Source organism: Trachypithecus francoisi, unplaced genomic scaffold (assembly GCF_009764315.1).
Source record: "Trachypithecus francoisi isolate TF-2019V2 unplaced genomic scaffold, Tfra_2.0 Lachesis_group1, whole genome shotgun sequence".
NCBI lineage: Eukaryota > Metazoa > Chordata > Mammalia > Primates > Cercopithecidae > Trachypithecus > Trachypithecus francoisi.
Genome location: NW_022681454.1, coordinates 75059488 through 75131576, shown reverse-complemented (window position 1 = coordinate 75131576; position 72089 = coordinate 75059488). Strand labels below are relative to the sequence as shown.

The window sequence follows — 72089 nt, the reverse complement described above, 5'->3', positions numbered from 1 at the left end:
ATCCTTGGTAATCTCTAAAAAACATTTTCAGTCTCTTCTCTCAGGTATAACTGATTCAATTTACAGAATTGAATTTTACAAGAAAAGAAATGCCTATTTTTCAATTACATAAGGATATTTCATAAACTTTTATAAATTTACAAGAAAAAAATTATTACTTAGGTCAGTTAGCTCACTTTGGATGGGCAATCTAAGCTCCTAAGAAATAAAATTACTTGTCCTAGGTCAAATAGTAATGGACCAGAGACTTATGTCAATACATCATGTATACATACACACACACATATATATATATACACACACACACACACACATATAAAATATATCATATATAATATATAAAATCAACCTGTATATATGCATTGTAAAGATTTCCTAACTGAAAAAGACAAAATAATCTTTTTGGAGAGTGTCTCACCTACATGACCAAAAGTTTGATTACAGTGGTTTAAGCAAATAAAAGCTTATGTTTCTAAGACAAATGAAACTCTGAATGTAAATGGTATCGTGATGGTGCAGGAACTTTAAAACATTAGCATGTCAGGCTTCTATTGTCTTTCTGCTCCACCATTCCTAGCCTGTGAATTTATTCACATGGTTTCTTCATACTTTCAGGTTTCCACATAAGCTTAAGGCTGGAAGAAGAAGGAAAGTATAAGAAGGAAAGGTAACACCTATATTTGAAAGGCAAAGCATTTCCAGAAGTCTCTAGGAGGCTTCTACTTTAATCTCATTTACCACGCAATGAGAGGAAGGAATGTGCATGCATTTTCTTTTTTCTGATACATTACCACACAGAACAAAAACAAACACTGTCCTAATGAAAAGTAGAAGTGGATGTTGAGTAGGCATCCAGCAGTGTCTGCTGCAATTGACTTAAATAGGAAGGAAATTTATGAAACTATCTTATCATTCCTGAGAGTATCAATGGTGTCAGATACAAAACTTGGGACTAGGAGTACACCCAAGCACAGCTCAGGATCATTTTGCCACAAACATCATTCACAATACTTGACACCAACATCTCACTATGTAATTACTTGATACTATCTACTCTACATCTACTTTCCTCAAGGAGCTAGACTCCAGCATGTTTGACCTGCAACTAATTTTTCCTGGAAGCATGTTTTTTCCACATAGATTACGTGCAAAATTTATCCTGCTGGTTTAATCTAATGAATTTAGTCAAATCAAAACTGATTGGTAATGACTGAAGATAATCTGAAGCTATCTTGATATGTTACCACTTTTGCTGATATTTATATATCACAAGTTCCTTCTGTGTTTTATGCAATAGTTTATTAATGTGAAGGGTTTAGGTCCCACTGCAATACATGAGTGATATTTTAAGAAATAGAGCCTTTTCTGAAGTCCCTAAAGCACATTAAGTAGGGAGTTAATCTTGGTTATGTGACTTATCATATGGAGCGAGCACATGGTTTTACGTTTTGGAGTCGTAAGTTTCAGATTAACATTCAGACACTGCAACTCCTGTGACATGACCTTAGCCAAGTGTCTTCAACCAGTTTCCCAGGCAAATGAAGCAAAGTAAGTCCCTTTTCAAAAGAAATGTTCTGAAAGTAACAACTATGTATGTGAAGACACTATCATAAACTGTTAAGGGCCATATGTTGTATCCCTTGCTAGATTTCAGTAAAAGATAAAAGGGAAACAAGTTACAAAATAGGTACTCACCTTCCTTTGAAAGACAGATCTGTCAGGGCTTTGAGTTTCATTTTAAACACTTGTATGCACTCCTCAGCTGTATCAGCTGTAGCTGTTTAACATTTCTGGACTTCGACTTCCTCATTAGTATGGCATAGAAACAGAATTACTTGCTTCTCGTTATCACAAGAAAATTGTAGTAAAAACAGATGAGTAAGAATAAAAGAAATGGAAAATCAACTGGCATCCTAGGAGCTGCATAGAAAAGCGTGTTTATAGGAGTGACATCAGTTAGATGGTGGAGTAGGAGATATCAGCCTTTGTACCTCTCACAAAACAACAGTTAGACAGCTTTCCAGAAACGAAAATAGCTCTTGGAGAGTTCAAGAGTCCAGTTAAGAATTTCCAGCAACACAGTGCAGTAAAGAAGGAAGAATAACTGGACAGAAAGAGTTGTTGGGGAGATTGACACACCTGAGATATCTGGAGATGGTTAGAAACAAAGAAGGAATATGGGGCTACCAGTATCACAGTATCAGCCAGGTCCTTGGTGCTACCACAGCCCCACAACAGCCATCGCTCCCTGCAGCTTTCGCAGTGGAGGTCCCCTCAGTGCTCATTGGCGTAGACACCAGCACACACTGGCCACTTTCACCATTGAGGTAAGCCGACAGCTATTGATGCTGCAGACCACCCACAGGGGGAAAAGTCACTGAGCCCTATTCTCATTCCCTGCAAGAAGGAGCTGCTTTTTTTTTTTTTTTTTTTTTTTTTTTTTGCCAGCCTGGGACTAGGGTTGCCACTCACCCTAGTCCCATGCTCCAGACCCCAGTTCTGAGACCGAGTACCTGCACTGCGAATGCTAGGACCACTACTGCAGTTTTAAGATGAGTTAGTTCTGGGTATCTAATGTACAGCATGGTGAATGTGATTTTATATACTTGAAATTTGCTAAAAGGGTAAATCTTAGCATTCTTACCACAAAAAGGTAATTACGTGAAGTGATGGATATATTAATTAGCTTGATTGTGGTAATCATTTCACAATGTATGTGTATAGCAAAACATCATGTTTTACAACTTTCACATATTAATTTTTTATTTGTTAATTATACCTTAATCAAGCTAGGAGGAAACAAAATATGTTCTCTGTGGTAGGAGAAGAGCACAAAGCCCCGGGGAACAGAATCAAACATACTTGGTTAAATTGTAGAGATAAAGAATATACAGTGGAAAAAAAATGAAGTGAGATATTGGAAAAGGAAAAACTGTAGCTCCAGAAAGGTCAGAATCAGTGGGTATAGTATCAAGCCGATGAAAGGGGCAGTAGAGCAGTTCAACAACCCCATCCTGTATATTGTAGCCATGAGTTTCCCTAGCTTATTAAAGAAATCTTGTAGTAACTTTAATTTGACTGCATTCAGTTGAAGGTAATAGAAACAAAAATAAGCTGTTTTTGCTGTCTCATACAGTCCTCTTTTGATGGCCTTTTATATTTTCTCCCTCATGGTCAATATACCTAATTCATAAAATAGTAGTATTTTGGAAGGGCATTGTAGTCAGTGGAGGGGGAGGCAGAGTTTTCTCATGTTATCATCTTGCCAAACATTTAAGTTTCTATTGTGTTCTACATCTCATTTACCACAATTTTAGGACCTCCATATCTTTGGATTCTCTTTCTCCTGCTCTATATCCATCAGATCAAAATCTGATCTTTTAGGACCCTGGTATGGTCTCACAGCCTTGTGTAGGTGACCTAACCCAGGAGATCCTTTGTCATATGTTATGGCAAACAGTAGATAGGAATGGGATTGTTTCTATTGATTTGAGAGGACTACAGTGTTGGAATTTGAATATGAGTTCTCTGATGTTTGTATACTCTTCTGTTCTTTGCCTACTATGTATCTGACAGACACTGCATGAAATTCATTAAATATATTTTCAAATTTTGATTACAATTCTATAACATAGATACTGCCATTTTGCAGATGGAGAAACTGAGACTCTGAAGAGAATAAGTAATTTGTCCAAAGTTCCACAAATAGTACATAGTAGAACTAGGTTTAAACCCAGTTTTGGTGACCCCAAAGGTTTTGTAGTTAATGACTACATTATTTTGCCTGTTTCGACATTTAGAATACCTTTCTTATCCACCATCAAAATTTTTTTAAAATTAAAGATTTCCAGGAGGGTGTTACCAGTTTTCTTAGAGATAAACATCTCTTAATTTCTGGTAAAAGTATACCAACAAACAAAGACATTGGCATATAGCAAATTCAGTTTTCTATTGAGGTTAAAAAACAGAGTAGGTAGACTTAGCTGTAGATGCTACTGAGAGCATTTTAGATGCATGCTATTAAGAATCTAGAGTCATGAGAGGCTGTCTTTTCACAGAATTCTGGTAGGAGGGCAGCCCATTGGCATGAGAGAGATTTGGTATTTATACTGTCCACTTGAAAAGGAGCATGGTAAAAGTTAAAAAAAAAAAAAAAAAAAAAAAAAAAAAGAGGCAGAGACCGAGAAAACATTTTAGAAGTATTCTTCTGTTTGTTTTTGTTTCATGAAAGAAAGCACTGTTTATCACACCAACAAAAATCTTTTAATGAGGGAACTGTGAAGCTTTAATATTCAGCAATCTATGAGTCATTCCAAATTGCATTTAGTTATAAATAATCTTCCCAGGTTATGAATCCTCTCTACTGACTCAAGCCTGATGAAAATTACTGTTTAGATGTTGTGGCTACTGTCTAAGGCAGGGGATAAGGATTTCCCTGCATTTTAAATCTATAATTGTTTCTAATTTTGACTTTTCAAATATCCCCGGAGGATCTTTGACTGTCTCCTGAGGTACAGAGGCTGGTGGTTTGATTAACTACTTCCACAAAGTATATGAAAAAGCAGGAGGTAAACTGCTCCCTGCCATGCCCCAGAAGCAGTTTGCATCCTATTTGAGGCTACCTCACTCCACTTGTGAAACAGATGCTCAAAAAGGACCCCTCAGCCTGTGATATTTCAGAAGCTATAGAACCTTTGAAAACTGGTATATCATTAACAGGTGAGATTTGTTCAAGTTACTCAATTCTCCTACTCTACCCAGCTTAATTGGCATGTCAGTCTATGGATCCATCCTGTGATAAAAGGTCAAATGTCTTCTGATTCTCCCAGTCTGACTGGTGAGTTTTAAGGGTGTATGGAGTTGCTTATAGACAATGAGGCCATTCAGTGAACCTTGCTATTGAACTTGACAAAGGAGCAGACTGAGAGTAGGAAGGAGTATTTCCACATGCATTATTCTAGTTGTCAGACACACCTATCAAAAGATAATTGGAGGACATGTGGGGCCACTGGCTAATGTAATACCTTTTTCTCTTTTTTTTCCTCCCTTCCTTCCTTCCTTCCTTCCTTCCTTCCTTCCTTCCTTCCTTCTTCCTTCCTTCTATCTCTTTTCTTTGTTCCTTCTCTTTCTTTCTTTCTTTCTTTCTTTCTTTCTTCTTTTTCTTCCTTCCTTCCTTCTTCCTCTTTCTTTCTTTCTTTCTTTCTTTTCTTTCTTTCTTTCTTTTTCTTTCTTTCTTTCTCTCTCTCTTTCTCTCTTCCTCCCTCCCTCCCTCCCTCCCTCCCTCCCTCCCTCCCTTCCTTCCTTCCTCCTTCCTCCTTCCTCCTTCCTTCCTTCCTTCCTCCTTCCTTCCTTTCTTCCTTCCTTCCTTCCTTTCTTCCTTTCTTCCTTTCTTTCTTTCTCTCTCTCTTTCTCTCTTCCTCCCTCCCTCCCTCCCTCCTCCCTCCCTCCCTTCCTTTTTCCTCTCAGAGCAATTAAAATGTAACAATAAAATTGAATCTTTAATGAACAAGGTGAGATATGAGTTTATGAAACAGAGAAAATGTTTGATAATAAGAAAAATACAATTCTAGAGATAATACATTGTTACAATTTAAGATTTCTTTTCTGTTTCTATGTGTGTTGTCTGACCATACTAGTACTCTCTCAGCCAGTGTGCCTGCCTATTGCATGTGTAAGGCCATATCTGATATTGAATCTGATGTGGTTTGGTAAACTATTTTGACCCATGTTACCTGCCTTAAGATGTTTAAGTTATAGGACTGGACTGTAAAAAGAACCTAAGAAAATATTTCAAGCAGGATATTAAATAGACCTTTTAATGTGGTTGGAGGCATGTTTTAGGAAATGGACAAGGAGATAAAGACAGCAGGAATTTCTGGAAACATTATACCTGTAAAAAGCATCAGAAATATCTCTGATCCTGCGCTGTTTGAGTGGCCATAGTAAAGATAGTTGGAGCTGGTGATGAGTTTAGGTGATTGAAGAAAAAGATAAACAGCAGCCAGTGAAAGATGCTAGGATTGCATCACCGTAGAGACAACACTACAATGCCTCTAAGGAGCCCTGATTCAGTCACCCCTCCAATTTTCAGGAATTCATCTTTCTATTAAAAGAAGTGTGTGAGCATAGCTGTACTTACATGTTCCTTTCGAAAAACGGTTAATTATTGTTTATGTAACAAAGCTCATATCTGATGCTTTTCAAGTCTTATCTCTTTCTTCTCCCTTTATGTTTTGTACCTTCCAGTCAAACCATGGTATTGATTGCTATCTGAACACATTTTCTATCTTTATGTCTTTTCTCATGCTGTTCTGTCAGCTAGTATGCCCCTTGTCCCATCTCACGCCATCTGTTAGTCCCTGGGTGCAAGTTTGTCTCTTTTCTGAAGACTTTTCTGGTATTCCCAGCAAAAAAAAAAAATTCTCCCTCCGTTGAATTCCTCATCTTGTTTTTAATCTCTCTGATGGAATTCATGTATCACCTTATATACACGTATCACCTTATATACACCTTATATATATGGTTGTCTGTATGTATCTTATTTCTCCTACATTAGAAAAATCTCCTTGAGTGTCTCATCCTAATATGAAGCTATATTTTATTAATCTAGTTATAATTTCTATCTTGTCAATAGAAAACACTCTAAGAGCAAAGAATAAAGATTTTCCAAGATGTTATTTTTGCTTAATCTTTTTTAATACTACATTTTAAAAATTGTGTAATAGCATTCTGAAATGAGTGTTTGTGTAGCAATAATGAAATAAAAAAATGAATGGAGCATATAGTTAAGAAACTATGGGTGCCAATAATAAAATTTCATCCAGCGTATATTCAATAAAATTTCAGTCATTCTACATTATATTCATTAGAGAATTAATTGGAGAAACCAAAATTATGACATTTGTGGACAAGTTACTCAGAAACTGCAATATATAATAGGAAAACAAGTTAGGAATATAATAAGCTATTTCAGGTCCTTTCAACAACTGTGCAAGATAAATATTATCTCAGTTTACATATGCTAAACTCAAAGTTCATGGAAAGTAAATGACTTGTTCAAGGACAGGTAGCTAATAAATATAACCAACCTCTAAGAGCTTGGCTTTAAAAATCTCAATCTTCAAAATTAACACAATCAATCTCAGAAAGAGATAAATACAAAGCAACTACTGAGGAAGAGCTTTCTGCTTTACTTATCAATTGACTGATTCTTTTATTTGACAAATATTTTTGAGTCCTATATTAGGCACTGTTCTAGAAGCTGAGATGCAGCAATGAACAGGTATCTTTAGGTACAAAATAGCTGCCGAATCTCTAGCCATCACATGGGAATTCTAGGCAAATGGAAGGATGAAAGCAAGGGACAGGCCGGGCGCGGTGGCTCAAGCCTGTAATCCCAGCACTTTGGGAGGCCGAGGAAGGCGGATCACGAGGTCAGGAGATCGACACCATCCTGGCTAACACGGTGAAACCCTGTCTCTACTAAAAATACAAAAAATTGGCAGGGCGTGGTAGCGGGTGCCTATAGTCCCAACTACTTGGGAGGCTGAGGCAGGAGAATGGCATGAACCTGGGAGGTGGAGCTTGCAGTGAGCTGACATCGCACCACTGCATTCCAGCCTGAGCGACTGAGCAAAACTCTGTCTCCAAAAAAAAGGAAAAAAAAAAAAGCAAGAGACATATCCTACCTTCTCCCTTGAAAAGGAGTTTCACTGGAAACCATATCCAAACCTTCTCCTTTATAGCTCACTGGCCAGTCCTTAATCATATGGCCACCCCAATCTGCAGAGTAGGCTGGGTTATTTAGTTTTCCATTGCCCTTGTTAATACTGGAACAAATTAGGATTATATTCACGGAGGAAAAGGGTAGGATGGATGTTTCATGGGTAGCTAGCTGTCTCTGACAACCCCAAAACCATTATACACATAGTAACCTGAATGATCTGTCATTACTGTTTGGCTGTAAACTAATTTAGCCGAATACCTAAAAGAATCTTCAGTCCATAGCTAAGGTGCTTTTCCTTTCTACTTTATCTCAGCTTTCAATCTCTTTCAAGTTTATCACAACTGTGTACAAAAGAACATCTCCATTCTATTTTGATCACAATTCTCTTTTTGGCTCAATTAAGTTATGCATATTCCAGCATAAAGCAAATCATGCTGTCAGAGTAGGTACACAAGACACATTAATTATAGGAGAAAGGAGCTAAAAAAAGAGAAAGTCATAGAAATAATTAAAAAATGAAGAACGATTGGCCAGGCGTGGTGGCTTATGCCCGTAATCCCAGAACTTTGGGAGGTCCAGGTGGGTGGATCACGGGGTCAGGAGATCAACACCATCCTGGCTAACATGGTGAAACCCCGTCTCTACTGAAAATACAAAAAGTTGGCAGGGCATGGTGGCGGGCGCCTATATTCCCAGCTACTCGGGAGGCTGAGGCAGGAGAATGGTGGGAGGCGGAGCTTGAGGTGAGCAGAGATCGCGCCACTGCACTCCAGCCTGGGTAGACAGAGCGAGACTCCGTCTCAAAAAAAAAAAAAAAAAAGAAAGAAAAGAAGAAGAAGAAGAACGATTTAAGTTTAATAAAAGAATAGGAAATACTTATGTTTAGTCTTTTAGATCATTAAGAATTCGGGAAGTATTTTGAAATTAATGTAATTAGCTAATTTACCTATTCTTTTCAAAGAAGGAGGTTAACAAAAGTTTGCCCATTTCCAATATACTTGTGATTTTAGGAGAAAAAATATTGCCTTGTAAAATGGCCAAAAGAATAAAAAGACTAAAAGAATAAAAAATGAAAGAATTAAAATAAATGTATCTTGAAAAAATAATGTCATAATACAGTTTAGAAAATAGGAAATTTGAAGGTTTGGATTATCTTTTGCATGTTTGAGTTTTTATCTTTCAGTAGCTGTTCACCTTTTTTTTTTTTTTTTTTTTAATGAAATCTGGAAGCTCAGAGGTTGAAAAGATTTAGGAGAAAAAATAGAACCAAATAGATAAGACGTGTTACTCATTAAGAGGCGGCTATAGTTTACATTGTGTATTTTAGAATAGATTTAATTAAGGTGGTGGAGCAGTGTTCCTCAGGCCTTATTAATTAGCTAATAAAGCCCCCATGACTTCTAATTGTCTCAAACAAAGATTATTACTACAAAAATGGAACAGTTGCTGCTGAAGGGAAATTCATTGTTTTTTTAAAATAGCAACAATTGGACAATGTAAACAAAGCTGTATCAGTGACTACCATGGAATAACTAGCTAATCTCATTTAAATTTGATGAAAGAAATAGCAACATTGATATAAAAAATTAATGTAGAATGACAGGAGTCATAAATGTGTACATATATTTGAAGCATACTAATGTAGCCATATTCATATCAACATTTTATAATTAATTGCTTGTTTAATTAAATATCTCCTTTTCAACCAAAAAAAGACATTACATGGCTTTCGAACAGAGTTTTAAAAACAAATTAATGTAAATTAGAAGTTATTGTCAAAAAGAAGTGAGAAGCTAATAAACTGAACCAAACGTGATTATTTAAAACATTTCATAAATATCTATGTTCTAGATAGCTATTGCTGTCAAATCTGGTTGTCCTAACCAATATAAAGAGGGAAATCTAGTAAGTTAAATAATTTACTCTGTCTATAAACTTAAGATCAATTGAACATTTTAGGAAAAGCAAAACAGTAATTAATCCAAATATCTAACATACATTTCTTTTGAAGTTTCCCCCCAAAAGTACTATGAATATAACAAGCAACAACATACTCATTAACATATTTTTAGGATGTTTTGGAATCAAGTCTCTATGTATTCTTATATGATCCCATTAAAGCATGATTTAGTAATCTGGAATTAATCCAATGTCTGTGAATCAGCTCTCTATATATTTAGCTTACTCTAGGGGTTTATTTCAGACTATTTGGGGTATGAACAAACTGTACCTACTGATGACAATTTATTCACAGATATTAATCTTTTTGATCTATTTTGTTTTCAGACATAGTTGATAGAGAATATTAATAATTCATAAATTGAACCTATTATTCGTCAACAATAAACAAAATAATAGATTTTTATTTGAATTTTTTTTTTTTATTATACTTTAAGTTCTAGGGTACATGTGCATAACGTGCAGGTTTGTTACATATGTATATTTGTGCCTTTTTGGTGTGCTGCATCCATCAACTCGTCACACCCATCAATTCATCATTTATATCATGTATACTCCCCAATGCAATCCCTCCTCCTCCCCCCTCCCCATGATAGGCCCCAGTGTGTGATGTTACCCTTCCCGATTCCAAGTGATCTCATTGTTCAGTTCCCACCTATGAGTGAGAACATGCGGTGTTTGGTTTTCTCTTCTTGTGATAGTTTGCTAAGAATGATGGTTTCCAGCTGCATCCATGTCCCTACAAAGGACGCAACTCATCCTTTTTGATGGCTGCATAGTATTCCATGGTGTATATGTGCCACATTTTCTTAATCCAGTCTGTCACAGATGGACATTTGGGTTGATTCCAAGTCTTTGCTATTGTGAATAGTGCCGCAATAAACATACGTGTGCATATGTCTTTGTAGTAGAATAATTTATAATCCTTTGGTATATACCCAGTAGTGGGATGGCTGGGTCATATGGTACATCTAGTTCTAGAACCTTGAGTAATGCCATACTGTTTTCCATAATGGTTGAACTAGTTTACAATCCCACCAACAGTGTAAAAGTGTTCCTATTTCTCCACATCCTCTCCAGCACCTGTTGTTTCCTGACTTCTTAATGATTGCCATTCTAACTGGTGTGAGATGGTATCTCATTGTGGTTTTGATTTGCATTTCTCTGATGGCGAGTGATGATGAGCATTTTTTCATGTGTCTGTTGGCTGTATGAATGTCTTCTTTTGAGAAATGTCTGTTCATATCCTTCGCCCACTTTTTGATGGGGTTGTTTGTTTTTTTCTTGTATATTTGTTTGAGTTCTTTGTAGGTTCTGGATATTAGCCCTTTGTCAGATGAGTAGGTTGCAAAAATTTTCTCCCATTCTGTAGGTTGCCTGTTCACTCTGATGGTAGTTTCTTTTGCTGTGCAAAAGCTCTTTAGTTTAATTAGATCCCATTTGTCAATTTTGGCTTTTGCTGCCGTTGCTTTTGGTGGTTTAGACATGAAGTCCTTGCCCATGCCTATGTCCTGAATGGTACTACCTAGGTTTTCTTCTAGGGTTTTTATGGTATTAGGTCTAACATTTAAGTCTCTAATCCATCTTGAATGAATCTTCGTATAAGGGGTAAGGAAAGGATCCAGTTTCAGCTTTCTACTTATGGCTAGCCAATTTTCCCAGCACCATTTATTGAATAGGGAATCCTTTCCCCATTTCTTGTTTCTCTCAGGTTTGTCAAAGATCAGATGGCTGTAGATGTGTGGTATTCTTTCTGAGGACTCTGTTCTGTTCCATTGGTCTATATCTCTGTTGTGGTACCAGTACCATGCTGTTTTGGTTACTGTAGCCTTGTAGTATAGTTTCAAGTCAGGTAGCGTGACGCCTCCAGCTTGGTTCTTTTGACTTAGGATTGTCTTGGCAATGCGGGCTCTTTTTTGGTTCCATATGAACTTTAAAGCAGTTTTTTCCAATTCTGTGAAGAAAGTCATTGGTAGCTTGATGGGGATGGCATTGAATCTATAAATGACCTTGGGCAGTATGGCCATTTTCACGACATTGATTCTTCCTCTCCATGAGCATGGTATGTTCTTCCATTTGTTTGTGTCCTCTTTGATTTCACTGAGCAGTGGTTTGTAGTTCTCCTTGAAGAGGTCCTTGACATCCCTTGTAAGCTGGATTCCTAGGTATTTTATTCTCTTTGAAGCAATTGTGAATGGAAGTTGATTCCTGATTTGGCTCTCTGCTTGTCTGTTACTGGTGTATAAGAATGCTTGTGATTTTTGCACATTAATTTTGTATCCTGAGACTTTGCTGAAGTTGCTTATCAGCTTAAGGAGATTTTGGGCTGAGACGATGGGATTTTCTAAATATACAATCATGTCATCTGCAAACAGGGACAATTTGACTTCTTCTTTTCATAACTGGATACCCTTGATTTCTTTCTCTTGTCTGATTGCCCTAGCCAGAACTTCCAACACTATGTTGAATAGGAGTGGTGAGAGAGGGCATCCCTGTCTTGTGCCAGTTTTCAAAGGGAATTTTTCCAGTTTTTGCCCATTCAGTATGATATTAGCTGTGGGTTTGTCATAAATAGCTCTTATTATTTTGAGGTACGTTCCATCAATACCGAATTTATGGAGCGTTTTTAGCATGAAGGGCTGTTGAATTTTGTCAAAAGCCTTTTCTGCATCTCTTGAGATAATCATGTGGTTCTTGTCTTTGGTTCTGTTTATATGCTGGATTACGTTTATTGATTTGCGAATGTTGAACCAGCCTTGCATCCCAGGGATGAAGCCCACTTGATCATGGTGGATAAGCTTTTTGATGTGCTGCTGAATCCGGTTTGCCAATATTTTATTGAGAATTTTTGCATCGATGTTCATCAGGGATATTGGTCTAAAATTCTCTTTTTTTGTTGTGTCTCTGCCAGGCTTTGGTATCAGGATGATGTTGGCCTCATAAAATGAGTTAGGGAGGATTCCCTCTTTTTCTATTGATTGGAATAGTTTCAGAAGGAATGGTACCAGCTCCTCCTTGTACCTCTGGTAGAATTCAGCTGTGAATCCATCTGGTCCTGGACTTTTTTTGGTGGGTAGACTATTAATTGTGGCCTCAATTTCAGAGCCTGCTATTTGTCTATTCAGGGATTCAACTTCTTCCTGATTTAGTTTTGGAAGAGTGTAAGTGTCCAGGAAATTATCCATTTCTTCTAGATTTTCTAGTTGATTTGCATAGAGGCATTTATAGTATTCTCTGATGGTTGTTTGTATTTCTGTGGGGTCAGTGGTGATATCCCCTTTATCATTTTTTATTGCGTCTATTTGATTCCTCTCTCTTCTCTTCTTTATAGTCTTGCTAGCGGTCTGTCAATTTTGTTGATCTTTTCAAAAAACCAACTCCTGGATTCATTGATTTTTTGGAGGATTTTTTGTGTCTCTATCTCCTTCAGTTCTGCTCTGATCTTAGTTATTTCTTGCCTTCTGCTAGCTTTTGAATGTGTTTGCTCTTGCCTCTCTAGTTCTTTTAATTGTGATGTTAGAGTGTCAATTTTAGATCTTTCCTGCTTACTCTTGTGGGCATTTAGTGCTATAAATTTCCCTCTACACACTGCTTTAAATGTGTCCCAGAGATTCTGGTATGTTGTATCTTTGTTCTCATTGGTTTCAAAGAACATCTTTATTTCTGCTTTCATTTCGTTATGTACCCAGTAGTCATTCAGGAGCAGGTTGTTCAGTTTCCATGTAGTTGAGCGGTTTTGATTGAGTTTCTTAGTCCTGAGTTCTAGTTTGATTGCACTGTGGTCTGAGAGACAGTTTGTTATAATTTCTGTTCTTCTACATTTGCTGAGGAGTGCTTTACTTCCAATTATGTGGTCAATTTTGTAATAAGTGTGATGTGGTGCTGAGAAGAATGTATATTCTGTTGATTTGGGGTGGAGAGTTCTATAGATGTCTATTAGGTCTGCTTGGTGCAGAGATGAGTTCAATTCCTGGATATCCTTGTTAACTTTCTGTCTCGTTGATCTGTCTAATGTTGACAGTGGAGTGTTGAAGTCTCCCATTATTATTGTATGGGAGTCTAAGTCTCTTTGTAGGTCTCTAAGGACTTGCTTTATGAATCTGGGTGCTCCTGTATTGGGTGCATATCTATTTAGGAGAGTTAGCTCTTCCTGTTGAATTGATCCCTTTACCATTATGTAATGGCCTTCTTTGTCTCTTTTGATCTTTGATGGTTTAAAGTCTGTTTTATCAGAGACTAGGATTGCAACCCCTGCTTTTTTTTGTTCTCCATTTGCTTGGTAGATCTTCCTCCATCCCTTTATTTTGAGCCTATGTATGTCTCTGCATGTGAGATGGGTCTCCTGAATACAGCAGACTGATGGGTCTTGACTCTTTATCCAGTTTGCCAGTCTGTGTCTTTTAATTGGAGCATTTAGTCCATTTACATTTAAGGTTAATATTGTTATGTGTGAACTTGATCCTGTCATTATGATATTAACTGGTTATTTTGCTCATTAGTTGATGCAGTTTCTTCCTAGCCTCGATGGTCTTTACATTTTGGCATGTTTTTGCAATGGCTGGTTCCGCTTGTTCCTTTCCATATTTAGGGCTTCCTTCAGGGTCTCTTGTAAGGCAGGCCTGGTGGTGACAAAATCTCTAAGCATTTGCTTATCTGTAAAGGATTTTCTTTCTCCTTCACTGATGAAACTTAGTTTGGCTGGATATGAAATTCTGGGTTGAAAATTCTTTTCTTTTAGAACGTTGACTATTGGCCCCCACTCTCTTCTGGCTTGTAGAGTTTCTGCCGAGAGATGTGCTGTTAGTCTGATGGGCTTCCCTTTGTGGGTAACCCAACCTTTCTCTCTGGCTGCCCTTAAGATTTTTTCCTTCATTTCAACTTTGGTGAATCTGGCAATTATGTGTCTTGGAGTTGCTCTTCTGGAGGAGTATCTTTGTGGTGTTCTCTGTATTTCCTGAATTTGAATGTTGGCCTGCACTACTAGGTTGGGGAAGTTCTCCTGGATGATATCCTGAAGAGTGTTTTCCAACTTGGTTCCATGTTCCCCCTCACTTTCAGGCACCCCAATCAGACGTAGATTTGGTCTTTTTACATAATCCCATACTTCTTGCAGGCTTTGTTCATTTCTTTTTCTTCTTTTTTCTTTTGGTTTCTTTTCTCACTTCATTTCATTCATTTGATACTCAATCGCTGATACTCTTTCTTCCAGTTGATCGAGTCGGTTACTGAAGCTTGTGCATTTGTCACGTATTTCTCGTGTCATGGTTTTCATCTCTGTCATTTCGTTTATGATCTTCTCTGCATTAATTAGTCTAGCTGTCAATTTTTCCACTTTTTTTTCAAGATTTTTAGTTTCTTTGTGCTGGGTACGTAATTCCTCCTTTAGCTCTGAGAAGTTTGATGGAATGAAGCCTTCTTCTCTCATCTCGTCAAAGTCATTCTCTGACCAGTTTGATCCGTTGCTGGCGATGGGCTGTGCTCCTTTGCAGGGGGAGATGCGCTCTTATTTTTTGAATTTCCAGCTTTTCTGCCCTGCTTCTTCCCCATCTTTGTGGTTTTATCTGTCTCTAGTCTTTGATGATGGTGACGTACTGATGGAGTTTTGGTATAGGTGTCCTTCCTATTTGATAGTTTTCCATCTGACAGTCAGAAGGACTGTCTGTTGGTCTGTTGGAGATTACTTGAGGTCCACTCCAGACCCTGTTTGCCTGGGTATCAGCAGCAGAGGTTGCCGAAGATAGAATATTGCTGAACAGCGAGTGTACCTGTCTGATTCTTCCTTTGGAAGTTTCCTCTCAGGGGTGACTCCACCCTGTGAGGTGTGGGGTGTCCGACTGCCCCTAGTGGGGGATGTCTCCCAGCTAGGCTACTCAGGGGTCAGGGACCCACCTGAGCAGGCAGTCTGTCCGTTCTCAGAGCTCAACCTCCCCGTTGGGAGATCCACGGCTCTCCCCAAAGCTGTCAGACAGAGTCGTTCGCGTCTGCACCGGCCCCCGCTGCTTCCCCTATTGGACTTCAGCTGTGTGCTCTCCCCAGAGGTGGAGTCTACAGAGACAGGCAGGCTTCCTTGAGCTGCTGTGAGCTCCACCCAGTTGGAGCTTCCCAGCAGCTTTGTTTACCTACTTAAGCCTCAGCAATGGCGGGCGCCCCTCCCCCAGCCTCGCTGCTGCCTTGCGGATAGATCTCCGCAGACTGCTATGTTAGCAGTGAGGGAGGCTCCGTGGGCGTGGGATCCTCCCGGCCAGGTGTGGGATATATTCTCCTGGTGTGCCTGTTTCCTTAAAGCGCAGTATTGGGGTGGGAGTTACCAGATTTTCCAAGTGTTGTGTGTCTCAGTTCCCCTGGCTAGGAAAACGGATTTCCTTCCCCATTGCACTTCCAGGTGAGGCGATGCCTCATCCTGCTTCAGCTCTCGCTGGTCAGGCTGCAGCAGCTGACCAGCACCGATTGTCCGCACTCCCTAGTGAGATGACCCCAGTACCTCAGTTGAAAATGCAGAAATCACCCGTCTTCTGTGTCTCTCGCGCTGGGAGTTGGAGACTGGAGCTGTTCCTATTCGGCCATCTTGCTCCGCCCACCACCAGAATTGTTAAGTTTATTCATAGCCTAGTATTTTGTTTACTGATTTCTTAAGGATTTTCTATTAAACAGAGAAACCAATGACCTGATGAGGTCATTGGGAAGGAAGGGTTGAGCAAAAGCACATGTTTATCAATAGCTACCAAATATGAGTCATCACCTAAGCTACACAACTTTTATATGCAAATTAAAAATTCAGGAACAAACCTACTAATGTTCTGATTGTTAATAGATATTGGCAGTTATACATAATGGAGACACAATTAATTGTGTTGGAATGAAACACTGAATTCAAGGCACTTGCCCTGTGTCACATGTTTTTAATGGTGAAAGGCACATAACCAATAAGACATATATTCAGTATACTAGATATCCTTAGAGTTAGTTGGGTGTTGAGGAATTTAAAATCTTTCTAATTAGAATTTGTAACTTTTTTTCTTTGTGATTTTGTTTCATTACACTTCTTTTTTTTCTTTTCCACAACAAACAAAAGTCATAGATGGGAATAAACTATATGTGAAATGTCTATGTGACTAGGTTAACTACAAATTACAATGATCAAAAAGATATAGGCTTGCAAGTTAAGATTACAACACAGAATAGCACAGATGTTATTGGAGGTCTGGAAAATCTGGATGAGTGAATTATTGTGTATTGTGACTGTGGAAAAGCAAGAGTAGAAGAATCATGAATGTATTTCGGTAGTCAGGCTTCAGAGTGATGATAGAGGTGACTTCATAGACATCGTCTTGCATTCATGCTGCTACACTCCTGTCCTTCCTCCCCTCTCAATCAGCAATTGTTAAGACAATAGTTCTTTGACTTTACAGAACGAGTCCATAGGCTGCTGTATCTATCCTTGTTTTACCAGCAAGCTTTATGTTAACTTTCTTCATATTCCAGCTTAGATATAATGTTCTAGCACTTAAACATACCTCTGTGGTTATCAACTACCTTGCTTCACTGTCCCACTGGTATGCAAAGAGCTTGATTTAAAATGAATTGCTGAGTGAAGAAAGATAGTCTAGGTATAAAGTCAGTAAAAATAGAAATAATTATTGACGGAAGTATTTCAAATAATTGTGTGAACATACACCTATCTTATTATACATCTATTAATGCACTTACATGAAATAATAAGTCTGGATTAATGTTGCTAAAGATGTGCTAGGAAGATTCCATACATAAACTCTGAACATAAATAGATGTCCTTTTCATTCCTTTATTACGCTGAGAAAACATAAAATTTGATGTTTTATAAAATCTCTCCTGTTTGCAATGACAGAAATGTAAACAAAATGATTGAAGATAATTTTAAATTTTATGTAATTGAAAAGGCCAGTGATATGACTAAATTTAGGTATTTCTGGATTCAGATGCTCAAATATCAGGAACCTGTCCACCACTAAATCCTGTTTTCCTTGACTTTGAATTCTTTCTCATTCCGATTCTTTTCATGCAGTTGATTTTCAGGATTTTATTCAGGATTTAACTCAACCAGCTTGGCAATGCCAGTGTGTTTAGTTTCTTTAAAGTAGCACTCTCTATGTAATTTCTATACAATTCCCATGTTTTAGTCTTACTGCCCTGAGTTAGGTTGCATTTACATTCTCTAATGAATCCTTGTGACCTTAGAAGAATGGTGCTACAAACTAATCTTAGCCAATATGATCATGCACAAGTATTGGATTCCTTTTGGTAAATATCAGTAGCCTCTAATAGTTAGAGGTAAGTGATGATTGTGAGTTCTCATCCAACAGCCTTGTACCAGGTATCAAGGAAAGCAAGTCTGGGAAATAATCCTGACAAATACAAGCAGATACAACACTCTCAGACAAACTGCACTGTGACCTCAATAAGACCCAGCTTTAGTTTTGGTACTTCAATTGTGACATTAATCTGGTAGGAAGATTCAGTTCACCAGAGTTGTATGAGTTAGGCAAGCAACAATCTTCTGGAGCAGGTAGATCAGCATAGGACCATTTATAAATCAAACTGATGGTAGCATTTCCAAAGGGCCTAGATTTCTCTCCTTGTTTGATTTTTATGCTCTGTTAATTCAAGGGCAAGAATGCCTCTAAATTACTTCTACCCAAATCCATACATCTTCAAAACTACTAATTCACTAATGAAAACCCATCTCTAATATCCATTATGTTCATTATCCAACCAATAATTTCTGTAAAAAGCCAATTCAAGTGTGTAATTATGCTAATTAAAAAAAGTCTGGTGTTGATTGAAGATAAAGATAGTTGAAATGCTACCATCATCTGTCTTGGAGTGTGACCTTTGAAATACAATCTGACTAACTATAGTTGGCATCTGCATTCCCGGTTAGGGCAAACTGATCTTGCTTAAGAGGTAAATTAAAACTAACATATACATATTTGCATCTCATTGTCTATGCTAAAATATTTTAATATGAATTTTCGACCAGGTAGTAGTTCACTTCTAAATATTTCAGAATGTTTCCATAAAAAAGAATATCTTCTTTCATAGCCAAAATAAACAGGATCATATCTAATAAAATGGATTAACCTTTCTTAATTATCTAATACCCCATCTAAAATCAAATTCTCTTAGTTCCCCTCAATATGTCCTTTGATGCCTGTCTGAAGTAAGATCCAAATATTTCATCTTTTTGTTATGTTCCCTTAGTTTTCTCTTCTTAAACAGCATCGTTTTGTCGAGAAGATCTCATAAATTAAAGACTGTGGTAGTTGTCCTAGAGAATGTTTCAGGGCTAGGCATGAAGAATGTTTCAGAGCCAGGCTCACACTTGTATCCCCAGCACTTTGGGAGGCTGAGGTAGGAGGATTGCTGAGCTCAGGAGTTTGAGATGAGCCTGGGCAACATGATGAGACCCCAATATGTATTAGAGAGAGAGGGAAGAAAGAGAGAGAGAGAGAGTTAGTTTCACCTTTCTTATAATGTGGATTAATATTTTTCTTATAGTTTCTGTAATTTTCTTACATTGGAAGTTAAATCTAAAGGTTTGAGTTAAACTGAAACATTTTTAGCAGAAACATAATCCGTGATGTTGTTTACTTTATGAAGACATTTTAGTATCATTATGCACTTACAGATTTTTATAGATTCAATTAATAGAGGTATAAATTTATTTTCTCTTTTTGATGCTGAAATTCTTCAGTTTGTTCTTTTATTGCTTTCTCAATATGACTCTTTGGTTCCTATGTCCTCATGACATGATACATTTGATTTTTGAAAATGTCTTTGCTTTCTGTCCCAGCAAGATGTTCTAGCTTCAACTTAGATCATCTCTGATGTATACATGAAATTAGTCAGTTGTTGGAGAAGCTCTGGTACTTGTCAAACGGTGCTAGACACTAACATTTCAGCACTAGAAATAACATATTAGTTTTTCTGCCAGGATAACATTTGTCCTAATCCATTGTGACAGATATAAACAGGGTTAGAAAATATAAATGTATATCTAAATTTCTCTGCATCGTCACACACTTATTTATTAATGTTTTTGCTTCTTTAATTGAACTCTTCCTCTTGTAATGAGAATGTTGACTTTCAAAAATATTAACAATCATTTGATTTATTTATATGATCAAAATATTTCCACATAAAGATTTCAGTATTATCTCTAACAAAAAAGCTTTATAATTTGGTTAAAAATTTTTTGCAGTAATTTTTCTCTTTAAAAGCCTTCACACCCTGAAGGTATAAAGTGCTGTGTTCTCGAGTCATTTGTGGGAGTTCTGATCTCTATGTATGAAGGTAAATACGGATATAGAGTTTAGTTCTATAATGAATCAAGTTGTATATATTAGCTCCAGGTGGTCAGTTTCTGCCTTTTACTATCTAAATTTTTAGTAATATTACAACATACGTAACTTAATATATTCACGTTTTACATTCTTCTTTGCTTATTACATGAAAATTTAAAATTTATCCTAAACATTTATAAAACTACATTCTTTATTATTTTTCAAATAGTATACTGCATTCTTTTACCAATCTGTGATGTTATGTATTATTGCAGCAATACTTAGAATTCCTAAATTTAAAAAAAAAGTCCTAGTTAATATCTGACAAAGAAATAGTTGCTAATTGGGAGATCCTTAAAATCCTCGCAATTTTCATGTGCTTACAAAAGAATTCTATATGTAAATACAAATTCCTATTTTTTCTGATCTTCTCCTTTTAAAATCAAAAGCAGCATTTCTTCTATATATTTAATTTAATTTAATTTTACATATTTAATATAGTCCTTAATTACTGGAAATCCTAGTCTAGTGTAGAATTACAAGTTTTTAAAGGTCTTCAGGTAAATAAATAGTATTTTCTATTCTGATGTAATATGCAGTTATATTTACTAAAGTAAAACTAAAGTTAAAATACAATGAAATTGATGTTATACATAAAAATGGTTAAATTTTATACTTTAAATATTTTATTCAGAAATTTCAAAAAAATACATTTATATTCTTGGAATACTTTACAAATTTTGAAAAACTTTTTTGTTTTTGTTTTTGTTTTTTGTTTTTTGAGACGGAGTCTCGCTCTCTCGCCCGGACTGGAGTGCAGTGGCCGGATCTCAGCTCACTGCAAGCTCCGCCTCCCGGGTTTTACGCCTTTCTCCTGCCTCTGCCTCCGGAGTAGCTGGGACTACAGGCGCCCACCACCTGGCCTGGCTAGTTTTTTGTATTTTTTAGTAGAGACGGGGTTTCACTGTGTTAGCCAGGATGGTCTCGATCTCCTGACCTCGTGATCCGCCCGTCTCGGCCTCCCAAAGTGCTGGGATTACAGGCTTGAGACACCGCGCCTGGCCAAAACTTATTCTTAGGAAAACCCTGATTGTACAATTATAACACATTTTTATTAGACTTCATCTCAATTACAATTCCATGTTTGTATTTTATTTACTTCATATTCTATATATTTAGTTTCTGTCAGAAATCTAGATTTTTCATAGAATTAAAGATGTTCCATGGTGCAAATTTTAATTTTTGAATTCTGTATTAACTGTGCTCATATACACAGACAAAGGTAATGTCACATTTAACTACAAATAAATTTTAAATGGATTGGTTTCATATTTTTATACATTTAAACCAACATGTGAAATATAAAAGGCAAGTAATGCAATCCTCTAGGTTTTTATTGTAGAAAACCAAGAACATTAATTTAGTCTGTGTGCGAGTGTGGTGGGAGAAGTTTAATTTGGAATAGTTTTGTAGCTGTTCAGTCCAACATCAAGGATTTTGCTTTTAGATAAGATTTTAAAGTATGTGCCAGTTTTTCTCATTGTGTGTATGTTTCCTTTTTCTCATTTTTCTTTATTCACGATCTTAGCCTTCTGACAAGCAGGCTGCATATCTTGTTTTTGGCCTATTGTTTCTTATTACTAGGCAAAATTTGTATTTCTTTCTTTAGGTTCATACTAGAAAATGAAATTATCAATTTTGAACTAGTTGATCCATATACTTTTACAGTTCCTAAAAAGCACATTTAAACAAATTATTATTTTGACCATAATTTTCTCTCACATATAGTATTCTAACAAACATTTGGAACATTTGAATATTTTCCACTGATTTAAATATTTAAACTTTTAAATATTAAAAATAATTTTAAGATTGTTTTCTTAAATTAGTTCTGAAACTCAGGTCTCTGAACATTATTTTTGTCATGAAAGTATAATACATGGTATGAATTAAGCACTCAAAATTTTTTGGAGGAAAGGTTTTCTTTCTGTAAAACAAATTTGCCCTAAGTATTGACACAGAGTTGCCAACTATTATACATATTTAAATTTTAATATGTAATCAATACTTATTTTCAGCAGAGGATTTTTAAAATAAAGCCTCTACTCCCTGGCCTTTTATAAACTTTGTTTAAATTGAGGAGAGAGTGACTCATTTTTTGTAAATTTCCAATAGTTTAAGTATCCTGACTTTAATGCTTCTGTATCCAAAGAGGGGAAAATCTTTTTCAGATGTTAAATTTTTGGTTTTGTAATGTGATTTTCAATTCATTAAATTAAAAATTTTAAACTACAGTTATTTCTTAAACTATTTAAGTTTCACTCGCTTCATCATTTTATTTACAAGCCTAAAAACGTTAACACTTCTATTTAAAGACCTTCAAATCAATGACCAACCGCATCTTCAAGTTTAATTACACACTTACAGTTATTTGAAAATGCCTTAAAAATACAATATATTGGATGTCCTTTTCAAGTCCTTCAGTTGCCTGATTTAACAAATGTTTGTGACTACTCAAAACGGTTTTGGAATCACAGTCAACCCCCTTCTCCTGGTACTTATCTGGTCCTCATAACCAGCCCAAGCTTCCCATTCTTTGGCCTAAATTTCTGTGAAAGGCTGACACGCTCAGCTTCTGCCTGGTTAGCAAAGCTGCACTGTCAGTGGAGGGAAGTGTTTCTTACGTGTGTGTGTGTGTGTTTGTGTGTGTGTGTGTGTAAAGTGCTTTTCCTGTTGTAACTCCAAATTATCTTGGATCGTGAATACTATTTAAAAATTTTTATTAAAGTATATTATGTAAGGTAAATGGGCCAACCAAAGTGGTTATCTGAAGCAAAGGGACCATTGGATGTTTTCTCTCATCAGCTGCAAACGTGGAACTTCTGTGCTCCTGGAACTTACATCACATTTATGTACAGCATTCTGGCTTGGAAAAAGTTTCTCAAGGAGAAACAGGTTTCGAGGACATGGCGTGAGACCAAATACATGATCACACAGATCATTGAAAAAAAGTTGTGCTAAAACGAAAGCAAATTGTGACACCTGGAATTATATACTTCTCATATTCATCAAATATCATTAAAACTTCCTAAAATAAAGCAAATATGGTCTTTAGTTGTTCTTATATTCTATCTAAGAGCTGGATAACTTGATGGATAGACACAAATAGCAATGAATGAGCAAATGTTCATGACTGAATATGAATGAGAAGGTACAATTTTACCTTTCGATTTCTAGCATTAGGCATTTAAATAAACTATTGGTGAAACAATCTTAGTTGATAAAACTGAGGACATTTTACACAAGCTAAAATAGTAAAGTAAATGAAAATTACCTTCTGAGAATAAAGGAAGAGGAATTCACCTATGTGTCAGTTTAACAACAGAGATGAAAATAAAGCTATTTAAAATAAAAATTCTCCCCAAAAGTATTTTTAAATTGAGAATCTCTGTTTATGATTAATGAATAAAAAAATCTAAAATCATTTTCAGAACAATGCAAGAATTAATATTGAACAAATGTAAATATGCATGTAGAGAAATACATATTCTCAAAAAATCTGAAACAAAACTTTAGTTTTGAAACCGCATTAAGAAATAATTGTTGTAGACTTGGAAGCAGAAATTTCATTTTTTTTGAAAAATAATTTCCATCTTGTTTCCCAAATATCTAAAATTTTTTGTTGATATATTATTTCAAAATCTCTCATTTTTGAAATAAAATATTTGACAATAGTATACATGTACCTTTTACCTTGTTTCTAAATGTTTCTTATGAAGAATAATTTAAAACACATGTATTTTATATTTGTTTTTGAAAAGATAAGGATCAGTTTGGTTATTGCAATAATTACTAACATCCTACAGCCAAAATTACCTTTCTAATTCCCACGTTCGTTCAGGGTCATTGACATTCCATATCTTGTGGGATAAATCCACATTCTTGGCTTGACTATCCCAGTTGACTCTGCCAGTCTCATCTCCCGCCTTCCCTCCTTGGTTCCCTTTACTGTCGTCACGGAGAACTCCTCGCACTCTATGAACCTATCACCAACTTTCACAAATGTATGTTTATTCATATTATTCCCAAAGCCTAGAAACTGTTTATCTTTATTCTCTCTCTTCCTCTTTTCCTTCATTCTCTCTCTGACTTCCTTTCTCCCAATGTCCTAATACCTTCTATAAAAAGTGGTTCTCAATATGTGGTCCATAGATTAACACCATTGGCACCACCTGGTTACTTGGTAGAAATGCCAATTTTTAGACCTTACCCTCGAACTACTAAATTTAAAATAAGTCTTGATGGGGGGCCTAAAACTCTGTATTTTTTTTTTTTATATACTTTAAGTTCTGGGATACATGTGCAGAATGTGCAGGTTTGTTACATAAGTATACACGTGCCATGGTGGTTTGCTACACCCATAACCCATCATCTACATTATGTATCTCTCCTAATACTATCCCTCCTCTAGCCCCCACCCTCCAACAGGCCCCAGTGTGTGATATTCCCCTCCCTGTGTCCAGTGGTTCTCATTGTTCGACTCCCACTTATGAGTGAGAACAAATGGTGTTTGGTTTTCTGTCCCTGTGTTAGCTTGCTGAGAACGGTGGTTTCCAGCTTCATCCATGTCCCTGCAAAGGACATGGACACATCTTTTTTATGGCTGCATAGTATTCTATGGTGTATATGTGCTACATTTCCTTTATCCAGTCTATCATTGATGGGCATTTGGGTTGGTTTCAGGTCTCTACTCTTGTGAATAGTGGTGCAATAAACATACATTGCTTGTTTTTGTCAGATTTGTCAATGATCAGATAGTTGTAGATGTGTGGCGTTATTTCTGAGGCCTCTGTTCTGTTCCATTGGTCTATATATCTGCTTTGCTACCAGTACCATGCTGTTTTTGTTACTGTATTCTTGCAGTATAGTTTGTAGTCAGGTAACCTGATGCCTTCAGCTTTGTTCTTATTGCTAAAGATTGTCTTGACTATATGGGCTCTTTTTTGGTTCCATATGAAATTTAAAGTATTTTCTAATTCTGTGAAGAAGTCAATGGCAGGTTTATGGGGATAGCACTGAGTCTATAAATTATTTTGGACATGGCCATTTTCATGATATTGACTCTTTTAAGAAGTTTTCCAGGTGATTCAGATGAAAACAAAAGATTGAGAAGCAATGATACAAAGTAACCTAGAAAATCCAGTCATCAAATCCATAAGCAAGCCTCAAGGAATACTAGAAAAATGACCCCTTGTTTTCTAGGATTTAGTAGCTAGTTTAGTGATTGGCAGTAGATCTAGTGTGAGTGACTCTTAACCATAGCTGTTCTTTGGAATCACCTAAGGATTTCAGTATTTGCAGGCAAACAACAACAACAACAACAACAACAACAACAACAAAACCTGAGTCACTTCAGAGATTCTCATCTGGAATTCCACCTGGCCTTTGTGATTTTTACAAGCTTCCTGAGTGCTTCTAATATGCAGCCAATTTTAAGAATCATTGCTTTCCCATTCTCACCATCTCCTAATCATCTCAGACGTGAGCATTCGTTGCTACCTGCATGCCAATCCCTGCTATGACTGCAACTCAACTATTCTCTGCTATTAGTATTCTCTCTCTACCACCTCCAATTATACTACTACTTCTGCTTCTTTCATCTTCTCTCACAGTTCAGTGCACAATGCCCCTTTTAGACAAATGCACCATTTTGCACTTCCTTAAATTTGCTTTTTTCCCTCAGGTCTGGCCTATTGATAGTGGCCATTCGCTTGACACTATCTCCTAGTCTAAGCAGATATGAACGAGATCAAAGCTTGTACTATATAGGAAAAACTTCCTGTAGGCCCTTTCCTCAGAGGCTTTTTAGACATGGCAGATATTTGAATGAGTCTTAGGATTTTTTCTCTAAGGTAAATACCCATCTCAAATGTTAACTCCTTCTAAACAAATTTTCCCAGGCTAATTGAGTTTCATTTTTGATGTTCTGAATAAAGTACATTATATTATAGTTATTTTTGAGTGCCTTTTTTTTCTTCTAGCAGATTGTGATCTTGATATCAGGAATGTGTTTTGTTAATATTTTACCTGCTCTGTCCAACTGTCTTCAACATTCACACATCCATACAATTCTCACCTAGATATCTGTCTTCAAAAAAAGTATTATTATAAATAGATGCCAATTTGATGCAGCAGTACATTATTTTCACCGTGATTGTTGACCACTGATGAAAAATAAATGTAACAAAATTTTACTATCACAACTTGCATTAATAAGTAAATTTTAAAACTTTTAAAGGTAAGGAAATATGTCAGTCATGTGTCTGCTGTTAATCAGTTACTACTGTCAATATGTAAGTTACTTTACCTGGGAGTTTCTTAGAAAGGAACATTGTTAGACCCTGTACCAGACCTCCTACATCTGAATCTGTGTTTAACGAGATCCCAAGTGATTCATATGAACTTTGTAACTTGAAAATATTCATTTAAAAAATAATTTTTTTTTTTTTTTCTGAGACGTAGTTTCTCTCTTTTTGCCCAGGCTGGAGTGCAATGGCACAATCTCGGCTCACCGCAACCTCTGCCTCATGGGTTCAAGCAATTCTCCTGCCTCATCCTCCCAAGTAGCTGGGATTACAGGCATGTGCCACCACGCGTGGCTAATTTTGTATTTTTAGTAGAGAGGGGGTTTCTCCATGTTGGTCAGACTGCTCTTGAACTCCCGATCTCCGGTGATCCGCCCACCTCGGCCTCCCAAAGTGCTGGGATTAGAGGTGTGAGCCACCATGCCCGGCTTCATTTAAAATTTCTAAATCTCAAACATGTTATTTGGATTGAGCTACACGTAGGATTTCACGTATATTTTTATGTACATGAATTTCATATATTTATTTTTGATGACCTATTTTAATAAATGCTATTATATTGGATTTGAATTATCTTTTAGACTTTTTCCTTAACTATGATCAAGTCAATAAAAAGAAAATAATACTGAATTTTAACAAATGCAGTAAATTCCATGTCTGTTTAAACATCTTTATTTACTAGAATTTTGCCTTTTGTCTCTCTCCCTTATTTCATACTTGCCACTTCCATAAAACTTAAGTGGTGCAGAGAACATACTTCCCCTTTCAATTTTTGTTTTAATATTAGAGTAGGATTTTACATATATTTTATGTACATGAATTTCATATATATATATTTTGATGACCTATTCTAATAAATACTATTATATTGGATTTAAATTATATTTTAGGTTTTCTCCTTAAGTATGATCAAGTCAATAAAAAGAAAATAATACTGAATGTTAACAAATGCAGTAAATTCCATGTCTGTTTAAACATCTTTATTTAATAAAATCTCTCCTTGTGTCTCTCTCCCTCATTTCACACTTGCCACTTCCATGAAACTTAAGTGGTACAGAGAACATACTTTCCCTTTCAATTTTTATTTTAATATTAGAGCTGCCCAAAGAAAAAATTAGAATTTTTGGCAGTCATACTCTTCTTGTCAGTGAACATCATCAACATAAGCTGGATTGTTTCTGATTAAAGAGATTGTAGAGGGGACTAAAGTATCAGCTGTCTTGTTTGTGAAAATGACTTCCAGGATTTATTCTAACACAGGAATGTCATAGTTTGTGCATGTTTCCAAATATATTATCTGGTCTTATTGGTAAGTTTGTCTCATATTTCACCACTTCTTTGTCAATGTATAACGTCCTGCATTGAGTTTGTTTTCTTTTTTGTTTTCATGTATATTTCCTGAAATTGATAGTGAGCTCCTTAAGAGAAGAAAATTTATGATAGGATCTTCTGTGTCCCCAGCAAGTAGCATAGTACCTAATATGTAGTAAATAATATATTAATATGTGTTGAATGAATGGAATTAAGCATGCAAAGAAAACATAAAGAAAAGAAAAAAAACTAAATCTTTGGATAATTTGTTGGGGCAAGACAATTTTTATGCCAGCTCAGAAATCCCACCAATACCTTAGATAATAAAAAAGAATGACTTTTTTAATAGTGATGAATTTATGTTTTTACTATATACATCCCATGTTATCAAATATGTAAAAACTCAATGTCAAAAAATGCATTCAATGCCTGACAAACCACATGTGGTTCAGTTTATTTTAAAAATGATCTAGAAGACAATGAACTGTTTTTCATTGATATCAGGAACAGGAAATAATATATAAAGGTAATAAACATGGGAGCATTTTGCCAAGATTTATTTTATAAATTGTAAATTCCTACCTAGATAAAAACTTCAACATCCAACCAAAAATAGAGGATTAAATTTTTAGGTATTCTAATCTAGAAATGATTGGTGATAGGGCACAAGGAAAATGCTGCTGAATAAATCCTAGAAAAAGCTAATTAAATAGGATCGTCTGACCATTATGCAGAACCCTGGAGTGAGGGACTAGTTTCAGCTGCAGAAAACCACCTCACCTAATGTCAAGCCCTTTCTCACTGCAACTCATATCAGTGATGCATCTTTCAAGGACTATGAAGATCTGGCCATTGTAACCCAACCAGGGACAACTCTGCCCTTCTAGCTCTAAAACTTCCTGTAGGGTTGTCCAAGGTTGTGAGGCCTGCTTCACAGCTCAACTTCTCTCCCTATCCAATCCCCCTTCCTTTCTTCCCCTTCCTTATCTTTAACATGTGCATAAGAAACTTCTTCTCAATGTCTGCATGTCAGAGAACCCAACCAGCAATAGAAGCCATTACTGTTTTTGTAGAAATCACTGTTAATCAAAAAAGCCAACTTCTGACAATACTGTAGAAAACATTCAACTTAGGACTTATCATTTTAAGGTGCTATATAAGATCAAGGCTATTTTTTTATTACATGAACAACTGTAAGCAATACATATTATCACAATTAAAATGTCTACACAAAACATTCATACTTTAAAATTCATTCTGCATCTTTCTCTTGTTATTTTTTGTACTTTATATTTTTGACAAAACCACATCATCTAATAGGTATTATAATTCAGTCCTAGTTTCTTCTCTCAGCCTTATCACTTTTTAGCAAAATGTAAATTAATATCTTTGTAGTAGCATTTCTTGAGCTGTAAAATTAGGGCCTAGCTAACTTCTTGCCTTTTTAATACAGTTCATAGGAAGTCAAACTTTTGTGCAACTACTTCAAAAATTTTAAAATCTACCTAAGTGCAAGGAGATTTCCTTAATAATGTAGAAAATATCTACTGTTAATGCTCACTTTGAAGGAATCCTAAGTACCATTAAAATATTGTATCTGCTAGGATAATAATGGTTTTCCACAGAAGCTGAATATGAGAATTGAAAGGTAAATTTTAATTAAACTGCGATTTTATTCCTAATTTATTCTACAAGGCCATCATTACCCTAATACCAAAGCCAAACAAAGATAGTACAAGAAAAGGAAATTACAACCAATATTCCTATGAACATTCATGTAAAATTTCTCAGCAAAATACTAGCAAATGGACTTAAACAGCATATTAAAATGATTATATATCACGACCAAGTAGGATTTTTTCCTGGAATGCAAGGATGGTTCAAGGTACAAGAACCAATTGACATAATACACAACATTGACAGTACAAAGAAAAACATAACATGTGATGATCTCGATTGAAATGGAAAAAAACTTGACAAAATTATTCATCCTTTCATGATAAAAAAACACACAACAAAATAGCAATAAAAAAAATAATGATCTTAACATAATAAATAGAAAAGCCCATAGTTCACATTATGATGGTGAAAACTTACAGTATTTACTTAGGATCAATAAGTAACAAGAGAAAAATGCCCATTTTTATAATTTCTATTCAACATAGTAATAGAAATCTTAGCCAGAGCAATTAGGCATTAAAAAAAAAAAAGGCAGTCAAGTTGGAAAGGAAAAAGCAAATTTATCTCTTTTTGCAGATGACATGATCTCATTGATTTATTTTTTAATTTTAATTTATTTACTGTTATTATGCTTTAAGTTCTAGGGTACATGTGCACAATGTGCAGGTTTGTTACATATGTATACATGTGCCATGTTGATTTGCTGCACCCATTAACTCATCATTTACAATGAGCACTTCACCTAATGCTATCCCTCTCCCATCCCCCAATCCCACAACAGGCCCTGATGTGCGATGATCCACCACGCCATGTCCATGTGTTCTCATTGTTCAATTCTCACTTATGAGTGAGAATATGTGGTGATTGGTTTTCTGTCCTTGCGATAGTTTGCTGAGAATGGTGGTTTCCGGCTTCATCCATGTCCCTACAGAGGACATGAACTCATCCATTTTTATGGCTGCATAGTATTCCATGGTGTATATGTGCCACATTGTCTCAATGCAGTCTATCATTGATGGACATTTGGGTTGGTTCCAAGTCTTTGCTATTGTGAATAGTGCTGCAATAAACATACATGTGCATGTTTCTTTATAGTAGCATGATTCGAAACCCTTTGGGTATACACTCAGAAATGGGATGGCAGGGTCAATTGGTATTTCTAGTTCTAGATCCTTGAGGAATCACCACACTGTCTTCCACAATGGCTGAACTAGTTTACACTCCCACCAACAGTGTAACAGTGTTCCTATTTCTCTACATCCTCTCCAACATCTGCTGTTTCCTGATTTTTAATGATTGCCATTCTAACTGGTGTGAAATGGTATACATTGTGGTTTTGATTTGCATTTCTCTGATGGTGAGTGATGAGCATTTTTTCATGTGCCTGTTGGCTGCATAAATGTCTTCTTTTGAGAAGTGTCTGTTCATATCCTTTGCCCACTTTTTTGAAGGGGATGAGTTTTTCTTGTAAATTTGTAAAAAGCAGGGACAATTTGACTTCCTCTTTTCCTAAATGAATACCCTTTATTTCTTTCTCCTGCCTGATTGCCCTGGCCAGAACTTCCAATACTATGTTGAATAGGAGTGGTGAGAGAGGGCATCCCCTGTCTTGTGCCAGATTTCAAAGGGAATTCTTCCAGTTTTTGCACATTGAGTATAATATTGGCTGTGCGTTTGTCATAGATAACTGTTATTATTTTGAGATATGTCCCATCAATACATAATTTAGTGAGAGTTTTTAGCATGAAGGGCTGTTGAATTTTGTCAATGGCCTTTTCTGCATCTATTGAGATAATAGTGTGGTTTTTGTCTTTGGTTCTGTTTATACGCTGGATTACATTTATTGATTTGCATATGTTGAACCAGACTTGCAACCCAGGGATGAAGCCCACTTGATCACGGTGGATAAGCTTTTTGATGTGCTGCTGGATTCAGTTTGCCAGGATTTTATTGAGGATTTTTGCATCAATGTTCATCAGGGATATTGGTCTAAAATTCTCTTTTTTTGTTTTCTGTCTGCCAGCCTTTGGTATCACGATGATGCTGGCCTCATAAACTGAGTTAGGGAGGATTCCCTCTTTTTCTATTGATTGGAATAGTTTCACAAGAAATGGTACCAGCTCCTCCTTGTACCTCTGGTAGAACTCGGGTGTGAATCCATCTGGTTCCGGACTTTTTTTTGGTTGTCAGGCTATTAATTGTTGCTTCAATTTCAGAGCCTGTCATTGGTCTATTCAGGATTTCAACTTCTTCCTGGTTTAGTCTTGGGAGGGTGTATGTGTTCAGGAATTTGTCCATTTCTTCCAGATTTTCTAGTTTATTTGCGTAGAGGTGTTTATAGTGTTCTATGATGGTAGTTTGTATTTCTGTGGGATTGGTGGTGATATCCACTTTACCATTTTTTTATTACATCTATTTGATTCTTCTCTCGTTTCTTCTTTATTAGTCTTGCTAGCAGCCTATCAATTTTGTTGATCTCTTCAAAAAATCAACTCCTGCATTCATTGATGTTTTGAAGAGTTTTTTGTGTCTCTGTCTCCTTCAGTTTTGCTCTGTTCTTAGTTATTTTTTTGCCTTCTGCTAGCTTTTGAACATGTTTGCTCTTGTTTCTCTTATTCTTTTCATTGTGATGTTAGAGTGTCAATTTTAGATCTTTCCTGTTTTGTCTTATGGGCATTTAGTGCTATAAATTTCTCTCTACACACTGCTTTAAATGTGTCTCAGAGATTCTGGTATGTTGTGTCTTTGTTCTCATTGGTTTCAAAGAACATCTTTATTTCTGCCTTCATTTCATTATGTACCCAGTACTCATTCAGGAACAGGTTGTTCAGTTTTCATGTAGTTGAGCGGTTTGGAGTGAGTTTCTTAATCCTGAATTTTAGTTTGATTGCACTGTGGTCTGAGAGACAGTTTATTATAATTTCTATTCTTTGCATTTGCTTAGGGGTGCTTTACATCCAACTATGTGGTCAACTTTGGAATAAGTGTGATGTGGTGCTGAGAAGAATATATTCTGTTGATTTGAGGTGGAGAGTTTTGTAGATGTCTATTAGGTTGACTTGGTGCAGAGCGGAGTTCAATTCCTGGATATCGTTGTTAACTTTCTGTCTCGTTCATCTGTCTAATGTTGACAGTGGGGTGTTAAAGTCTCCCATTATTATTTTTTGGGAGTCTAAGTCTCTTTGCAGGTCTCTAAGGACTTGCTTTATGAATCTAGGTGCTCCTGCATTGGGTGCATATATATTTAGGAGAGTTAGCTCTTCTTGTTGAACTGATCACTTTATTATTATGTAATGACCTTTTTGTCTCTTTTGATCTTTGTTGGTTTAAAGTCTGTTTTATCGGAGACTGGGATTGCAATCCCTGCTTTTTTTTTTTTTTCTTTCCATTTGCTTGGTAGATCTTCCTTCACCCCTTTATTTTGAGCCTATGTGTGTCTTGCATGTGAGATGGGTCTCATGAATACAGCATACTGATGGGTCTTGACTCTTTATCCAACTGCCAGTCTGTGTCTTTTAACTGGTGGCATTTAGCCAATTTGCATTTAAGGTTAATATTTTTATATGTGAATTTGATTCTGTCATTATGATGTTAGCTGGTTATTTTGCCCATTAGTTGATGCAGTTTCTTCTGAGGTTCAATGGTCTTTACAATTTGGCATGTTTTCGCAGTGGCTTGTACTGGTTGTTCCTTTCTATGTTTAGTGCTTCCTTCAGGAGCTCTTGTAAGGCAAGCCTCATGGTGACAAAATCCAAAATCTCTCAACATTTGCTTGTCTATAAAGGATTTTATTTCTCCTTCACTTATGAAGCTTAATTTGGCTGGATATGAACAATGGGAGACTTTAACACCCCACTGCCAATGTTAGACAGATCAACAAGACAGAAGGTTAACAAGGATATCCGGGACTTGAACTCAACTCTGCACCAAGCAGACCTAAGAGACATCTACAGAACTCTCCACCCCAAATCAACAGAATATACATTCTTCTTAGCACCACATCACACTTATTCCAAAATTGACCACATAGTTGGAAGTAAAGCACTCCTCAGCAAATGTAAAAGAACATAAATCACAACAAAGTGTCTTTCAGATCACAGTGCAATCTTATTAGAACTCAGCATTAAGAAACTCACTCAAAACCACACAACTACATGGAAACTGAACAATCTGTTCCTGAATTACTACTGGGTAAATAAAAAATGACTACTGGGTAATGAACGCAGAAATAAAGATGTTCTTTGAAACCAATGAGAACAAAGACACAACATACCAGAATCTCTGAGACACATTTAAAGCAGTGTGTAGAGGGAAATTTATAGCACTAAATGCCCATAAGACAAAGCAGGAAAGATCTAAAATTGACACCCTAACATCACAGTGAAAAGAACTAGAGAAGCAAGAGCAAACAAATTAAAAAGGTAGCCGAAGGCAAGAAATAACTAAGATCAGAGCAGAACTGAAGGAGATAGAGATACAAAAACCATTCAAAAAACCAGTGAATGCAGGAGGTGGTTTTTTGAAAAGATCAACAAAATTGATAGACTGCTAGCAAGACTAATAAAGAAGAAAAGAGAGAAGAATCAAATGGTGCAATAAAAAATGATAAAGGGCACTACCAATCTCACAGAAATACAAACTACCATCAGAGAATACTATAAACACCTCTATGCAAATAAACTAGAAAATCTGGAAGAAATGGACAAATTCCTGGACACATACACCCTCCCAAGACTAAACCAGGAAGAAGTTGAATTCCTGAATAGACCAATAACAGGCTCCGAAATTGAGGCAATAATTAATAACCTACCAACCAAAAAAGTTCCAGGACTTGACGGATTCACAGCCAAATTCTACCAGAGATACAAAGAGGAGCTGGTGCCATCCCTTCTGACACTATTTCAATCAATAGAAAAGAGGTAATCCTCCCTAACTCATTTTATGAGGCCAGCATTATACTGATATGAAAGCCTGTCAGAGACACACACACACACAAATAATTTTAGACCAATATCCCAGATGAACATTGATGCAAAAGTCCTCAGTGAAACAAAGGCAGACCAAATCCAGCAGCACATCAAAAAGCTTATCCATCAAGATCAAGACAGTTTCCTCCCTGGAATGCAAGGCTGGTTTAACATACACAAATCAATAAACGTAATCCACCACATAAACAGAACTAAAGACAAAAACCACTTGATTATCTCAATAGACGCAGAAAACACCTCAGACACAATTCAACAGCCTTTCACGCTAAAAACTCTCACTAAACTAGGTATTCATGGAACATATCTCAAAATAATAAGAGCTATTTATGCCAAAACCACAGTCAATATTATACTCAATGGGTTAAAAATTGGAAACATTCCCTTTGAAAACTGGCATAAGACAGGGATGCCCTCTCTCACCACTCTTATTCAATATAGTGTTGGAAGTTCTGACCAAGGCAATCAGGAAAGTGAAAGAAATAAAGTGTATTCAATTAGGAAAAGTGGAAGTCAAATTGTCCCTGTTTGTGGATGACATGATTGTGTATTTAGAAAACCCCAACATCCAACCCCAAATCTCCTTAGGCTGATAAGCAACTTCACCAAAGTCTCAGGATACAAAATCAATGTGCAAAAGTCACAAGCATTCTTATACACCAATAACAGACAAACAGAGAGCCAAATCATGAGTGAACTCCTATTCACAATTGCTTCAAAGAAAATATAATGCCTAGGAATCTAACTTACAAGAGATGTGAAGGGTCTCTTCAAGGAGAACTACAAACCACTGCTCAGTGAAATAAAAGAGGACAGAAACAAATGTAACAACATTCCATGCTCATGGATAAGAAGAATCAATGTTGTGAGAATGGCCACACTGCCCAAGGTAATTTATAGATTCAATACTATCCCCATCAAGCTACCAATGAGTTTCTTCACAGAAATGAAAGCATTAAAGTTCATATGGAACCAAAAAAGAGCCTGCATTGCCAAGACAATCTTCAGCAAAAAGAAAAAAGCTGGAGGTATCATGCTACCTGACTTCAAACTATACTACAAGGCTACAGTAACCAAAACAGCATGGTACTGGTACCAAAACAGAGATGTAGACCAATGGAACAGAACAGAGCCCTCAGAAATAATACCACACATCTGCAACCATCTGATCTTTGACAAACCTGACAAAAACAAGAAATAGGGAAAGGATTCCCTATTTAATAAATGGTGCTGGGAAAACTGGCTAGCCATATATAGAAAGCTGAAATTGAAACTGGATCCCTTCCTTACACCTTATACAAAAATTAATTCAAGATGGATTGAAGACTTAAATGTTAGACCTAAAACCATAAAATCTCTAGAAGAAAACCTAGGCAATACCATCTAGGACATAGGCATGGGCAAACACTTCATGACTAAAACACTAAAAGCAATGGCAACAAAAGCCAAAACAGACAAATGGGATCTAATTGAACTAAATAGCTTCTGCACAGCAAATATACTACCATCAGAGTGAACAGGCAACCTACAGAATGGGAGAAAACTTTTGCAATCTACTCATCTGACAAAGGGCTAGTATCCAGAATCTACAAATAACTCAATCAAATTTATGAGAAAAAAAAAAAAAAAACAAACATCAAAAAGTAAGCGAAGGATATGAACAGACACTTCTCAAAAGAAGACATTTATGCAGCCAACAGGCACATGAAAAAATGCTCATTATCACTCACCATCAGAGAAATGCAAAACAAAACCACAATGGGATACCATCTCACACCAGTTAGAATTGTGATCATTAAAAGATCAGGAAACAACAGATACTGGAGAGGATGTGGAGAAATAGGAACACTTTTACACTGTTGGTGGGGGTGTAAACTGGTTCAACCATTGTGAAAGACGGTGTGGTGATTCGTCAAGGATCTAGAACTAGAAATACCATTTGACCCAACCATCCCATTGCTGGGTATATACCCAAAGGATTACAAATCATGCTACTATAAAGAAACATGCACACACATGTTTATTGCGGCACTATTCACAATAGCAAAGACTTGCAACTAACCCAAATGTCCATCAGTGATAGACTGCATTGAGAAAATGTGGCACATATACACCATGGAATACTATGCAGCCAAAAAAAGGATGAGTTCATGTCCTTTGTAGGGACATGGATGAAGCTGGAAACCATCATTCTCAGCAAACTATTACAAGGACAGAAAACCAAACACCGCATGTTCTCACTCATAGGTGGGAATTGAAGAATGAGAACACTTGGACCCCTGAAGGGAACATCACACACCGGGGCCTGTCAGTGGGTGGAGGAGGGGGGAGGGATTGCATTAGGAGATAAACCTAATGTAAATGACAAGTTAATGGGTGCAGCACACCAACATGGCACATGTATACATATGTAACAAACCTGCACATTGTGCACATGTACCCTAGAAGTTGAAGTATAATAATAATAATAAAAAAATTAAGTTGAGGATAAAAAAAAGAATTTCCATTTAATTTGCATTTGAAAAGAATTTCCAGCTTCTCTTTAAAGTTAGTAGCCTGGTAAGAGAACATCCCTATTTTTATGTAGTGAAAACTGCTTGAGACTTGTAGTAGCCATCCTCTTAAGTGAAGTGTTACGTCATCCACCACACCATAATTTTCACCATTTCCTCATCTCTCTGTATGTCTCAATTGGAGACTCAGTTCCTATTTGCCATCTTATATACTTTTTTATTTATGTACATATACTCCAGGACCTCTAGACATTTGAATTTCCAACTTTGACCCAAAACTTGTTACTCAGTGCCACCATCACTCATGACATTGCCATTTACATTACCAACGTTGTAGTCTCATCAATCTAATTACTAATACCTAAAATGGATTTACATATTTTTTGTATTATTTATGTCTATTATTATTTCCTAGGCTAGCTTTTTCTCAACTGTGTTCTTCAAATAATTAGTTCATGTAGATATTCATAGATGTTTCTCTAGAGCAGAGGAAGATAAATATACTTGGAAAAAATGAGGAAGAGAAGCAGTCTGTAGAATTTGCTAACTTGCTAAACCATAAAAAACTTTGGCATAATTCCTTATAAATTCTTATCAATGAGAAAGGGCTTTCAGTTCATCTTATCCAATTCCTTACTTTACAGTTGAGGAGCCTGAGGTCTGATAAGGATAACGAATGTCCTACCATTCTCATATTTGTAATGATATTGACTGCATTTTTGATGACCTTCTAGGCTTATGCTCTTCAAACAACACAACCTTAGTGTGCTTCAACTCTTATCTTTTTCAACCTATCAGCTGCATCATGAAGTGAAGCCTTACCCCACTTGCTACCCTGCCTGGAGAGGAGAAAACCATTTTAACAATATTTGGTCTAACAGAATACTCACATTTAACCATACTGTCCTTGACACATTACTCTACCTAACACAATGCTTTACCTAACACAATTAACTATACTCATCTAACACATTACTCTAACTAACACAATACTCTGCCTAACACATCTGAAGAGTGATGTGGACTAGAGAGGAAGAGGGGTCACTAATACAATCACAAATCACCTGGAGGAGATGTTTATACATATCCTGTTCCTGGATCTTCTAATAGGCACACTCATTCCTGAAGTTTCTTATATTCTCTTGAGGGTGCATGGCCATAAACATATTTAGGCATTTTTTTATTATTACCAGACATGAGTATTTTGTCTAAAGAAACATTTGCTAAAGATATCCAATTCCCTTTGTCTTTGAAATAAGGATCTTTGAATCAAATGTTTCCTTCTCCTAAAACACAGTGTAGCAGATGGCAGATAGATGGCTTTTGGGCCTAATATTCAGTAGAAGAATCAACGTCCAGACCAAGTTTGGTTTATGAGTGACGTTAGAATTTACACTGAGCTGTTAAATTAGAGTTTTTCTCTTTGAAAATAGGTTCTGCAATTTCACAATTGTATTTGAAGGAGTACATCAGAAAGCATATGTAAAAAACTCAATATGGAATAGTTCCTCTCTAAATGCTGTTTCCTTTCACTTGCCAGTTAGAATGATTAATGAAATAAGCCACTGTTCATTTCCTCATGGGAGGAAGAGGTTGAGGATTAGGGCAGTTCTTTCCTGAGAAAGTATTGCACTGCTCTTGGATGAAGCGTTATTTGCCCCGTAAATGATGACTTGTTGCTTTAGCAGTTCTGTAGGGGAGAGGAGGTCTTGGTTCCTCTCAGCAGTCCATATCAATCCCTATGCCTGGGTGATAGAATGTTGTGGGACATAAATATCGCAGAGTTGGTGTTGCTCTATTATTTACTCCTTCTGTAGAGAAACATGGATCAAATTCACCATATCTGTACTGGTGATTTATTATTCCATTTTATTATTTTACAAGAGGATTAATGATTGAGGTAGCCTCTTCAGCTATTGAACAAATAAAGATATATGCTACTTTGTCATTTCATTACACCCAAATAATTTGAAGTCTCTAGTGTTACCTTGGATTTAAGGTAGCTTCAAGCAGGAGGTTCCAAAAATCCCTAAGTGTTTTGACTGAGGGGATCTTTTCTAGAGAGTTTTCTTTTCTTTTTTTTTTTTTAAGTAATAATGTTTGGAACTCTAAATGCTGATGTTTAAAGCTTATAAATTAGTCATGTTAGCGGAAGTACTTTTAGGCAAAAATACTCTGGAATTCTGATCTCCTGAAAAGTAAATACTGTTTCCATGTGAGGGAATAGAAGAAGAACTGGAGAAGTCTCACTTCCCCCTGTCCCTGAGAAGCCTCCTTGGGAAACCAAAATCTACAACGAAATAGTGAAGTAGCCACCTCCTGTCCTTTAGATGGTACCTTTATCTCAGCACTCAATGGGCCTACGGGTTTTCTTGTTGTTTTTGACACGATGCCTAATACATCTGGGGTGGGATACTAAACATTGATCAAAGTTGCCTTTTAGCGTGGCCTCTATATCTACTCCTTGGTCTTAGAGTTGTTTGGGTGCTCCTTTTTCTATTGAATCTATCAACCACTTTCTGGTTTCTCTTCTTTCGTTGTCTATTTTGAATTTAATGGTGAACCTTTTCAACTGCACTTTTACTAACGTTATCAATTCCCTTGTCCCTAGGTAAGGGCTGTAATTCTTTTTTTTTTTTTTCTGTTTCTACACCTGAAATTTTGTCAGATGTTACAAAACAAGCAAACACACACCATGACTTTGTGGACTATTGCCACTAAATATTTATCTTTCAGCTTCAACTGAACCAAGCTCAGACCATGTGTCATTTACATGCACTGTTCAGGACTTTTATCATTTTTCTTAACCAGATACTAACTTTCACCATACTCTTCAGTCATGCTCCATGTGACAATTTGCACTCAGTGCAACCCGAATGCCTTAGAAATGCAGCTGGGTCTAGCACACAAAACAGCTCTTAACCTACTGCTGGGGGACAAAGACAGACACACGCCCTATTAGTATTTTTATAAAGCATATGAGAATATTTAAAAAATAGATAAATAAAAGTGTATGAAAATTAGTAATGTAAAATGCTTTTAAAAATGTCTTCGGGGTGCTCTTTTTTGCTTTTCCATATCCTCCACTATCTACAAATATAGAAACACCTATTTTTACCTTCTTCTATAATTTCAGATATGGCAGACTTGAGATCTTTATCGTTTTAAATCCAGCAACCTCTGGAGCTAGAAAGAAAACAGTTCCTCTGTCTCTTATATCTTTCCCGGCTGCTCTCTCCTGGCTCCTCTTTGTTTATAAACATATTCAAGTGTTTCTCATCCCTCAGAAAACTCTGCTTATATAATCTATTTCCTTTGTTAGTTATCATTTAATTCCTTTTTCCCTGTATCATCCAAATATTTTGAAAAGGTTGTTAACAGGCATTTCTATCTTTTCCTTCACTCTCCAATCCATCATAACTTGGTTCTTGTTCTTAGCACACTTCTAAAATGGTCTTCTTCAAATCCTCAATGATTACTAACTTCTAGGTTCAAAAGACAGCTCTCATATTTGAGACTTTCAGTCACAATATCTAGGATAACGCTCATATTAACAAGAACTTACATTCACTTGCATTTTCTCATATGCTTTGATTATATTATGCATCTTACATTTGTTATTTCATTCAATCCCCAGAGTGACTGTATGAGAGACTTACTATTGTTATTCTCATTTTATTGACAAGGATACTGGGAATCAGAGAGATTAGTCAACTACACAGTCACACTGTTGGGAAGTGGCAAGAGAGATCTGAACCTGGATTTTTAAAAAACTCTCCATCGCCTTGTGATTTGGAGCACCACACTCTTCTTGTCCCATTGATATTTTGACTTTGCCATTTCTGTCTTCTTAGCACATTCTTTTTTATCGACCCTTCAAAACATTGGTTCTTAACCCTTTTTACACAACAGAATTAACTGAAGATATTGTTAAGTCCATGAATGTCATGTTCTTACCCTAAACACTGAATCAGAATATCCAGGGTTGGGGCCTAGGACTCTGCATTTAAACTCCCATGATGATTTATATACACAGTATACTTCAAAAGCTATTGCTACCCTATCTTTATAATAATCTTATCTAGCTTCGTAATTACACCTGCCACCTATAAAGTGATATTCACAAATATGTTTCCTGGCACAAAGAATCTCCCTTTGTTTTTTTCTTTCCCCAATTTCTGGAGTTCAAAATCTTTCTACCTGTTAGATAACTGAAACTCCATTTCCTGCAGAAAATGCATCTTCTTTGCCCTGTAACTCTCAGATAAGCCAGGATATAAATCACTCTTTATCTAATTGCTCAGATAATTTCCTTTGCCCGTAAGGCAATGTTTAAGGCTCATAACATGGTATGCATATTCCATGATAATCTGTCCTTCTAATCTTTAGTTTCTTTTCTTAGTAGTTCATAACCCAGAATTTACTCTTCATGTTTCTGGAGTACATGTAGTTCCTTCTTTACATACACACTGTCTTCTGCCTCTTTTGTCTTTATGCTGCTGTCTGTCTGGAATGATTGTCCTCTCAACTTTAGCCTGTCTTACTTCCTTCAGAATTTTGTAGGTACTGCTTCTTCCTGGAGTTCTCTATTAACCCCTTTTTTCCATGAGCTACACATTTTGGTTAGATGTGCCTCCTCTATGTTGCCATAGTACCCTGCATATACATTTATATAATATTTGTGACATTTTCTTATGGTCTGTTTTATTTCAGGTGAAAAAACTGATAGCTTCAAGTACAGGACTGTATCTTATATATCACTGCATCCATAGCACCTCACTACCTTGCAGAGAGTGGACCTAAGTAAATATTTTGAATAATAGTTTGAAGAATATGCAAATATTGTTATCAATACTAATAACAACAACTCTTTATGGAATGCCTTGTAAGTACTAAGCATTAAGTAACTATTTCCTTTAGTCCTCACTATAAATCTATAGGACAGATATGATTTCAATATTCAGGGGAGGAAAAGAAGGCTTCAGATGTTAGGGAAGTCTTTTCAAGGCTACATAGACATGTGGCAAAGCCAAGCTTTGAACTCGTGTGTGTTGTCACCACATCTGCACCTTTTCTTTGAACACTTGGTGGAATTCCTTCTGCTGCATGACTATCCCTCACACTCGCCACTTCTGATCAGCTTTCTAGTTTCTGGCAGGATGGAAGCTCCACTTAGATTGTAGCCTACTTGAATAATGTTGGCTTCATATATACCTCTTGTAAACCTCTTCTCTGAGAATTCCACTGCAAAAATATTGGCCATCATGGGAATATGGTGCCACTAATTGCTGCTACTCTGTTGTGCGTTGAATTGAAATAATGATGTTTTCTGGCACACTGCTGTAAGCTGCAACCAAGCCTGAGCAGCCCAAGCCATTGTTTGCTGTTTTCCTCTTAGAGGTTAGATTTGGATTTGAGTCAGTTTCTCAGACTTGATCGGACAAGACCCTGCCTTATACCTTTTTCTTACTGAACCATGAAATTCAGCTCTCAATGGGCTTAAACATGTTGCAATTGTGACAAGTTCAAGTTCTGACTGATAAGGTGAACAAATATAATTTAGAATGGGTGATGATGAAATAATATAGTGGAAGGATTTATGACTACTAAGGGAACACAGAGAAACAGCCCTTTGTTTTTGCTATGGAAAGGTTGTCAGAGACATACTCCTAGATTAAGTGAATTTTGAGCTGGCTTCTAATTTTATAAATTTTATAAATGTACTTTTAGTTTCTGGGAAATTGGAATCATGGCAGAAGTGCTGTATTTTCTTAAAAAAAAAAGGAACTGATTGTTTTATTGTTATCTTCTTTAAAACCATGATTGTTTATTCATCGTTCAGCTGTCATATCAAATAATCCTTAATAGTGTCAACAAAATGAACAACTCCAGGTGCATCATCAACATTGTATTCTATTTCATTTAATTATTTTGGCCACTACTATCTCCACAATGCTAACATTATTCATATTGAATGCTATATAAATGTCACCCCTTGGAATTGGGCAAAATCATTGCCTGGTTGAAAGCAACCAATAGAGACATCCATAGAACCTCGGGTATGTAGCCAGTCCTGGGCTTGGTTCCCCATAGTTTGGAGGATACAAAAACAAGTGTTATATCTGCTTTCCTGAATCAAGAATTTTTAATCAAGTTTATAAAAACAAAACTTTCATGTGTGTGGGACAAAGGGTGATGAACTGTATTCTGTAAATAGGCACTTTATTGTTAGACATGATGGAAATTGCTAGATTGGTTGAAGTCAATGTAAACTAGAATAGTCTAGTAAATCTTTTGAAAATGGGGTAAGGCATAGACAATCAGGAAAAGGATTCAAGTAATGCACTACAAACTAAGGCATAACATATGAAAGTATGCAAATAATACTAAAATCCAGAGACTTTAGAAAATCTCTCAGATTTGTTTGTGGTCAGCAGAGGATGCTAAGAAATGGTCTCTCTCCTAACCAAATCTAATGAAATCAGTGTGTTATGTGCTTGTTTTTCTTTTACCATTTAATATCTTCCTGTCTCATAAATAGTATCCAGGTTTTGATAAAGAACTATCACCCACGGGCATTAAGGCAAACCAAGTAAACATTTATAAGAAGTAGTTAGTTCCTTTCTTCCTGGCCTTGATTTTATTTACTCAATTAATTATTTAATCGTAACAAGGAACATAGCCTCCCTGTGCTCTCTTCATCCCTTTGCAGTAATCAGCAGTGAAGGGAGGCAGTGCAGTAAATGGGCTCTGTACAGAGGGATAAGAGAATCATGAATAACGGTTGTTTTAAGTACCATGAATAGAACAGCAGCAGCTTAGTAATAATAATAAAAATGTAATTTATATTAAGTATATCTTATGAAAGGTTATTATGTAGAGAATAAATTACTAACTTCTCTACATGATGACTGGTGGTTCTCCATCACAAGTAGGCACAGAAAAAGATGATCTAGATTTAAACATTAATCGACTATATTATTGAAAAAGATAGGCATATTTTTTCAGTTACACTTTAACATAAATAAGAAAGATTTTTCATCTCTCCAGAACATTTAAGTCAAAGTGTGTGTGTAGCTAGGGGAATGGAGTCAGAAGATATTGTGTAAAAAATTTTTTGGGGGTGACCCAAAATCCTAGACAACTGGTGCATAGAAAAATATCGTAGGTTGTGTAGATAGTGTTTTAAATCACTATTTTGTTTTCTTTTTGAGACGAATGCTTATCTCTCAATTTTTCAGTGGACTAAATACACCCTAAGCAATTAAGAGACCTGGTGAATGCTACATAGCTAATTAATAATGGTGAAATAGGAGTTCAAAAATAGGTCTTCTGACTCCAAAGTCAATGAGTAAATTGTAGACTTGCCAGGGAGAACCCTTGAAGAATGTTCTGCAATGATCTTCAAATGATAGGTGAGGAAATTGAGGCAAAGATAGTTAAAATCACAACAATTTAATAGAAACAGGATTTGAATCTCCTGTCTTCCACATAAGTTTGCTTTTCAATAACTGTTAATTCAGCTTCCATACATAAAGGGCAGCATGAATGAGAACAGATGCAGCCATGTTGCCCTTGCACACCCAATTAGCAGCAGCAACACAAAAGTCCACTTCTTTCTGCTGCCTTTTGTCCTTTAGTAACAGGATAAAATGTTACAGTCAAGAAATTGATAGTGCTTGTCCCTATGTTCTGCTTTCTAAAGACTTAATATTTGTTGTACAGATAGTCTGCCAGGCTTTTGCTAATTAGGTCGGAGGAAACCTGGAAGAAACAAACAAAGTATTTGACTAACATGTCCATTAGGAATGGCCTAGAGTTACTTGTGGAAGGAAGGAATATTGGAAAGCCTGAAATAAGGGGTGGGTAAAATTATGGAGAGGAGATTGGGAGGGTAGAAATGCAAAAGAGATAATTTCCCAAGCAACTTAATGCTAGAAGATTCTTCTTACCCTAGAAGAAAGATTTCTGTGGAGAAGTTTTAGGAAATTTTGCTGTGCTTTTGCAGTATAATTCCTTGCCTTTCTTTCTGGTTCTCTACCACCTTTGCAAAAGAATTCAGTAAAATCCTGCATTGCTCTTTAAAGTATTTAATTAAAGTCAGAATTTCATTTAATACCTTTGAAGTTAGAATTGCACTGTGGTAATGAGAGGACGGTTCCCACAATCACTTTGTGGGAATGAAAAAGCACATTTATTTGCTTTGTTATTCTTATATTTATACCTTTGATCACTGAATTTCAAGCCTAGTTTTAAGTTTTTGTTATAAACAATAATCAATTTTATAATAGCTTCCTTATTAATTTATTTTTCACTTTGGAGAATGGAAGGATTTTTCTTTAGCTAGAAAAGGGTACTAAGAGTTTCTCTTCCTTTGATGTCTTTCTTATTTCAGTCAGTCTTCCTATTCCCAGTCTGTTCAATTTCTGACTTTACCACTCCATGCATAAAAACTACCTTCAGAATAAAGTCTATACTCATTCTTTGGCATGCACGTCCCATTATTAACTAGATACAGTCCAACCGGTCAGGTCTTCTAGAGGGCATGTGCCAAGTGTGTTGGACACACTCTACCACTTTAAGTTCATCATTCTGCTGTTCTTTCTTGTATAGGACCTTTGCACATATCATTACTCCCTGCGTGGCTTTTCATTTCCTGGTCTGATGAATATAACCTTCAAAATGCAGTTTAAATACCATTTGTGTTGCCTTCCTTGCATTCTCAATGCACAGAAAGACACTCCTCTCTTTGTGTCGTCTAAGGATTTAGAGCATTCCTTTGTCGTGGAACACACAGAGTGTTGTACAGTGATTGTCTTTATACCAATCTGCTATTGGGCGTTTGACACCAAAGGTCTTGTCCTATTCACACATGTTGATTTAGAACAGCATCTGTTATACAGTAGGTGCTAATTTAAATTTTGCTGTATTAGATTGAATTTGACTAGAATGTCAATTAAACTTCTTAAACACGTGACCTGTATATTTCCACATGGTTTAAATTTGGTATTTCAGCAAAAAGAGAAAACATCACACACCATAGGCATTCTTGGGAAAATTTCCCTCATTCTTTCATTTATGCAAGTATAAATGGGTTCTTTCCTGGAAGTGGATTTCTTTTAAGACTGATTCTTTGTCTTCTGTTGGCGAAGGTGGCCTACAGAAGTTTTGTTTACAAAGAGCCAAGGTTTCTGAGATTTTGTTTTCTAACATATTTTGTGGGGGGAAGAAATGGATGGAAAGGACAAACATCTGTAGGACCCCTCTTAACTGCTAAATTACAACTTATTTAGATTCTAAAATTCTCCCTGCTAAATAATCTATTGACAAGATAGCCTACAGCAAATCATTGCATTCATCTAGCCCCTACCATCTAAAATCGTTAAAGAATCGAAGACTTTTTAATGTAAGCAATTAAATGAGGTAAATAGGACAGCTTATGTGAGGTATTAGAAAGAGAAATGAGACAGGAGGTTGTAATGTGTGTACAGTACCTCTATTGCACCTGATGTATACTGTTTTCAGCCTATTTTATCAGTAACTGAAGTATCTTCTTTTCTGTTTGGACTTTCCCTTTACAGCTGGGTTACCAGACATGTTTTCCGAGGTCCTGAAAATTTATTTTCTAACAACCAACTTTTTGTGACATTTTAAGGACAGTTTAACTTAAAGGACCAAAAAGGAAGAAATGTACCTTATCTTCATTGCTGACTTACTAATTGTGTAAGTCCAAAGTTAAAAAGCAGCAAGAAGTAGTAAAACACTTTCTGCATTCTATTTCATAGCGTCTCTACCAGAGCATTACACATTTGTATAGGGAACCAATACCTATTTATAATATAAAAGACACTGCAGCATGAACCTGATAACTGTTATGAAAGAACAAACATCCACTGAAGAGTCATTTGTTCAGGAAAATTTTACTTTTCTGTTGTCACTACCTTAGCCAATATCTTATGCTCTGGAAGTTGTCCTCATTGCATAGAAAAATTCTTTGTTGTAAATGTGCTACAAGGTGATAAACTTGATCCTAATGGCTTTTAATTTTTCATGTTTAATATTTCATTAGGCTCAACAGTGACCTCTTTTTAAAATTTTTATTTTATTTTTACTTTGGCCTCTGATGGTGAAAGCAGGTCTCTCTTTTTCAATTTCAGTATAATTGAACCTGAGATTAGCTGTTCACAAATACTGGTTAGCTTTGCCATGTGTTGCCTATAAATGAATTCCAACTTCAATTTGAATAGCACCTTTCATATCAGTGCTCCAAATTGCTTCACAGTAATACATCATCAATATTTCACAACATGGCATCAGTGAGCAGCATATTCAATGATTTAGCCATCACTTCAAATAATCTAGAGAAGCAACAACCAGAGGGAAACAGGTCTTCTTTTTTTAACTGTGGGGTGAAATAGATTTAATATTTCCCAGATCTTTTTCCTGTAACCCATGTTTAGAAAAACAGTCTAACAGAAAGGTGCAAAAATGCCCCAAGGGCACCATTTACATTTGCATCTATAAATGCAAATCCAATCAACAAACCCTTGCTGTATATGTAAGTACATACCTGATATTTGATTATAGTCTATGAAGTATCTTTAAAAATTCAGAATACAGTTGTGTTATTTTATTTGAAAAATTAATTCAAGAGATAAATGCCTAATTATTATTATTGTGGGGACACAATTTGTCCAAGCCAATAACAAGAAAAGTCATCTTGTATTTCTACTTCTCTCTCTCCTCACCACATCCAGTACTTATCTCAATGCCTCTAGATTTCTTATTATTTCTTTCCATCCTATTCTTGTCTCCGTAGTTTAGGTCTTCATTTTTTACTTGGGTTATTTCAGCACCCATATGACCAGTTTTCCTGAATATAATTTTGCCTGAACATCCTACATTACCACCCAGAGATAGTTCTCATTATAAGTGCCAGAGTAAATTTTCTATAATGAAAATGGACAATGCCTCTTCTCAGATAAAAATGTCCTCCAATTACTTCAATAGAGTGAATAGATTTCAGAATGCTTAAATCCTTAGCATGTTAGACAAGGTCTTTCATGAACTGACCCCTGCCTACATTTCCATCCACGTCTCCTTTCATTCACAAAATGAGCACACACTTTTCCTCTACACATTGAACTGTCTGTAGTTTAATGGACATGTCATCTTTTCTGTCATCTATGGACTTTTGAACTTATTGAATCTTTTCTCCAAAAGGCATAATCACTTGCTTACTCAGTTCTCTCACTCACTAGGGCAAAATATCCTGCACCCAATCGCTAATGCCTGATAATCTATACTTAATGCCTAATTGCTGAATATAATATAATATAATATAATAAATATAATATAATATAATATAATATAATATAATGCAATAAAACATTCATATCTTCTGCTTACTGAACAGTGCTAGATATAGGCAAAAATACCAAAAAAATTAATTCCAAATACTTTGAAAATATGAACCTCTTTTAGAATCTGCTGAAAACTATGTATTAAGTTTCTTAATGGGAGAGAAGGCACAGACACTCTTGCATACATAATTTTCCATACAGCTTCAGAAGAATCATCCACACCTTGAATTCAGTTTGGGAATTTGCAACTAAAAACTCTTGCTCTAAGGCATTCCCATATTGATAAACATACCATTGGGAAGTTTGTTCATTTGTGTAAGCTTGCTCTACCTCACTATAATTAAGAGAATCCTGGAATCTGGGTTGGCAAATCCTCTAAATACTTTCTAGCTGAATTTCATATCTAATATATAAAGCATCTCTACAATGTTTACAATCACATGCTTTTTCCTCTCCTGTTAAATACTGTTACTCAATGACAGTGAAGCCACTACATCCTGAGCTTGACCAAATCTATTTTGTGGAGAGCAGGACAGGTGTCAAAATCAAGTTTAAAAATGTCATGAGAATACAGGAAAAGAAGATTGGGATGGCTGGGCTGACCACTCCCGTTTGTGGGCTGGACTTATATGGTTTGAATTCACCACTGGCAACAAAGAAGGAAGTACTCAGGTATGTTTATCAGCTTGCCTATATATGGAGTGGAAATAAGGCAAGCTGAGATTTGAAAGACAGCAATCAAACATCAAAATTGGAGCAAGAGTACTTAATAAAAAAGTCCACAGAATTCATATTTAGAAAAATACAAAATACTGAAGTAAAAAATCAAAGCATATTTAAATAAAGAGATATTCTGTGTTCATGGATTGGAAGGCTTAATATTGTTAAGATGTCAATTCTTCTCAACTTGATCATAGATTCAATGCAACCTTAATCAAAATTCCAGAAAGCTATTTTGTAGGTATTGACAAACCGCTTCCAAAATTTATGCAGACTGGCAAGAGACATAAAATAACTGACACAATACTGAAGAAGAATAAAGTTGGAAAACTGAGATTATTGAATTTTAGAACTATGTGTACATGTGTGTATACATGGGTATATGTATATGTACATGTGTGATATGTATATGCATACATGCATGTGTTACATGTATATGTTACATGTATACATATGCATGTGTATGTATGTGGTATATATATGAGACTACATATATGTTATGTATATATTATACATATATACATGTATATACACACAGAAACAGAGACAAGAGACAAAGAGAGAGATTTATTTTTAGGAATTGGCTCACATGATTGTGAAGACAGGTCAGTCCACAATCTTCAGAGTAGAACAGTAGATTGAAGATTCAGAGAAGAATTGATGTTGTAGTTCAAGTCCAAAGGCAGTCTGCTGGCAGAATTCATTTTTCTTCAAAAGAGATGAGACTTTTTCTATTAGTGTCTTCAGGAGATATGATGAGGCCCACACAGGTTATTGAGGGTAATCTTCATTACCCTGTCTGTTGATTTAAAGTGTAAAAACACTTTCACTGAAACATTTTAAATAATGTTTGACCAAAATCTGGATACAGTGGTCTAGCCAAGTTTCATATAAGATTAATTATCACAAACACTACAATGCTAAAGTAATAAATATATCATGATATTGGTAAACCATGGATGCATAGATCAATGAAATGGAATAGATAGCAAAGAACTAGACCCACACAGATAGAGTCAACTAGTTTTGACAAGGGTGCAAAGGTAATAACATGAAGAGATAATTTTCTTATTATCACATTGTGCCGGCACAATTGGATGTCCACGTGACCAAAAAAAAAAAAAAAAAAAAAAACAAACGAGCTTAGATAGAAACCTTACACGTTTCACATAAATCAACTCAAGATTGATGGTAGACCTAAATTTAAAATGCAATACTATAAAATGCATAGATGAAAACAAGAGGAAATTGGCAAGACCTTAAGTTTGGGACTGAATTGTTAGAGACGACCCAGAACAACGATTCATGAAAGAAAGAACTGATACATTAGACTTTACTCAAATTGAAAACTTCTGCTTCATAAAATACAGCTATGAAAGAATGAAAAGATAAGCCACCTATTGGGAGAAGATACTTGCAAAGCAGATATTTGGTAGAAGATTTGTATCCAAAATATAGAAAGAGCTTTTCATATGCAACAATCAGAAAAAAAACTCCAATTTAAAAACAGCCAAAAGATCTGAACAGACATTTCACCAAATGTGCTATACAGACACCAAATATGTATATGAAAATGTGTTCAACTTAATTTTTTATTAGAAAAATGAATGCAAATTAAAGATCATGTTATAGTACCACACAACTATAAGAATGGCTAAAGTTTAAAAATCTGTTAATACCAATTTTTTTGTGAAGGTGCGGAGCAACAAGTGATCCTATTTTTTTTGCTAGTGTGAATAAAACTTGATATAGTAGTTTCTTAAAAAGTTAAACATAGTCTTGCCATACAATCCAGCAATCATACTCTTGGGTATTTATCCAACTAATCTAAAACCTTATGTCTGCATAAAAACCCACATGCAAATATGAATAGCATCTTTGTTCATAATTGCCAAAAACTAGAAGCAACCACAATATTCTTCAATATAAGCACACTATGGTATATTCATACAATGGAATACTACTTCGTGATAAAAAGGAATGAGTTATCAAGCCAAACAAAAACATAGATAAATCTTTCATTCACATGGCTAAGAATTATTTCAAATTAGAAAGAATCTAATTTAAAAATGCTACATACTGTATCATTCCACTTATATGACATGCTGTAAAAGGCAAAACTACAGAGATGGTAAAAAGTTTGAGAGTGCTATGGGGAGATGTTGAAAATGTGAAGCCCAGGGAATTATTTACGGTAATGAAACTGTCCTGTATGAAACTGGAAGAGTGAAAACATGAAACTCCACATTTGTCAAAACCAATACAACTTTACTGCCCAAAGAATGAATATTAAGGTTTGAAAAATTTTAAGGAGATGTTTAGGGGGTCAGTGAATCTTATCATGGGACGCAGAATGAAACAAAGGAATCCACCTGTAGTACAAATGTATGAAACAACGCACTGAATGTGATAGTGGAAAAGGTGCTGAGCTACATAATTTTAGAAATAAGTTGAGTTTGGAAAACCAAAGACAATGTGCTATAGTTGATAAAATTGTTTCCCATGGGTGTATATGTTAGTAATTTAACAAATAAATGGGTGGTGAGAACCAGGTTTCCACTATTGGAATGGAAGATAACAAATAAGAAAATGGTGGAGCTTTTGAATGATCCGTAAGGGAGTGAATTACAGTTGGAGACATCAGTTTGAATGAAAGTCTTGATTTAGTGTAGATACAGATGATTATAGAAATATTCATAGGTACATGTATATACACAAGTTGATAGACCCATGTATATATACTTGCTCTTTCAGCTGAGAGGCCCTAGAATCAATGATACGCCAGCAACAATGTGGACACATAGCATCTACAGCTTGGTTTTCATTCTTCAATGTAGTGCCTGAAAATAAGAAAATGCACACACACATACACGCGTACACATGCAAGTGGGGTACGCACAAGAATATAGGAGCTAACTGAAAGAGCATCCTATTGTCAAAACTGAAACAATTTGTGCATTAATATTTAAAAAGTAATATCAAATTATAACCCAAAGTATTATACAAAATAAATATCTATGAGTCTATACTGACATAAATTATTAAATAAATAAGTATGGGACAGCCGACTAATCTTCCATGTAGAAAAATTCCAAATAATTTATGTTAATACTCTGCTCTCAAGGAGATGGAATGTGAATCCTACTCCTCAAGTGTGGGCTGTGCATAGTGATTTTCTTCTCAAGAGTACATTATAGAAAGGGAAGAAAAAGTCACTTTGCAGTGGAAAAACCTGACATATTCTACCTCAGGCAGAGTCAGGTGAACAAAGTCAACATCAACAGGAATAAGTCATGTTGATAGTACATATCCTTGGTATGATGTGATGAGAATGTCACTTTATGAGTTTCCTCCACACATCTGATCATGAGGATAACATCAGACAAATCTCAATTAAGGGGCATTTTACAAAATACCTGACTAGCACTCCTCAAAATGTTGAAGTTATCAAAATGAGAAATATCTCAGAAACTATCACAACCATAAGCAAGTTAAGATTTGACAAGTAAATGTCATGTGATTTACTGTAACAAAAAATGTCATAAGGTAAAAATTAGGTAAATATGAAAAAATATGAATTTTCATAAATAATAATGTATAACTATTTGTTCATTAATTGTGACAAATGTATCATAGTAATGTAATATATTAAGAATGGGGAACTGGCCAGGCACAGTGATTCATGCCTGTAATCCCAGCACTTTGAGAGGCCAAGGTGGGCAGATCACCTGAGGTCAGGAGTTCGAGACCAGCCTGGCCAACATGGTGAAACTGTCTTTGCTAAAAATACAAAAGAAGTAGCCGGGCGTGATGATGCATGCCTGCAATCCTGGCTACTTGGGAGGCTGAGGCAGGAGAATCACTGGAACCTGCAAGGGAGAGGTTGCAGTGAGCCAAGACCATGCCACTGCATTCCAGCCTGGGCGACAGAGCGAGACTCCATCTCAAACAAAACAAAACAAAACAAAAGAATAGGGGAACTGAGTGTAGGCTATTTGTGAGCTTTCTCTATTGTTTTTGCAACTTTTCCATACATCTAAAACTATTCTAAAATGTTTTAAAAAATTAAATTTATCTAAAATATTAGATTCCAAGTTACGGGTATTATATCCTATGGTTGAGTTCACTAACATGCTATTCTTTGCTAGTTAAAAATAAATCCAAAGAAATCAGTTTTTCTCACCGACCTTCTCAATCTGTTGAAATGAACTTGGCTGAGAGATTAATGCTGTTTTTTTTCTTTTGCTTATCAAATGATAGGCTTTTAGCAGAATTAGAATTAGAGATGTGAGTAGTTGTCTATCCCTTTTTATATCCTGAATTAGTGCCAGGTTTGTGATTTTTATATTAAAACTAATCTGTGGATCTACATTCTCTTTAATGTTTTCTCATGTATTGCTTGTTCTCACAATTTCACAATTTTCTGCTCACATGCTTGATTATTTCAGGCTGTTATTTTTCACCCTTATTTCTTTTAGGATTCGGATCCTATCTCTATTATGTGATTTACCAAAGTGTGTTGCATGTTATGTCCATATGCTTTTCTATCACATTTATTTGTAAAATATCTGAAGATGTATTTTTTGTTAGCCACTATTAAAAAAAAATTCATAGGAAAAGTTCCAATATTTGGTGGCATACAAAAATAAACTTTTGTTGATTTCTAAAACTGTGAGTTGGCTAGAGGTCAGCTGATCTAATATGAGTTCAGCATGGGGTACCTTTTCTCTATGTGTCTCTCATTCTTTTACTGGAATCAGAAAATTAATACAGATCCATTCTTCTCATTTTGTCGACCAGAGGTGAAAGAAAGCAAGCAAAAAGAGAAAGGTCTCTTGAGTCCTAGATTTGCAATTTACATGCCATCACCCTTTCCTGCTGCCTTCTGTCATCCAAATGAAAGGACATGGCCATTTCCTAAATCAAGAGCTAAGGATATATTATCCATACACAATGGAGGGGCACTTTAACATTTTCAATGAATGTGATAACAGAAAGGGGAGAAAGTTAAGACCAGGAACTCAACAACAGTATGTTTTGTTCTCTTTTCTATCCCTGGATCCTACAACAATAATTGACGCAGTAGGTAGTCAATAATTTGTTTTCATCTCTTAATCTATTTTTTTTATTCTTTTTTCATTTTCAATTTTTATCTCAGGTTCAGAGGTATACTTGCAGGTTTGTTACATGGGTAAACTGAGTATCACTGGGGTTTGGTGTACAAATTTGTCATCCTGGTGGTAGGTGAGCGTGGTACTCAATAGCTAGCTTTTTGGCCCTCATACTCTTCCCACCCTCAACTAGGTCCTAATGTCTATTGTTCCCATCCTCGTGTCCTCATTTTTTTTTTTTTTTTGCTCTCACTTATAAGCAAGAACAGGTGGTATGCAGTTCTGTCTGTGCATTAATTCTCTTAGATAATGGCCTCCAGCTGCATCCAGGTTGCTACAAAGGCCACAATTTAATTCTTTTTTATGGCTACATAGTATTCCATGGTGTATATGTGCCACATTTTCTTTGTCCAGTCCACCACTTTCAGGCATCTAGGTTGATTTCATGTTTTTCCTATTGTGAATAGTGCTGTAGCGAATATACAAGGGCATACGTGTTCTGGATACATCTTTTTTCTTTTCTGGGGTATATACTCAGTAATGGGATTGCTGGGTTGGATGGTAGTTCTATTTTAAGTTCTTTAAAAAAAATCTCCAAATTGTTTTCCACAGTGACTGACCTAATTTGCATTCTCACCAGCAGTATATAAGCTGCATCCTTGCTAATGTCTGTTATTTTCTAGCTTTTTAATAGTAGCCATTCTGACCACTGTGAGATGGTATCTTATTGTAGTTTTGATTTGCTTTTCTCTAATGATTAGTAGTGTTGAGCATTTTTTCATATGTTTGTTGACAGCATGTGTCTCATTGAGAAGTGTCTGTTCTTATTCTTTGCTGATTTTTAATGGGATTGTTTGATATTTCCTTATAGATTATGGATATTAGACCTTTGTTGGATGCATTGTTTGTGAACATTTTCCCCAATTCTGTAGTTTGCCTGTTCACGCTGTTGAAGTTCCTTTTGCTGTGCAAAAGTTCTTCAGTTTAATTTGGTATCATTTGTCTATTTTTGTCACAAATGCTTTTGGAGACTTTATCATAAAATCCTTGGCAAGACCTGTATCAAGAATGGTATGTCACAGGTTGTTTTCTAGGATTTTGGTAGTTTTAGGTCTTACATTTAAGCTTTTAATCCATCTTCAGTTGATTTTTGTATATGGTGTAAGGAAGGTGTCTAGTTTCAATCTTCTGCATATGTCTAACCAGTTATCTCAGCATCATTTATTGAATAAAGAGTCCTTTCCCCATTGCCTTTTTTTTTTTTTTTTTGACTTTGTCAAAGATTGATTTTAGGTATGTGGCTTTACTTATAGATTCTCTAACTTGTTCCATTGGCCTATGGTTTATTTTTGTTTTAGCACCATACTGTTTGAGTTACTGAAGCCTTGTAGTGTAGTTTGAAGTGAGCTCGTTTTATGCTTCAGGCTTTTTCTCTTTGTTTAGGATTGCTTTGGCAAGTTGGATTCTTTTTTTGGTTCCATATACATTTTAGAATATTTTTTATTAATTCTCTAAAACGATGATAGTAGATAGGAATTGCATTGACTCTATATATTGCTATGAGTGGTATGACCATATTAACAATATCGATTCTTTTAAACCATAAGTATGAAATATTTTCCCATTTGTTTGTGTCATCTCTGATTTCTTTCCGTTGTGTTTTGTAATTCTCATTATACAGATCTCTTACCTCCCTGATTAGTTGTATTTCTACACATTCTATTCCTTTTGAGACTATTGTGAAGGAGATTGTGTTCTTGATTTGGCTCTTGGCTTGATGCTCTTGCTGTATAAAAATGCTACTGATTTTTGTACATTGATTTTGTACCCTGAAACTTTACTGAAGTTGTTTATCAGTTCTAGGGACATTTGGGCAGAGACTATGGTGTTTTATGGGTACAGAATTATTTCATCTGCAGACCAACATAGTTTGATCTCGTCTCTTTCTATTTGAATGCTTTTCATTTCTTTATCTTGCCTGATTTTTTGGCTGGGACATCCAATACTATGTTGAATAGGAGTAGTGAGAGTGGGCAGCCTGATTTTGATATTACAATGATGCTGGTCTCATAGAATGAGTTAGGAAGGAATCCTTTCTCCTCAATTCTTTGGAATAATTTCAGTAGGCTGGGTACCAGTTGTTTACATATCTGGTAGAACTTGGCTGTGAATCTGTTTGTTCCGTGGCTTTTTCTGGTTGGTAGGCTTTTTATTACTGATTCAGTTTTGAAACTATTTGTCTGTTCAGGATTTCAGTTTCTTGCTGGTTCAGTCTTGGAGGTTGCATGTTTCCAGGAGTTAATCTATTTTTTTTTTAAGTTTTCCAGTTTGTGTGCACAGAGGTGTTCATGAGAGTCTCTAAGGTTTTTTAAACTATATTTTTGTGGGGTTGGTGGTAATGTTACCTTTGTCGTTTCTGATTGTGTTTATTTGGGTCTTTTCTCTTTTGTTCTCTATTATTCTATCCAGTAGTCTAGCAATCTTATTTATTCTTTCAACAATTTTTTCATTTTGTTGATCTTTTGTATGAATTTTCATGTCAATTTTGTTCAGCTCAACTCTGATTTTGTTTACTTATTTTTTTGCTGCTAGCTTTTGGGTTGGTTTACTTTTGTTTTCTACTTCCTCTGGATGTGATGTTAGGTTGTTTTAAGATCTTTTTAACTTCTTAATGTAGGCACTTAGCACTAAAAACTTTCCTCTTAACACTGCCTTAGCCATGTCCCAGAGGTTTTGGTATGTTGTATGTTTGTTTTCACTAGTTTTAAAGGATTTTAAAAATTTCTGCCTTAATTTTATTCTTTACCCAAAAGTCATCCAGGATTAGGTTGTTTAATTTGCATGTAATTTTGTGGTTTTAAGAGATCTTCTTGGTATTGATTTCTATATTTAGTTCACTGTGTGTGACACAATTTCTCTCGAATAAATGAATGGGCAGATGTCAGCTAAGTGGAGACATGTAGGTGTTTCTATTTTCTTTTAAATCTTGCAATAACTTGGAATCATCCTAATGTCTTATTATCTTAATGATTACCAATTAAATGGGGCTCTAAGGCATCTCCAAAATATATTAAATATTAAGTGTTGTGCCCATATTCTGTGTATAATATAGCTATTTATACAAAAATATTTTTTCTGATCCATTTTATTTTGCAGTTTGTTTTCTTATAAGATTAATGTTGCATATTTCATGACTTCTTTTCAGAAAATTATCTCACCGTTAATCAAATGTCCGTTAGTAGAATCCTTACAAAAATTTTTGTCTACGTAGGGTTTTCTTATGTTGTTCTTGTTTCCTTCTTTTCTTCTTCTTTCAAGTGCAAGAAATAGCTGCACTGTTTAAATTGCTATGCTTTAAATTTTCTCTGAATTGCATTTTGAGGTTTTGATAGAAAACATCACAGAAATCTAATCAGTACATAAAAAAAGACTGTTGGTTCTACGAGTCAATACAGATAAGAAAAATACAAGGGCCCATCAGGTGATTTCTGAAGAAGTATCCTTGTTTAAGTTTTAAAACAGAGAAGATTGAGGAGTAAAACAACAATTATACTTTTGCTATCTGTAGTGGATACTATGGTGCATTAGCTAGATTCTCCCTTCAGGATTGAGGCTGTTATCTCTCCTAACTGACTGAGAGCCTACACATGCATCGCTTTCTAGGTGTGCCCTCTTTGCAAGTGGCGCCTCAACAAATGTTCTATCCCCCTCAGAGGAATCTTGCATCCAGGAACTGGATTACACAAGAGTACAAATGCATAACCCCTGGCTTCAATTTTGAAATGAGTCCAAAGCGCCATCTCAGCTCTGGAACTGCCTGGAAGACTGGCAAAGGTCTCTGCTGCAACTGATCAAAGGTCAATCTCATCTTAATCTCAATCAGGCTTCCATCTCCCTTTCTCAAGTTTTTCCATGTTAATCCTCAATAAACCTCCAGTACTCAAATCTTTATCATGAAGTTGACATTCAGAGAACCTGAATAACCACTTCTGTAAGAATGAAATCAGGTCACTTGCAAAGACTTGGACAAGTTTGTCCTCTCTTTTTCCTTTCTTGTCAAGTCACATTTATAATACGAAATGGATGTTCTCTGGAGAGTCACTTAATTGAAGAATTTAAGCCTGATGCAAATAGACTGTAGATATTCACTCAGTAGCAAATAGCACAAAAGTGAATACTTTCTTACCCCAACTCTAGACTAAATAAGGAGATTTTTTCTCAACAGTGGATGATTGTATACAAATGTACAGAATGTGAGAGAGATGAAACAATGATGTACTAAAAACAAAATGTGTAAATCTATGTCAGGATCAACAGGGTTCTGCAAGTTTTAAATATAGCAAGGACAAAAACAAAAGCTACAGGGAATTTGAATTATTGACTATGATACCCAGAAAGAGGTTATCAAATATGAATTGTGATGATAATATTTCTAGCTGTGTTTTTCTTCAGTTGAATATCTTATCAATAATTACAGAATGTTTGTTGCAAGATTGAAAAGAGAAATCAACAGCCTTTCTGAAAAGAAAAATAATCCTGTATTGGGCATAAGCAATAGTACATATATAAACATGCTTCAGTATGAAGCAGCTAAGGAAAATAGCATTGCCCTAAGAAATTAATACACCTTCCAAAGTATTATTAAAATGAATCTTTAATCCCACAGAATCTAGTTAAATAAACATATATATATATATACACACACACATATATAAAATGTGTGTGTGTGTGTGTGTATATATATATATAATTTTTTGATGTAGTGTTGTAGACTTGTGGGAGAAAATCTGTCACCCTTGTTAATTATCTTAAAATGTGGCTTTATTTGGTATTGAAAACAGTGCTTTGGCTCTAATATAGTGGCATTACATTTCACTGAGTTTAAAATATAATAGCTATGAAAGAATGCATGGAAACTTCTAGTTTAACTGCAGAAGTATGGCTTATATGTATATACACATTTACACACATAGTTACACAGGCATATTTATTGTGTTGTTGTATGGGCATGCATGCATGTGCATCTGTGTGTAGTTATTTGAGGTGCATGTATGTGTGTGTGCTGTTGAGCAATTAATTACTTGATACTAGGGCAACAGAAAGAAGATTTCATATACTATAATCTAGAATTAAATATTGATTTACCTAGGATATAGTGACTTAGGGAATGAAATGACTCTGGCTGCTCTGATATTTCACGAAGCTGACATATACATTTATTAAAGGTGTTTTCATCCATTCCTTTATACAAAACACTTTCCTAAATAGTAACAGTGATAGACCATAAGGAGTTTATGTTCTAACATAAAGTAAGCTTCAAGGTGTAAATGTCCTAATTTATAGTATACTGAATAACTTACTATTAGCAAAATCAGTACTTGGGGACTCTTCAATCCAAGCATCTGTTCTACAACAACTGGGCAGATATTTGAAGAGAATAGCTGCAATATTATCTTTTATTTTCAGAGGTTGTCAATATTGACAGGAAAACAATGAAAAATTCCTTCTGCAAACTGGTTGATTCCTTGGCTGTTTTTGGCTCCTTTACTGTTCACATGTTGCTACTAAGATAATGATATTTCTCCCTCTTTTTTCTTTTTTTTTTTTTCTCCTTGCTTATCAGAAGTTCTCTTCCTTTCCCTTCATCTTCTCCTCCACACCCCTTGCCATTACTCTTCCTGAAATAAACACTTCAATAGATTTTTTCTCCATATATCTACAGTCAGGGAGATAGTTGATAAAATTATCTCTAAATATGTTACATAGAGTATTAATGACATAAATTGTTGCAAATGCAATTCTAGAACACACAATTGCAGATTTTCTGGCCATATTCCAGGAAGATGATAACACTGAGACTCATACTGAGGTCACATACCACTCCCACTCCTACTTCCACTGAGCCTCCCTTGCTATGGTACCATAGTTATATCGAGGTGACTATGACTAACCAAACCCTCTAGGTCTCAAGTTCTTTCCCTTCAGCTTCCATCTGAAGCATAAAGCCCTCAATCTCCTTTATGCATGTTTCTGCATTGTTCTGAAACCTTTCATTTTTAATCCCGGCACCTAATTCCAAGATAACTAGTCTTCCTAAATCTTCAGCCTCTCCATTGAACCATCTAACTATCTCCTGCTTTCATAAAGACTTATAGATTTGATAAGGGTAAAGTCTATACTTATTTTGTTGGTTTGTATAGAAGTATATGTTCTGTTCCATCCAACAACCATGGTTAAATGTCTGGAAGTGAGGTAAGCATTCTTCTATCCCTTTTTTTGCCATGTTTTTAGCATTATTCTTCTACCTTATGGGGTAAAGTCTTTATCCTTTGTGATTAACTACCATATGTCTATGCCACACCCATTCTTTCTAATTGCAATTACTAGATGACATTTTAGTTGATTCTTCATATTTTGTGAAGTCTTTGACATTTTTTCTTTACCACATAATTCCAAGTATCAATGTGGATGATTTCAGTGTTGATGATGATAATGAACCCCAAACTTTAGTTCTTTCTGCTCCTTGACATTCAAGATTCAGATGAAGATTTCTTTCTATCCTATCTCAATCACCAACCCACTTAGTCACTCTGTGGCTTTTGTTATTATTATAATCAGAAACACCAAACTCCAATACGTTACTTTCTGTTTACAGACTGATACAGTTTGGCTCTGTGTTCTCACCAAAATCTCACCTTGAATTTTAATAATCCCCACATATCAAGGGCAGGGCCAGGAGGAGATAATTGAATCTTGAGGGTAGTTTCCCCTATACTGTTTTGACAGTGAATAAGTCTCATGAGATCTGGTGGTTTTATAAATGGGACTTCCCCTGCACAAGCTCTTTTGCCTGCTGACATGTAGGATGTGACTTTACTCCTCCTTTGCCTTCTGCCATGATTGTGAGGCCTCCCCAGCCATGTGGAACTGTGAGTCCATTAAACCTCTTTCCTTTGTAAATTGCCCAATCTTGGATATATCTTTATTAACAGCATAAGAAGAGACTAATACAGTACATTGGTAATGGGAGTGGGATGCTGCTGTAAAGATACCCAAAAATGTGTGTAAGGGAGATGGCTGTGCTTTAGTCAGGTGTGGGCTGAGGCAGCCTTCAGGTGCAGCATGACTCAGCGGGTTTGGAGTGCAGGCACACAACTCTGCATTTGAGGTTTGGAAACCTCCACCTAGATTTCAGAGGATGTATGGATATGCCTGGATGTCCAGACAGAGGTGAGCTACAGGAGTGGAGTCCTCATGGAGAACCTCTGCTAGGGCAGTGCAGAAGGCAAATGTGGGGTGGGAGCCCCCACACAGAGTCCCCACTGGGGCACTGCCTAGTGGAGTTGTGAGAAGAGGACCACTGTCCTCCACACCCAGAATGGCAGATCCAATAACAGCTTGCATCACGAGCCCAAAAAATCCACAAACACTTGATGTCAGCCCATGAAATCAGCCAGGTTGGGAGCTGTACTCTGCAAAGTCAGAGGAGCAGAGCTGCCCAAGAACATGGGAATCTACTTCTTACATCAGCATGACCTGATATGAGACATGGAGTCAAAGGAGATCATTTTGGATCTTTAAGATGTGACTGCCCTGCTGGATTTTAGACTTGCTTGGGGCCTGTAGCTCCTTAATTTTTGCCTATTTCTCCCATTTGGAATGGATGTATTTACCCAATACCTGCACCTACATTGTATCTAGGAAGTAGCTAACATGATTTTGATTTTGCAGGCTCATAGTGGGAAGGGATTTGGCTTGTCTCCAATGAGACTTCAGAGTGTGTACTTTTGAATTAATTCTGAAATGAGTGAAGGCTTTGGGGGACTGTTGAAATGGCATGATTGTGTTTTGAAGTGTGAAGACACAAAATTTGGAAGTGGTCAATGGCAGAATAATATAATTTGGCTCTGTTTCACCACCCAAATCTCACCTTGAATTGTAATAATCCCCAATTTTCAAGGGTGGGGCCCAGTGGAAATAATTGAATCATGGGGATGGTTTCCCCCATACTGTTCTCATGATAGTGAATTAGTCTCATGAAATCTGATGGTTTTATAAATGGGAGCTCCCCTGCACAAGATCTCTTGCCTGCCACCTTGTAAAATGTTCCTTTGCTTCTCCTCTGCCTTCTGCCATAATTGTGAGGCCTCCCCAGCCATGTGCAACTGTGAGTCCATTAAACCACTTTATTTTATAAATTACCCAGTCTTTGGTATATCTTTATTAGCAGTGTGAAAACAAACTAATACACAGCCTGAATGCTTCTTTCTTAGCCCTCAACTCCAACTACTTTTTAAATCACATACAGACTTCTTAATGATTGCCATTCTAACTGGTGTGAGATGGTATCTCATTGTGGTTTTGAATTGCATTTCTCTGATGGCCAGTGATGATGAGCATTTTTTCATGTGTCTGTTGGTGGTATGGATGTCTTCTTTTGAGAAATGTCTGTTCATATCCTTTCCCCACTTTTTGATGGGGTTGTTTGTTTTTTTCTTGTCAATTTGTTTGAGTTCTTTGTAGATTCTGGATATTAGCCCTTTGTCAGATGAGTAGGTTGCAAAAATTTTCTCCCATTCTGTAGGTTGCCTGTTCACTCTGATGGTAGTTTCTTTAGCTGTGCAAAAGCTCTTTAGTTTAATTAGATCCCATGTGTCAATTTTTGCTTTTGCTGCCATTGCTTTTGGTGTTTTAGACATGAAGTCCTTGCCCATGCCTATGTCCTGAATGGTACTACCTAGATTTTCTTCTAGGGTTTTTATGGTATTAGGTCTAACATTTAAGTCTCTAATCCATCTTGAATTAATTTTCGTATAAGGGGTAAGGAAAGGATCCAGTTTCAGCTTTCTACTTATGGCTAGCCAATTTTCCCAGCACCATTTATGAAATAGGGAATCCTTTCCCCATTTCTTGTTTTTCTCAGGTTTGTCAAAGATCAGATGGCTGTAAATGTGTTTTTGAGGACTCTGAGGACTCTGTTCTGTTCCATTGGTCTATATCTCTGTTGTGGTACCAGTACCATGCTGTTTTGGTTACTGTAGCCTTGTAGTATAGTTTGAAGTCAGGTAGCGTGACGCCTCCAGCTTTGTCCTTTTGACTTAGGATTGTCTTGGCAATGCGGGCTCTTTTTTGGTTCCATATGAACTTTAAAGCAGTTTTTTCCAATTCTGTGAAGAAAGTCATTGGTAGCTTGATGGGGATGGCATTGAATCTATAAATCACCTTGGGCAGTATGGCCATTTTCACGATATTGATTCTTCCTCTCCATGAGCATGGTATGTTCTTCCATTTGTTTGTGTCCTCTTTGATTTCACTGAGCAGTGGTTTGTAGTTCTCCTTGAAGAGGTCCTTTATGGAGAGGATGTGGAGAAATAGGAACACTTTTACACTGTTGGTGGGATTGTAAACTAGTTCAACCATTATGGAAAACAGTATGGCGATTCCTCAAGGATCTAGAACTAGATGTACCATATGACCCAGCCATCCCACTACTGGGTATATACCCAAAGGATTATAAATTACTCTACTACAAAGACACATGCACACGTATGTTTATTGCGGCACTATTCACAATAGCAAAGACTTGGAATCAACCCAAATGTCCATCTGTGACAGACTGGATTAAGAAAATGTGGCACATATACACCATGGAATACTATGCAGCCATCAAAAAGGATGAGTTTGCGTCCTTTGTAGGGACATGGATGCAGCTGGAAACCATCATTCTTAGCAAACTATCACAAGAAGAGAAAACCAAACACCGCATGTTCTCACTCATAGGTGGGAACTGAACAATGAGATCACTTGGACTGGGGAAGGGGAACATCACACACTGGGGCCTATCATGGGGAGGGGGGAGGAGGGAGGGATTGCATTGGGGAGTTATACATGATATAAACGTCATGCACATGTACACTAGAACTTAAAGTATAATAAAAAATAAAAAATAATAAAATAAAATATATTAGATAACACCAAATTCTGGTTGTGAAGCCAAAATGATTTTTTTTCTGATCTTTAAATAAAACAAACTCAAACTCAAGTTCAAATAACAATAATAAAGATTATCTTCTTTCTCTATATAATATTAGAAAAACACCATGATATAAAATGCAATTAAAGAGTATATAGCACAAATATAAGAAACAAAGTAGTATACAGATATATTAGGCAGTTAATAGAAATTTTTTTGTGTTGGTGATGTCTGAGGTGTTGTCAGCTCTTAAAACTTGTGATTTTTTTCTAAATGCGTTTTTTTATTCCAAATAAATATGCATTATTTTACCAAAAAATAAAAAATAAAAAATAATAAAATAAAATATATTAGATAACACCAAATTCTGGTTGTGAAGCCAAAATGATTTTTTTTCTGATCTTTAAATAAAACAAACTCAAACTCAAGTTCAAATAACAATAATAAAGATTATCTTCTTTCTCTATATAATATTAGAAAAACACCATGATATAAAATGCAATTAAAGAGTATATAGCACAAATATAAGAAACAAAGTAGTATACAGATATATTAGGCAGTTAATAGAAATTTTTTTGTGTTGGTGATGTCTGAGGTGTTGTCAGCTCTTAAAACTTGTGATTTTTTTCTAAATGCGTTTTTTTATTCCAAATAAATATGCATTATTTTACCAAAAAATAAAAAATAAAAAAATAAATCACATACAGATTCCTATTTCCTTGATGCCATGATCTTCTTTCAGTAGTTCAGCTTTTTTTCTTGTCTCATTAGTGGTACTCTCAGGATATGCCTTATGGTCCTTGATCCATACCATTGTCTATGTTGTATCCCTCCCTTTTTCTCATCTTTCCTGGAAAATTTCAACCCTGGATTCATACTACCAACTTCCTGGGGCTGAGAGAATTTGAATAAAACAAGTTAGCCCTCAAGATTGGTGCTACAACCAAAATAATATTCTCCAACCTCAGATGGGACCACAGCACTAAAGGATAATTGTTTTACTCATTTTTAATCTTAACTTCTTCAGTTCCCCATAACACTATCCCTTCACTTTCCCTCATCTCTCAGCAGAGGACTTTACTTTCCTGCTCCCTACTTCAGAGCAATTGGGACTTTTAAGAATCAGGTTCTTCACTCTTCTTCTCAAATGGCCTGATATCAGAATGTTTCCTAATCCCAAATAAAAGGATGTTAGGTAGCACTGGCCTTTAGCTGAGTAACCAGTCACATTTTTGTGCTTATTTAAGACATAGTTGCCACATTTTCTTTCTTTGTTTTTTTAATTCTCATGTTTTATTCTCTTAGCCTAAGATTGGTTATCTTAAAGACATTCAGAAAAATAACTGGAAAAGCCACATCCTAAATCTGAGATTTCCTCACTTTAATCAATTCAGAAGTTTTATTTGTTTTTTTAAATCAAAAGTCTTTTAATGATATCTCTCCAAACAGTAAATTTTCTGGAAATATAAACAAAACTAAATTTCTGGACTCTATTCACTCTTATTTATGCTTGTAAGCCAGACAGATTTTATCCATTTTGTTTTTTTTTCTTATAATGACTTAACCAAACGGAGCATAGAGTCTACACGCAAGGTTAGCTTTCTCTTTTGCTACTCTCTCCTTAGTAGGAATGTACCTGCCCTCCAAGCCACTGCAAACAACAATTTTACAAAATGTTTGCCACTTCCTGACATGGTCACAATCTTTACTGTCTGCTATGTCAGTTTCCTCAGTGACTTGACCAAACTACTAATGTTATATATTTCAGATTCCAGTTATTGCAGCCTCCCTAATTATGTAAGATTCTTGGTTGATAGTTTTTTTTTTTTAATTTTTATTACCACTTTAAATATGTAAGCTTCTTGAATGTGCACATGAATTTTGGAAGTTTTCAGTTATTATATCTTCAAATGTTGTGTCAATTGCTTTCTCTCCCTACCTCCCCTGATTCTTTTATTATGCATATGTTAGTGCACTAATGGTATCTCACAAGTCTCAGCCTTTGATTGTTTTTCTTCTTTTTTTTTCTGTTTTTATTATTGCATTACCTTTATGAATCTATACTCAAATTTGGTAATTCTTTCTTCTGCCAGCTCAAATCTGCTCTTGAGCCCCTCTAGTTTATTTCTCATTTTGCTTATTTTATTTTAATCTTCAGAATTCTTATTTGGTTCTTTTTTACAATCTGTTTTTCTTTTTGAAGTAATCTATTTGATGAGACATCATTATTTCTTTGAAAATGGCTTCTTTTAGTTTTGTAAATATATTTACAAAAGTATTTTGAATCTTTGTCTGTTAAGTCCAACATGTGGGTCCTCTTAAAGGCTATTTCTCTTCCTTCATCACACCTTGGTGGTTCATTGAATGTCTTATAATTTTTTTAATTGAAAATTGAACATTTAGATAGTATAGTATAGAAATCTGGATACTGAACTCCTTTTCCCCTCAACCTCTGGTACTGATTGTTGTTGTTGTTTTTTGTTTGTTTGTTTTTTTAATAAGTTGACCAGACCAGTTCAGTGAAATCTACTTTTCTTGAAGAGTAATGCTTCTGTTGTCTCACCTCAATTATTTTCATTATATTTATCTTTAAAACTGGATTCTTAGGTGTCACCCTTAGGGTCGGTCCTGTTTAGCAGTCAACTACTGTTGGTCAGGTGTGAATAAGTCTTCTGAACCACTAAGGTTTTTGTCTTTTACCATTAATTTCTTGTGTAGTTTGGAGACTGTTTTCATGATTTAGGGAGTTTTCAAGATGGCCCTATGGTAGTCAGGAAGTTGCAGCTCAGAAATTGGAGCTCCCTCTATGGTTACTCCTCAGAGAGCATGCCCAGAGCATCTTGACCACTGGAATAACTTTTGGCTTTAGCCAGCCTCTCTTTGACTATCTCTTTCCTTGATCTTACCATTAAGCTTCTGACTGATCTGTATTATTGATATCACAGCCAGTTGTTATCCTCCCCAAAATGCTCACACTGCCATTCCCAAAGTCCAAACTCTGATCTCATTATATTTTATTTAACATTTCATTCTATATTATTAATATAATTAACTGACTCTGCCATATCTAGATAACCAAGCAATAAACTGCGTAAGTTTTCCAAGATTTTCTAGGTTTTCTTTACCTCCATATCAAATTAATGACTAGTTCCTGCCAATTTTACCTCTTGGATATGTTTCAGATTTCTCTTTCTCTCTGGTCCCACTAGCACCATTGTACCTAAGACTATCATAGATGGTCTTCATGCATTCATTCTTGGCCTCCTTAAAATTATCTCTCCTTCCCACTCCATTCAGAACAGCTTATGTAAGATGTGAATCACTATAATCACAAAATCTGCTGAATACCTTTTAAGGGCTTTCCCTTTCCTATTGAATGAACTATTAAATTCTATCATAATTTTATGGCCCTACTTGTGAAGATTTTGTACAGTATTATGTCTTCTCATTCATTGTCTTGTTTTTCATTTTCTGATAATGAAAATGAAACTTCTGTGTTTTCCACTTAGTCCATTTATTTTCCATTTTCATTGCCTTATTCAGATTGTTCCTTTGCCTGAAATTTCTCTCCATCTTCCTTTCTTTAGACGATTTGTACTCATTCTTCAAGACGCAATTCAGACATTACACTCCCCAGAGAGGCATTTCAGAATACTCAGATTGAGCAAAGGCCCCCTTTTATATCCTTTGAGTCCTCATTGAGCTCCTCTTTATCAGCAACTGAATTTGATTATTTGTGAAGGTTCCTTCTGCCATACTCCGAGTTCCCTGAGGCAGGAGCTATTTTCCCTGCCTTCAACCACTTGATGGCTTCTTATAGGTTTAAGTTTGGATATTGAGATTCTTAAAATGACCTAGAAGTCTCTGAGTAATCTATATCATCTATTTGCTTCAGGCCTTTGCAGATGCTGTTCTTCAGTTTACAATGGCCTCCCAAACTCTGCTCTCCCATCCCTAACACACACATTCGTTCTCCTTGTTAACTTGAACTCCCGTCTGCTTTCACTTCAAATGCCGCTTTTTCAGAGAAAGCTCCTTTGAAACAAAAATTATATTAACTCTCTCATTTATATTTCCCAAAACACCGCTTTTACTGTTTCTTCATATTAGTTTGTAATTACACATTTACTGATTATTTGATTAATGTCTCTCTCCCAACCAGGATGTTAAATCTCTGCTACCAAGGGCTATATTTATTGTGCTGTTTCTGTTACCCCTAATGCCTGGCACAGTGTTTGGCACTTAGAGCACATGCAATAAATAAACATGTTGAATTAGTTTATAAATTGATGGCACTTTTACGATGACACTAAAGCTGAATTCAAACAGCCTGGCTTTAAACTATGCTTTCTGGACTGAAATTACTACTGCTAAAGATTGATACTCATAAATATTCAATAGTGAAAATAAAAGTATTAGAAAATGTACAAAACAAGTCATATTCATAGTTCAGTTTTCAACTGAATTATTTTTATTAATAACAAGGCATATTTAATTAATTACATATTTGGGGCCTGTCAATTAGAGAGAATAGTCTTAGATTTCTACAAGTGTATAAAAATATCCATTTTCCTTTTGCTCAGCAGGAACTTCCTTGTGAAGTTTCAGTTGGAGCCATCTCCCCTGACCTGTCACATTCGTGGTAAATCAACCTGGTCCAGACGGGTTCTCTTTATGTGTAGAAACCATCTCTATCACCTCACTCACTTGAATGCATGAGATTATTTGTCTACATGGTTGTCTACTGTGCTGGAATAGGGAGTCTTTCAGGAAGCAACTTTATTACCTTAATCTTTTTATCCTTGGCATCTATTACAGTGTCTGGCACAAGTAGGTTTTCAATTAATATTTGTTCAATATATAAATTAATCAACTAATGAGGGTCTCAGAATCACTAAATGCTTTTCATAATTGAAATTTTGGTAAATGGTCAAGTCTAGAATCGCTTCCTTTGAAAAAGGCTTTTTCTTCACAATAAATAATTCCAACAAGTAATGTATTTGCTAATTTTCTTTCTGTTTGATGTATTTTCTGCTTCTACTTTTAATCTATTTATCATTTATTCATGTATCTGAATTAGTGTGCTATCTTCTGTTGTGGGAAATTTTTACTGATTTTTGAAAAAAGTCCTAACTCTAAAATATTTCATTAGGAGAATTTAACACAGTTATGAAAGTGTGGTTCCAATTACGTAAGAATAACTATTCTTGATTTCTATTCAGCAACTTATTTTGGACTCTCCAAAACACTTAATAAAGGAAAAAAGAAATTCTCAGTTTTGTGATCTATTCTTGAAATGGTTATTCTTGTCAAAACAACAAAAAATGTAACTATACAGTAAAATATAATAGAAAATACACAGTCATATAATATTTTAAATTAAAAATTTTGTCATTACTGTAAAGACATTTCACTTGTTTTATGATCTGGGTGAGCAAATGCATGCGTGTAGATTATTATTATATTTCTTTTCCAGGTTGGACTGATTTACTGCCTGCCAGTAGGTCGGCACTTGTTCTGTATTTATTACCAAAGTAGACTTTGCTTAATGTACTATCTAGTATGCAAATATAGTATTGACTAATTGAGTGATGTTGATGAGACACATGATATAGGCAGAATTCTTAACTTCAGGTTAAATTTTAAAGTATCTTTAAAGCCCCTGAAATTGATCACACAATATATTTTTGACACTGCCATACTTTGGGGAAGAGTGATCTTAGAGTCAAAAATCAGCAATTCTCCATCCCAATTCTCATAATCAATTCTTGTTACCCTTTTTACTGGATGGATACAAAAGTTCCAATAAAAATCTCAATTCTGGAATTTTTGCTTTAGCCAGCCTTGTTATGCATTACATTAACATAATGATTTTTGTTTACTCAAATTCTTTATTTGTCAGGGAATTTAAAAATTCTGTTTAAATTCCTTTAAAAGAAGGAGGCATACTCAAAATGCATTGATTATTTTATCTTTATTAACTACATGTTTAGTTTTTTAAAATTTTTTGGTAAAGTCAACTCGAAACAGTCTAATAAGTTAGTGGGTTTCTAATAATAAGGAAGTCCTACTAATCAGCAGAGATGATAGCACACAAACTGGAAGATACTGAGAGGATGCTAATCATATAACACATGGCACCCTACAAGCCCACTAACATGAAAAGCTTTCTCAAAATGAATGTTAACTTTCATTTGTTCTAGTGTAGGCATGTAAAGAGAAGCATTGAAGAGATATTAACATTGTTAGAGTACTGCAGTGACACCGTGAGACAAAAAACACAACACAAGCAAAAAGGGTAAAAACAACATGTCTCTTTTTATTTATTTATTTATTTATTTATTTACTTACTTATTTTTGAGACGGAGTCTTGCTCTGCCACCCAGGCTGGACAACATGTCTCAACAGTTACCTCTGTGCAATCAATTGCAGAGGCTGTCTTGTAATTGTAAAAGAAAAACGCAAGCAAAACAAAACAAAAACACAGCAACTTAATCATTTCCCCAGTAAGATTATGTTTAATTCAAACAAATAAACCAAAAGATTTAAAGACAGAACATAAAAAGGTTGCTTATAAAGCTATTTCCCATGCTCTGCTGGTTCACATTTTCATCTGTAGGGACCTGTCACATTATGTCCTGATATAATGACATCTTTGAGAACATGAACAAGTGCAAGCAGAAATAGAGCAACAGCAGCAAAGTGACTGATTTACACTGCACTTCAGGCATTTGAATTAACTTCTCGTACGAAGTTTTTCTGCATCCAGTCCAAATGCCATTCCAAGAAGCTGCTCATTTGAACATCTATGCCACCAGTGGGTGTACTTAATATGCTCTGGATTTCAGTGACTGTGGCAGAATGGAAGCTGAACACTGCCCAATGTCAAAATGTGTTTTCTAGCCCTATGCCAGAGTCCTTTAGCCCTACAACATTTGTAATTTCTGAACAATTCCCATAAAACCTAGGGGTTGTTGACCTAAGCTAAACTCCCTGTGGCTAGCAATGTCATTCTCCCTCTCATTTCACTTTCCAGGTTGATAAAAATCAATACTTTCTCTCACAGAATTCTGCCTTTCCAAGCAGCATTCAGGTTCATATGAAATGTGTGGAGCAGATAAAGGCACAAGAGCTGTTATTTTATGTTCCACTGCTATTTCCTAATTTCATCCAAGCAGAGGAGAATGCTATAAATGCTATATGAAATAATTATTTTGAAATGAATCAGTCTGGAATTTTTTTTATAGAGTTAGGATAATTTTTAAAAATCACTTGTGATGATATTAACATCTAGTTTTATTCAAACTCTGTTAAAATAAAATCTTTGCACCTAATTCTCATTATTAACGCCCATACCTATGTTTGATTTCAAAGATTGCTGATTTATTCTTAATGAAAGTAAAGTTTATGGCTACCGTATGATTGAAATTTAAAAATAAATAAGCTAAAAAACAAAAAACAAACAAACAAACAAAAACCCCACAAAAACGTAGATCTGTGGCAGAGTGCGGTGGCCTCACACTTGTAATCCCAGCACTTTGAGAGGCCGAGGCAGGTGGATCACGAGGTCAGGAGATCAAGACCATCCGGGCCAACATGGTTAAACCCCATCTCTACTAAAAATCCAAAATAATTAGCTGAGTGTGGTGGTGTGTGCCTGTAGTTCCAGATACTCTGGAGGCTGAACCAGGAGAATCACTGAAACCCAGGAGGTGGAGGTTGCAGTGAGCCAAGATCTTGCAACTGCACTCCAGCCTGGTGACACAGCAAGATTATGTCTCAAAAAAAAAAAAAAAAAAATAGAGCTTTGACCTCTCTTTTTGTTTTACTCTGTATCTCCCTGAAAAATCAGGAGAAATAGATATTCAAGAGATTTTTCTTATTCTTTTATTTTTGGAAGAAGCTGGTCATGAGGTGTAGCTTTCCTAAAATTAATGTAACTAGTCATTCTGAAAATGGTTTAATTTCCCATTGTCTGGGCTGGCAAAAACTAATTTAATCGGCTCCATATGATGAGTCCACTTCCATGGCGTGCTCTCAGCCAAGAGTTGGCAAACTCTCTGT

General features: G+C 35.8%; 1 long non-coding RNA gene across 1 annotated transcript; it reads right to left on the bottom strand.

Moving 5' to 3' along the window:
- Positions 1–25003: 25003 nt before the first annotated feature.
- LOC117086389 lies at positions 25004–36468 on the bottom strand. Its single transcript, XR_004438318.1, has 4 exons — positions 36458–36468; positions 35175–35185; positions 25599–25604; positions 25004–25127 (listed from the first exon to the last, which is right to left on the bottom strand). It is a non-coding gene; the product is annotated as an uncharacterized LOC117086389 (long non-coding RNA).
- Positions 36469–72089: the final 35621 nt, after the last annotated feature.